General features: G+C 45.6%; 1 protein-coding gene across 2 annotated transcripts; it reads left to right on the plus strand.

Moving 5' to 3' along the window:
• The first annotated feature begins 15,871 nt into the window (after positions 1-15,871).
• DUSP10 (dual specificity phosphatase 10) lies at positions 15,872-40,954 on the plus strand. 2 transcript variants are annotated; one of them, XM_059468791.1, is made up of 4 exons: positions 15,872-16,051; positions 17,591-18,436; positions 35,338-35,715; positions 38,730-40,954. In XM_059468791.1, the coding sequence occupies exons 2-4, from the start codon at positions 17,635-17,637 to the stop codon at positions 38,993-38,995; spliced, it is 1,446 nt and encodes a 481-aa protein (XP_059324774.1). In that variant the 5' UTR covers positions 15,872-16,051; positions 17,591-17,634; the 3' UTR covers positions 38,996-40,954. The 2 variants fall into 2 exon arrangements, with proteins under 2 accessions (XP_059324774.1, XP_059324773.1); XM_059468790.1 differs by lacking the exon at positions 15,872-16,051 and having other exon boundaries at positions 17,291-18,436.
• The last annotated feature ends 30,113 nt before the right edge of the window (positions 40,955-71,067 follow it).

Genomic DNA, 71,067 nt, shown 5'->3' on the forward strand with positions numbered 1-71,067 from the left:
GGAACAGCTTTCTGGTGTCCATTTGCCTCTGTGGGCCTAAAAAACTGGGAAAAGTTAGTTAGCAAAGAAAAAGACTAGGAATCCTTTGCTTTTCTGCTAAAAGAGAGGTATCTTCAGAGGTAAACAAAAACAAACTGGCTGATTTTGTCTTGTAGATCTGAGCTGAAAAGTCAAGATCCTGTGATATCCTGCCTGTGAATTTGTATTCATGCATAGCATGTGCTCAGGAGGCTGTGGAGCTGCAGTATTGTACCAGCAGGAAGTAGTTCTGCAGCTCAAGGAGTCTTGAGTTCTTGAAGTCTCTCGAATCTCAGGAGGGACTGCAGTGTCCTTAGGGAACAACTGTGTTTTATGGCACATCCACCTGACTGCTGAGAAACTGTGGCACCACAAAACCCTTGAGAAGATGTTACATCTTCCATTGAAGGTGGCATTTCAGCAAAACCTTGCTCCTTGCACCCAGCAGGGGTTATTCTCAGAAAAGAAAATCCTCTCTCTGCAAGGTGCTGGTGAGCTGCATGCAGGTAGGAAGGTAGTCACTGAAAGTTTTCACCACCTTCCCAGTGTAATTACCACCCCTGTGGCAGTTTTGATTTCTGAATGGTTCAAGCTTATGAGTCACCTTCTGTTTCTCTTTTCCATAGCTTGATAATGAATGTTTTTTCCTTAAAGTCTAGCCATGACTGATGAACTCCAGTCATCACTGCTGTGAATGATTGCAAATTGTGCAATATTGTCCCTTGATGAAAATTTGTCCCTTGATTAAAAGGGGTGACCTCATCATTTAGGACCCAGTGTGACTCTTCTCCCAGGTATTTTCTTCATTAGCAGGGGTTAAAGTCACAGAGGAGGAGGAAAGCTCCTGTAATGGGAAAGATCAAACCCAAAGATTTGGGAATGGCTCACTGAAACTACCTGAGATTGTCACAGCCCTTTTCACTCAGTAGCTAGTACGTGAATTGAAGTTAGCTCACCAAATTTGTATGTGCTTCTCAGAGTGTGGGAGTATCCCAGAAAAATTAAGAGGCAGTGAGTGTGTGGCAGAGTAATAACACTCTGCCACACGCTCACTGCCTCACATTTTACACACGATATAATTAACACATGGAAATTCCTTTCACAGAGAGTCTCCAGGCCAAGAGGCAGGAGAGAGGGATTAAGAGAGTGAAGGAAACACTTAGAAGGCTAATGAGACTGCTCCTAACAGCTCTGTTAGAAGGAATCAAAAGCACTAAGGAGTTTCCCTTCACAAGTATTTGCCAAGGCTTGGATATTGTTGCTGTTCCTTGGTTGTTCACTGAGGGGTTCAGTCAATTTTTTGCTGGATCTCTTTGCTGTCAGAGGCTCAAAATGGAGTAGTTGGTCACAGGGGTTGCACATAATGCCGATTTGTTTGTGTGGCATGGAGAGAATCAGCCAAAAGCATTTTGTGTGTGCAATTGTGCCTATGTGCACAATGTTAATTGGAATTATTTAATATTCAGAGTTGTTCAGAGCTCACTAAGTTTAATGGCCAAAAAGTCTGAAGCCATGACATTGTGAAGGAACAATGTTGCATTTATCACCTTTTTGCTTGCAGTCCCCATTTTATATACTGACCTCAGCAACTGTAGCAATGATGACAGCAATATCAAGGGAAAAAAAATCAAAACAAAGCCTCCTGGCTGCTTACACATGCATGTTCCCAAATCCTCCAGTGTGCTCGGTTTGAGTTTTGCAAAATCTTTTCTTTGTACTGGGCTGAACAAGCAGTTATATTAAAACAACCTCCTTTTTCCTTCCTCTTCCCACTCCCTACTCAAATGTGCACTAAGATCTTCACACCAAAATTTGCTGTTGAGACTAAAATTTCTGAGCTCTTCCTGATATCAGTGTTTTTTTGGAATATCTTAGTGAAATGTGCATATCCTAATCCTGAGCAGTGGCTCAAGGTCCCTGCTGCTCCCCAGCAGGCCAGGCTGCAGGACATTGAGCCAGCCAGGACGACAGAATGCTTGGAAGCTCCCATCACTCTCCTGAGCCCAAGCTAAAGTTTTATTTACACAATTTGTCAGAAAAATGTTAGTCATGAATTAAATATCCATAAGATCACTGTCCTCCTAAGCTTTTATTTCATCTATTTTGAAAGGATGTATAACCCTATAATACAATGCAGTCTTTTAAGAAATGCTGTGGATGAGAGATGACTTGTATTTACAGTGACAAATGGAACAGATGAAGAGGCCCGTTGTATATGGCCTGTGGTGGCAGTTACATACATCTTTGCCCGATGAAGTAATTTCTTATTTATGTATTGAGCACTAATTGTTTGTGTTTGCTCCATGTTGAACACAGAGGACATTGCTCACTCCCCTGTCATTTACTATGAGTGCTAATCATGAGCAGTGGAGTCAGACTACCACAGCGAGTAGTATACAAAGGGCTGCTGATTTTGCTAAACCTCGAGGTAGGAACATCACTATTACCCTCATCCGGAGCAGACTTTCTCCCTGCCAGGTGCCCTGTACTATCCCAGGCCCTGCTAGGAATGAAGGTGGGATTGAAGAGTTGGGAGGGAGCCAGCCAGAGAAGAGGATGAACCTGGGATTCTCTTCTGGTCTTGAAGCCCTGATGAGAGAGTGGTGGGAGGATGAGGGCAAAGGAGAAGCAATGCTCTGGCTGTGCTTGGGATTAAAAATGTGTTCACTGGCAGGGAAAGCTTTGGAGATTCATTATCAGAGCCTCCATGGGTCTGAAACAATTTTACTGCACATTTCTCAATCCCTGTTCTGCTCATTCTGCAGATAACTAGGTGACAGGCAGAGACTTTTGAGAAAAAGAAAAAAAGGAAGAAAATTCAGAAGTCAGAAGCAGCATCAGAGCAGCAGCTGGCAGAGCTGCTGCAGATAAGTCTTATGAGAATTTCCATTAATCTGTTGCTTGAGTGTTTACGGTTCAACCATTAAAATTAGTTCAGAATTAAAAACTGATCTTGAATTGCTTATCTCTAAAACTGAACACAAAGAAGGAATGGTTTTTATAGTGAAGATCTCTCATTCTTGGCAAAATTAGTAGCAAATAGATTTGCCCCCTCTGTTAGCTGCAGGCACAGACTTACATGTACGTTTTGCAGGTGCAGGGCACAGACCTTCATAGGAAGTTACCCAGGTGTAAACTCAGGGCTTTGTCCTCAAAATGTGCAGGCAGCTGTATGGATGAAAATGTAATGTACCCTAGAGCTTCTCCATGTGTGCCAGTGACAGCAACACACAAACACACAGTGGTGGACTTGGCTGTGCTTGCTTCTGTTTCCGGACACTCAGCTGGGGTTGTGACATTTGCTGGCTTCTGTCTGGCCAGATACCAGAAAGAATTTTTTAAAATTTGAAGATAATGCAAACTCTGTTCTAATCCTTTACATTTTTATTTTTGGAACCTGTTTAGGTGATGAGGTGTGCCCTTAAAAGGATAATGAAGGTCCAGCTCTCATCCCTTTCTGTCCTCCCAACAGTGCTGCTACTGTTAATCGTGTTGTGAAGCTTCTCATGTGGGCAGGGAAGTACATCTTTGGTATACAAGGAGAAAAGTCCCTTTGGAGTGCTTATTTCTGAAGAGGTCATCCTGCAGTGTAGGAAGTAAAGAAATAGAGTAGATAAATCTTGAATATGCATTATGCCTGTGCTGACACAGAGGGATCTGGTAGCTGCTGTTGTCAATGTGTGTGATATTTGGGAAATACTTCTTGGGACAACTGTTTTTGCTTAGTGATCCTCTGTGGTGTTTCTGAAACACCAGGTGTGCCTGATCACTGCTTATGGGGTCAAGCAGTGAAGCAAAATGGGAATGGGAACGTGGAGGGCCACCAGGATATTCAGGCTAAGAAAGTTGGGGCTGTTCAGCCCAGAGAAGAGAAGGTTGCATGGAGACTTCATAGCACCCTTCCAGAATCTGAAGGGGGCCACAGGGAAGCCACAGAGGGACTCTTTGTCAGATGTGTAGTGATGGGACAAGTGAGAATGGCTTCAAACTGAGAGAGGGTAGGTTTAGATGAGATATTTGGAAGAGATTCTTTGGTGACTCTCTTGTGAGTGAATTGGTGAGGGTGGGGAGGCACTGGCACAGGTTGCCCACAGAAACTGTGGATGCCCCATCCCTGGAAGTGTTCAAGGCCAGATTGGATGGGGCTCTGAGCAACCAGGTCTAGCGGAAGGTGTCCCTGCCCATGGCAGAGGTGTTGGAACTTGATGATCTTTAATGTCCCTGCCAACCCAAGCCTTCTATGGTACCTTACACCAGATGAAGCGTGCAATCTCCTCTGTGAGGGTCGGTGTGGTAACTGCTCATCAGGGAACATTAATCTCATAATAACCCAGCAGACCAGCGTGGGTCTGTTGTCCTACCTGAAGACAATAATCTGGTCCCAGCTCCCACATGGTCACATGTGTGACCATGACTTAATTAACACTCAACACTCATCAAGAAAGAATCTTTCACTTCATTATATAATCACTTTTTATTTTTACACTCCTTTGATAAAAACCTTGAGTAATTACACACATGGTTGACTTTGGCATCTCCTCTTAGATCTCCAGGGATAAGCAGTGGACAGGGAGGTGACTCAGAGCACTCCAGTGATGCAGGAGGCGGTGTCTAATTTAGGCAGGGGCAGTTGGGTGCCTCATCTGGATGGTATGACTGCCTAGAAAGGAAGAGGACTAAAATCCTGATTGAAAGTCCTGTGACAGGATTTGGAGCAGACCTGTATGATATCTGGAATGACAGTGTTCACCATGGTATCGCTGCATCTGGGCAGGAGAAAAAAAATCTGCTCTTTACTGTCTTGCTGGCCACATAGGATTAGTCTGGAAATTAGGAAAACTACTTTAATCAGACTAATAGTAAATGTACACCTTCATCTAGAAAAAATCCTTTTTATTTTCAAGGAAATCTGCTTGATTTGCCTGATTAGCACAGCCCAGAAATATTTGCACAGTGCTGTGTCCTGGTGTACAGCTGATTGTTTTACTTGCTTTTGCTATCAGAACCTTTCTCTTCTGCTAGGTTACAGCTACTTAGACTGGCTTCCACAGCATTTTAAGGCTGAGTCACCATCTCATAAATAACATACAAAGTCCTGCAAGTTTTCTGTACTTTTATTATTCTGCAGATATTATATCTCTGTCGTTAATGGCCTTATTTTGGAGAAGAAGGAGAGGAAGCAGTGTTCTTTGAGCGTGTTTATAAAGGCAAAATTGATCAACATTCTAGGAGGAAGAGCAGAATTTGAACACAAGGATGAAGACCACCAGGCATTGTTTATACCATCGGCCCATCTTAGTGTGTTGCTGTTAATTCACATAGAACTGAAATTCTGATGGATGTCCTGGCATACACTTAATGGTTTGGTCTTGGGGCTGCCCTGGATTCTTCTTTCTGGGATTGCTTCTCATCCTTTTATGTCCTAAACAGTCTGGGTTTAAGTCACCTGGGATCTCTGAGCTACCAATGATGCTCCATTTTGGACAGGATCTTATCTCTCAAATGGTCACTTTGGAGCCTGCAGGGTCACTTCTGGAGAATGGCACCCTCTGTGCGTGCCAGGTCCTCTTTCCCTGTTTCAGGCAGTCAGCAGAGAGGACTGGTCAGCATGCTGACAATGCTCTCAGGATGGACAAGAGCCATTGCTATGACTTCATGCAAAATGATGAGGTGATGAGGCACCAAACGACCATCTGCATCAGATGAGGCAGCCAAATCACGCAGATGAGGCACCCAACTGCCTTTCAGTGATGAGGAAGGAGGAAATCCTGGGGGTCAGTGTGGTTTTCATCGTGAGAGTGGTGTGGGCATCGCTGCCTCAGCCATGGATGACTGGCACCACCACAGTTTTCATCTGTAGTGCCTCATTGCAGCCAGATCTCAAAGGATGAGCCAAGGGCACCACAGTGAGGTGATGGAGCAATAGGGTATTGCAGGGTGATGATCCTTAGTGACAGCCAATCCCACAGCTGCCTGAATATGGCAGGCTTTAATCATAGCCCCATCCCTGCTTTGAGGCAGGGAAGGGGCTATGATTAAATCTTGCCCATCCAGCTCCTGACATCTGCAGTTTGCTGCTGAACATGGAAACAACAGCTGAGCTGACCTACCCCAGTAGCAGCCAGTGGAGTGGAGCTGCAGCAGTGCTCCACTGAGAGACTCCTGTGGGCAGAGCAGAGCTATGTAACCCAAGCTGGGACATGAACACCTCACTAGGAGATGTCTTTCCAATACATTGCACCTGCAGCAGGGCAAAATGCTTCTTCTAGGATGGAGCCAGGGCCATTGGTACTGGCAGGGATTTTATAGCCAACTCAGGAGCAACTATGTAGCTGCCTAGTGAGAACAGGATAATTACAAAGACTGAAGGAGCTCATCAGAGGTCAGAAGAACAACAAGAATTGGCCTGGACCGAGAAAAAGGACTGGTTAGGTAATGGCTGCATGCCAAATTGCTTTCAGCAAGTAACAGGGGTGAAAATGTTTATTGGACCAACCAATTCATTAATCTCTCAAGGAGGTATCTAAGTAGATGGTAGGTGTGGTGCTAATCCTCAGTGGGCTGGGGAAGCAGGCCCGTAGTATGTAATCTCGATTGCTGACATCTCTTGTGTGTGTCCCTGCACCATGGTTTCACAATCCATCAGCTGCAGGATCATCAGCATGGGAAAACAGAAGTTATGAGAAATGCCTGGGACATTAAACCTAAAGGTTTAATGCCTGGGACATTAAACCTAATTTAGTACCTTGCTATATAAGAAAAGGGCACTGCGATTTCCTATTAGGAACAGTCAGCCTAACCTGAGCTGGGTAATCTCCCTGCTAAGTGAGAAAAAGCATTTTGCACAAGACCTGTATTTACTTGCTGTGCTCTCAGAAGGGGGCACAAGGAAGCCCTTTTCCTCTTCTGCCTTGATTACGTTATGCCAGTTTCCTTCTACCCAGAGGGGTAGAGGTCCCTTAAGAAGTCCCTCAATCTCATGAGTAAACCAAGCAGGATTTGCCATAAAATGTTTAACAATTGCAACCACTGTCTCACTGCCGTTACTTAATTACATGGCAGGAGTGTAGTCTGCCAGCATAAAGTTTGGTTACAAGCATGCCTCACAGAGACAGGCTCACCTGGCAAGAGCCAAATTGATCTGTAATCTTCTCTTACCCTCTTCAGCCATCAATGTCTTTCCCTCATCTCCTGGTGGCTTTGGTACATTTGACCTCACAAAGGAAGAGGGGACACCTAAACCATAGTGTGTTGCATTCATGTTGTCTTCATATTTCTCAAGTCCCATACTGTACCAAGCTGTTCCCCTCTGCAGCACAGTTCTCCATGTGTCTTCTCAGGAGCTCCTCCTGGGCTCTCAACCCACCCCTATTTATTCCAGTTACCTTCACAAGCCACAGCTGCTGCCCAACTAAGGACTTTGCAGCTGTAGCTCATTTGGAGTAACTAGGACCCACACATAGATCTTACAATACATAGATCTTAACAGGGACTCTCTCCATAACAATACATATATTCAGGCCCTCACATTAGTGAGAGAACATACTGTTCCCCTTGGAACAACAACATTTTTAGAGGCTCAGCAAGGCCAGAGCATCACACTTAGATAAAAGTGGTGGTGATCTATCAAGGAAGGAACTTTGCAGCAGCAACATGTGAGCTGGTGTCCCATATTGCATCACCTCACCTGTAGGGATTAGCAGGAGCTTGGCCTTCTGTACCCACTCTGGCAAGTCTTGGCAGCCCCCAGCATCACAGCTGTTGGGCCAAAATTAAGGGGCATCCCAGGCAGGCTGTGGGACTCAGCTGGCAGCTGTAAGAGCAGAAGGAAGTGAGGAGAGGTTTTCTGGTTGGAGGGAAGCTCTTTGAAGGCAGGAGATGGTTTTAATTAAAATCTCATCCCTTTCAAAGGGAAAATTTATTTAATGAAAGCTGTGTAAACTCCAGTGGGCCTCACTAGCCTTTGGTACAATTGACTGGCAAGGGAAGCACCCTCTGCACTTAAACTGGTTTGTCATATCAGCATGAAGAAAACGGTGAATGTAAATATTGCTCACTGTCTCAGGGAAGTGGAGGAAGAGAGAGAAAACCTTGTCCTGTGACCCAGAGAACTTTGCTCATTCACTAATGAGTTGAAATTCTGGAGCCTGTTAACATGAACTCCACTCTCCCCATTGCCTGGCTTTGGCTGCATGGGGGTGACCGCTGGTTGCTTGACCATAGTGGGAGGAATGGGATTTGTGAGACAGGCAGAGGGGGCCGAGAACTCTCTGCTGTACCTGCTCGCCCCATGCTGGTGATAAAGCAAGATGTGGCTTGCACTGAGGTAGTCATAAGTAGAACAAGGTCAACTGTCTATTTCAGTCAACATGACAGAAATAGAATTGATCTCAATAAGAGCCCAGCTCTTTCTTCCTGTTAGCTCCTCAGTTCCAATTTTAGGATTGCTGTAATCAAGCTGAGGAAGAAGCTGTTTATCCCATGGAGGGGAAGTTGCTGAAGGCCCAGGCTGGAGAAGAAGAGTTGCTTGAAAATATACTTGAAGAAAGGTTTTGCTAGCCCATGGGGAGGGTCTGTGTGGTTCAGGAGCTGTTCCCATCAGTGTAGAAGGTATGCTGGTCAGAAGAGGGCCTGTTCTCCTTCTGCTCTGGCAGCAGCTGCACTGAAGGATGGAAGTAGTTGGGCTAAGCCATCTAGTTGGCCAAGAACAAGTTTCCAGGTTTGCAAGTCTGCACATTTGTTAAACTGTTAAAACTGTGGCTTTGCATTGAGCCTCCCCTGCCTGCTGCCAGGGAATATTGACGTTCTCTTCACTGAAGGCGAGATGCTGACAGCTCTGTCTAATACAGACAGAAATGGAGTGGTGTAGAAAGTGGCACTGAATGCTAATCCAAATGCAGTGACTTGTAGTACAAAGCATTTTCCATAAGCAAATAAGTGAGGATGTTCTCTTAGGACAAATGTTTGGAGGTTTCATGAGAATTCAATTAGTTTCTTCTGAAACACCTGCAAATGCCAAAGTGCAGTGCTGCATATGGCTGACTGAAGTGCTTTTCCTTGAAGCCTGCTTGTGTGGTCCTCCACACCCCCATCTCTGTGGGCTGGTGGGAGGGCTGGGAGCCCGGTGTCCTTCCACCTGCTTAATCAAGTGAGTGAGCCACGCCATTCATGCCTCAAGAGAGGCTGAGGAGGCTCAGGTGGTCTTTGAGCAAAGGAGCAGAGCTGATGATTTGCCTGCATGGGTGGTGTTTGCCTGTGGGTCCCTTCTGCTCTGCACCCCTTTGCTGCTTTGACACAGGGCCTGGTGCAAATTCAAGAACACACCTGGTACAAGGAGAGGTAGAGGAAGGGGGATCTGTGCCTCTTCTGCTGGTTCCTGTCTCACTGGGCCAGTGGAGGCCCGGCAGCAAGGCAGGAGCAGCAGCTGGAGGTGATGCAGGCACAAAACCCTGGGTTAAAAAGTTGCCTGCAAATCAGGGCAGCTAATGCCAGTTATCTGGGCTGCTATTTGACCCCCGAAAGTCAGGTCAGTTATGTCAATGAGTGAGGCTGGTGAGAGCTCGACTCTGGTATTGACACAAATCTGCTGTCTGGGAGGGCTTCTTTTGCATTGCACTTTTCCACACCCCTGACCTTCAGAGCCTGACTAGTGTTTGCAGGCAAGCAGGCAGGACCAAAACTGTGGTCCAGGTGGAAGGACTTATGTGAAAGCTTGCTCTGGAGGATGAGAACCAGGAGCTACCCTTCCCAAATTAGAGCTATACAGGGCTGATGCTCAAGCAGCTACAGTGGCAATTGAAACCAGCATCTCTGATGATCTGTTCTGGCACACTTCCAAGTGCAGAGAAGTCATAAAGGTCATATTCCTGTCTTGCTTCCCCTTTTGTTTCTGGGAGTGGAGGCAGAAATATGCAAGACAGAGTATTCTCACTGTTGTGGCTCAGGAGAGAGGAGCCACATTGCTTCATGAAAGGAAAAAAAGGAGGGAGAGCACACCAAAGGTAAGAGTTGTCACTTTTAGCAGGCAGAGAGCCATCGTTCCTGGCATGAGAAGCAAAGGCTTTGTCACCTGGCTTTGCAGGGGGGTAGGAAGGCTTAGGTCTGCCCAGGACGACATCTAGAGCCTCTCTCAGCTGGGGTCCGGAAAGGGTCCCCAGAAGCGCTCAGTCCCACTGTGTCAGCCCAGCCTGCCGTCCTCTGCCCTGTGCACGTCTGCCTGCAGCTGCCAGGCCAGGACAATCGGATATGTGCCTCTGGGAATGGGACACTGTGCACGGAAGGCACTGTTTGCTCTCACAGCATTGATTGGGAGCGTTGGGTGTGACGGGAGTGGAGTTTGACCCAGCTGGGTGTCAATAGCTCTGCAGCACTCTCAGCTCACACCGATTGTCACAGCAGTGACTGTCTGTGCACTTATTTTCCAACAGAGCCAATTCCAAGACCTTCAGAAAGCAGTTTCCTTTTTCTTTTCATACTCTTTTCCTCCCAAGCCATTGTTCCCTCCCGGGCAGCACAGATGTGCCTGCCTTGTCCTGTCCTACTGATGTGCTCTTGGTGTGCTCCTGATGTGTTGCTTCATGCTGGTGGTGTGGAGGCTGCAGGAACACACCTGAAGATTTCTTGTAACCAGAGTCTCTTCTGCTCTCTAAGGCACAAGTACCCTGGGGAGACCAGTAACTGCCTGTTCACTCAAACAGACACAGTTTAAATGGGAAAATCACAATGATAAAAGGACTGTTAAGAAAATAATAATCTCTGTCTGTCCTGCTGAGATTCCTGGCCATGCTGCAGCCAGAGATAATAAGAGAACCTTAAATAAAAATGAGCAGGTTGGACCCAGGCAGGTTTGAAAAATTAAATGTCTTTACTGAAGCAAACTCCTATTTAATCATTCTTCTGTTGCTTTAAAGGTAGAACATACAGCCAGGTAAGTGGAAATATGTTTTTTTTGAAGCCCTGGGTAAATGTCATATAGAGGAATTAAAATGTCAATCTGTAGCTGCATTTGTGTAATGAAATTGTATAAACAAGGCTGGGAGCACACATCATCTCACTCCAGCACCTTAAAGGTTTTGAACCACTTCCCACTCCTCCGAATGTGCAGCCATCCCCACACTCTGCTGGCAGAAGGGTCAGGGGGATGCTGATGGAGTGCTGGAGGCAAACTCCCCCTGGCTGGCTTGTCCCCTAATTCATCAAATTAACTCATCCATCTGCAGCAGCTCAAGGTATTTGCAGGGTGGTCTTGAGCTGTCATCTGCCACCAAGCACAAGGGCTGCCTGCAAGGGCTGTGGGGTGAGTATGTGAGCACAGCTCCACAGCAAAGACTCAGAGCTGAACTGGAGCAGGCATGGTCAGGAGACGTGGGCTGACTTCACCTGTCTGACTGCTTGTATTGCTGCTTTGTTTGAAGGATGCTGCTCACCACCATGACTTCCTTGCCCTAACTCTCCTGTGGTGTGTCCCAGGGAAGGGACACCTGGCATCCATCACCTGTGTCTTACCAAACCCACACAGGCTGGTAACTGTGCAGCAGAAGCATCCACGTGGAGTTACAGTGCCAGAGTTGTTGCATTTCAGTTTCTCACTTAGGTAATTTTATAGCAGCTTCCCCACTGGGGATAAGCCATAAAAAGCACACAGGAGTACCAGGATGCATCTTTATGTTTACTACTGGCTCTCACTTTCCCTATAAATTCATGTTGTGCACAGTTTCAATCCCACCCCCTTGCTTAGAAGATGAACTGTTTGTCTAAAACAGGTTGTTTCTTCTCATATCAGATGATCACTTAGGAGGGAAGCTTGTATTTTACTAAGGTGCCTTTAAAACAGGCTTCCAAAAGAAAGGAGAAGGGGGGACATCCTTTTCTTGCAAGATGGCTAACAGTGGTTTCTCAGCTTTGCCTGTGTAGTGAATTGACATTTCTAGCAAAGACAAACAAAGGCACCATGCATGTATTAAAACCGAACAAGAATCAAAGATTGCTTAAAAAAACAAATGGGCAAATTTAAGTAGTGAACACATAGATGTTCAGTCTAGCCCCCAAGGACATTTTCTTTTAGCCAGTTCATGTGATACCTGATGAAGTGCGAGCTACAGGTTTGCAGTTGAAATACTGTGTTGGTTAGCACCTTTGTTTTCCCCAGTTTCCCAATTTTCTACTCCACTGTGTAAGCTGTTGTGTTGCTTTAGAGAAGTCACTCAGCCTCTTGCTTCCCATTTCTGCTGGTAAAATTGGGAACTTGCATTGCTGTGTTCAAATGACAGTCTCAGGAGGGACAGGGGTCTGTCCTTTGTTGTCTTTACACTCAGCCTGTTACTGTGAACTCCTGGCTTTGGTTGTTACTGTGCTCCTAAAACCAGAATAATGCTACCCCAGAGAGCAGCCAACGTTGGAGTGCCCCATTCTGCAGTCATATGTACAACAGGTGAAATTCTTTCTTCAGGCATGACCCCAGAGATTTGAATGTTCAGGGGACAGGACAGCACACCTTCTTCTCTACTTAGGTGCAGGGCAGGTGCTGTGCATGGCTATGTTGATAAAGGCAATTATGTTCTGGGTATTTTTCTAATCCTAAACAAGATAAAACATCCCTGATTGTAGAGTAGAAGAATGGTTGATGTGCAAGAAATATTTCAATAAGAAGGGACTGTTGAGTTTGAGAGCACTTTTAAGGGGTTGGTAAGAATTGTGATGGCTTGTTTTTCACATCTGTTAAATATTCAGCATGTGCTTTTAGCAATTACCCTTTTTGTGAGGTTGAATAGGTTTGATTGGATTTTTTGCAATTAGTATACTGTGAGAGTTTGTGAGGATTTGCTTCAATTCTGAGATGATTTCACTTTGCCTGTGGTTTTCTTCAAATGTCTGAGCCAGTGCACCATGGTGGCAAAAACATTTGAGGAAAATAAATTTCAAAATCCCATGTGTTGCTACTGCTGAAAGTGGGAATTTAACTAAGATCTTCCAGATTTCATAGTAAGTATTCTTGTGTGCTTTTCAGAAAATAGAAGTTTAGCTTTTAGGGAATTGATAAGTATTGTCTGTTTTGGGTGTTGAATTACAGAGAGCAAAATCATTTAGAAAGCTGTTCATTGAATATGCTCAGAACAAAAGTCACAGCAGGCTGTGGTTTCTGAGAGCAGGAAAAAAGGCCAATCTTATGTCATAGCCTAATAAAATGTATTAAGCATGAAGTCAGTAAAGTCGTGTAGGAAATCCTCTGAAACTGGGGTGGAATAGCAACTTACTGTCAACATTCTTAGAAAAATTAAAAGTTAAGTAAAATATCATACAAAATAACATTTGGCCTCTCTTTGTATCGTATGAAAACTTGGCAAAGGCAGAGTATCCTTCAGAAGGGAGCATTGCTTGCTGTGAGTAACCTCTGCACAGCTCTCCTGTGAGAGCTCCTCCAAAAGCAAGTCCCAACACATTTTCTTGGTGCACATGGTTAGTACTGTACTGAGAAGTTTTGTCAGAAAGTTAAAGGTTGCTAAATCAATGACTCTAAGTGTTTTCTAGCAAATATTTGCCTTAGGAGATGTCTAGCTTTGGGAGATGCACAAACAGGAACACGGTTTCCAGCTGCCCGGGTGGAGGGCACCATTTCAGGTGGTGAACTGAACACGAGCCCATGGGAAGCTCCTTCCGCAAGTGCCAGTGTGGCCTGAAAGGGAGGTTTGGAGGGAAGCATGAACCACCCCTCCTCTGCTGTGAGCCCAGAGCCAACCTCAGCCAGCCACGGACAAAGAGGAATAGAAAGCATGGAAATGCTCCAGTGGTGTCTCACGGTGGCACCTCTGGGGAACTGACCAGTGTTGGTGGAGTCTGAGTGAGACCAGTGCATTTCTCCATCGAGCTGTTTGCTCCCTCACTGCGGAGGGCAGCTGTTCATGCAGCAGGCTGGTTTCCATTTTTGCTGGGTAGCGTGGGGACTTATATTTTATGAATATTTTATTCAGAAGGTAATACCTCCAGACTGTGGTCTTTGTGGGGGGAAGTCACTCTTTGACTTAATTGCTCGAAGTCTTTCCCCACATTGTTGTCAGCAGAAGCAGATTGTTGGAGGTGAAGCTGTTACAAGTGAGAGCCTTCCCCCACTTCCCCTTCCTTCCTAGTGTGCAGGGGAACTGGTGCCCTGCTGTGGTATCACAACACTGGAAACCAAAAGCCTCAGCTTGTGCTGGATGAGTTGCTGTCCCACAAGGAACATTAAGGAGAAGCAACTGATTGTTTAAAGAATGGCTGTGAGAAAAAGGATTTGCTGTTTACCTCAGAATTATTAATAAAAACAAAATCAAGTATTCAGGGCTTCTAAAGTCTTCCTCTCTGTTTTCATAATTTTTTAAACTGAGTTGCTGGATGATGATATTACTGCATTATATATATATATTTTTTTTTTTTTTTTGCAATTGACCCAGTTGGATTGGTAGTTACAGCTTGAAAATCCCAGTTGAAAAATGAATTATCTGCATACATCCCAGAACCAAAATTTTTGGGGGCTAATTTAGATTCAGTGTTATCATGCTGACAACTTCTTACCAGCTCTAACTTCATCTTTCCTCCTGTAGCTCAAAGCTTGGTTGGCATTCCCAGCTGGTGAAATGCTTTGTCACCCCCATGGTTAGGAAGGACATGGGAGGATGCATTGCTCTGGATATGCCACTTTCCCTGTCACTGACTTGGTGGATTGATATGTGATGGACTGGACATGAAGAGATGTGGTTGCTGAACCAGGAAATGTGTAAACAGATTGCACAGCGAGGAAGGAAGGGGCGCAGAAATCCTGTGCTGCTGCCAGGTACTCTCCTGGTGTGTGTGAGGAGCTGATCCATGTGGCTTGAAAATCAATTCTCACCTTGTAGTGCTCACACAACAAGGGTGAGAGGTCATTATTTTGCCCATGTCAGCCTCTGACAGAAAGGATGAAAGGGATTCATGCTTATTCTCAAAATCTTGTCCTCCAGCCTGTGCTGCTTTCCTTTTTACACTGACTGGACTGGGAGAATCCAATCTAATCCGGACATTCAGGATCTTTACTGGACAATGTGCCAAAGCTGGGTTTTATCTGAGTTTCCATAACGCACCATCTGGGGCTCAGGCAGGCAGGGACCTCCAGGCCTGGCTGTCTCCGGGCAGTGTAGGGCACATCTCCTGCCCTCCCTGTGATTTAATGATTTTCTGTGAGGAAATTACTGTTCTTCTGCTCCCAAGAAGTTAGCGTGGGCTTTTTCTTGTCTGCCCCAACTTCAACCTTCCTCCTGTAGCTCAGCGGGTTTGTATGCTGGGCTGTGGATGAAACTCTCCAGTGCTGCCATGGTCAGGGTGGGACTGGTAGGATGGAGATGCCACTTTCGCTGTCTCTGCCTTGGCGGGTTGATGCGTGGTGGACTGACCCAGGAGCAGATGTGGTTGCTAGGTTTTTCTCCTCCCAAGTACCTCAGGAGGGCTTGTTTCTGACAGGGAAGGACTGCTTGGAAAAGCATCTACACAGCATCCTCTCGGGTTGGCGCCGCTGGTTCACTGCCGAGCCTCTTGCGGCGGGGCTGGGGCGGACGGGTAGCACTGCCCGCTGTCTCCGCACTCCGGGAGCGGGGCTGATGCTCTCCTGGCCCCCGTTCCCGCGGGCCGCGGCCACGGCCGAGCGCGGGGCGCTCCCGGGCACGCCCTGTCCTGCGGGGGGCGCTGCCGCGGGGCCGCGCACGCGGGCCGCCCCCGCCCGTCCGCGGGGAGGGGCGGCTGCTCCGGGGCTCCCCATTGGCTACCGATGACGTCACCGCCCCGCCTCCGGGCCGGCCTCCGCGCTTCGATTGGTCGGCACGGCCGCCCGTCGGCGCGGGCCCCGCCCCTGCCGGGCCGTACATTTACGCGGTAGCAAAAGAGAAAGTAACGAGGATGGTGCGGGCGGCGCGCGGAGCGCGGGGCGGGCGGCGCGCGGGGCAGCGCGCGCGACACGCACCGGCACGAGCGGCTCCTCCCGCGGCGGCCGCCGCCACCTCCGCGCAGCGGGCCGGAGCGCGGCGCGCCGGTGAGTGCGGCGCACGGCGCGGAGCGGGGCCGCGGGAGCCCGCGCCAGGGCTGCCGGGGCGGGGAGCGCCGGCCCGGCCCGGCCCGGCCCGCCGCGCGATTGGCGGTAGCCCCGGCTCCCTGCGATCGCGGGCAAAACTTTAGCTTCTCTCTTCTCCTGGGCTCTTTCGTTGTCTCCCCTCGCTGGGGTAACTGGGTTGTCTTCCTCGTTTATTAAATAATTTTAACTGCGTCAGGCGAATGCGTTCGGGGCGCCCTTATCCTAGTTCTTATCCTAAATAGGGCGAGGGGAGGGTTGGGAAAAAGAGCGGGCTGGGGAAGGCTCTGGAGCGAGCGAGCCGCCGCTGGCCCCGCTCTGCCCAGCCGCGGCACCTCCGCCGTGCCCGGGCGGGCGGGTCGCGGCGCCTTTCCGCGCTCCGGAGGCACCCGCGGGTTTGCTACGTAGAGCGGTGGCTGCTGGAGGTGGCAGTGCCCCCCGCCATCCCCTGTTCGGGATGGACATGCCCCAGCCGGCCCGGTGCAGAGCCTGCCGGGGCGGCCAGCGGGAGCTGCGAGTGCTCGCCCCGCTCCGGGGTCTTGGTGGAGTTGGTGAAGTTGGTGCCGGGATGGGTTACTCAGGGAGAGCTGCGGCTGCTCCCAGAGTTGCTGGTGAAGGTGACACACTGTCAGGGCTGGCTTTGGGTGTTTTATTCCTGTCGTCTTCGTTGTCTGCCGAGTAGAAACGGGGGAATTCAAATCCTGCGTGCTGCGTCTTAGCAAATGGGAAGGCAAAGGTGGGGCAGGCAGTGACCTTGCCTGGGGCGGCGGGGACCGCTCTTTGAAGAAGCTGTGAAATGTGGTGGGGAGCGGGAATTTACCTCGCGGACTGCTGGAGAACAGCAGACTTCCCGAGCCTGGAGCTAAGGGCTTAACTGGGATTGGATTCACCTCTAACAGGGGGAAGGAAGTGCAAGGTGCACGCTTATAAGGATCTCCAGAAGCTATTTTTTTTTGTTTTCTATTGGGTATTTTTTTGTTTAGCCTTATGTGTTCAAGTTTGTAACTGTCTCAGAAAATTTATTCACAGGCTAATTTTATTCCAGCATGCTGGAAAAGTTGCATATCACCTCTGACACGTTCAGCTATTCAGCTCTTGCACGCTCCTCCCTGTAGTGGACTCAGCCCAGTAGTTGCTTTCTTTTCAGTGAGCAACGGGGTAAGGGAACGTGCCTCTGTCGCTATCAGTGGTGAGCTTTGCAGCCTGGGGTTTTGGAATAGCTCAGTACCGTCTGCGTGTAGCTAAATGCCTTCTCCTGGGTGTCACTGCACAGTCCAGGCTGCTCGTGTGGATTCTGCGTGCTATGGGCGCACATGCAGATAGCTGAAGCATTCTCTGCAGCACTGAAAAGGCTTATTAGCAGCTACTGTGAGCTGGTAACTGTCAGAAGGGGTTGTAGGGATAATGAGTGTCGGCAAAATAAGTTGGTGGATCTCTTGGTTTATGTGATTTCATGATCTGTTTTCATCACCTTTTCTTTCCCTTCTGCTTTTTCTTTTTCAGGGTGATCTTGCGTTCTTCTTAACTTGCTAGTGCTCAGCCTCCTCATGCCTCCATCTCCTTTAGACGACAGGGTAGTAGTGGCACTTTCGAGGCCAGTGAGACCTCAGGATCTCAACCTGTGTTTAGACTCCAGCTTCCTTGAATCTGCTTCTTCTGCTGGTGAGAGCCACTCCAGTCTGCTCGGCGGAGTTGTTGTGTCCACAAAGACTGCTAATCTCACGTATATGCCCTCATCCAACGGCTCTGCACGCTCTCTGAGTTGTGGATGCAGCAGTGCCAGTTGCTGCACTGTGGCAACTTACGACAAGGACACTCAGGCCCAAACTCAAGCGAGCACCAGCAGCGCCCACGCCGGAGCCTCCCCCGCCTGCGCTGCCAACCAAATGGTCAACAGCAATGAGAATGCCGGCAGCCTGAGCCCGCTGGGCAGTGTGGGCAGCCCCGTCTCGGGCAGCACCAAGCAGCTCACCAGCATCAAAATCATCTACCCCAATGATCTGGCCAAGAAGATGACCAAATGCAGCAAGAGCCACCAACAGAACCAAGGTCCTGTCATCATTGACTGCAGGCCCTTCATGGAGTATAATAAGAGCCACATTCAAGGGGCTGTCCACATTAACTGTTCTGACAAGATCAGCCGGAGAAGGCTCCAGCAGGGCAAGATCACAGTCTTGGACTTGATCTCCTGCCGGGAAGGCAAGGACTCCTTCAAGAGAATCTTTTCCAAAGAAATTGTAGTTTATGATGAGAATACCAATGAGCCAAGCAGGGTGATGCCTTCCCAGCCACTCCACATAGTGCTGGAGTCACTCAAGCGAGAAGGCAAGGAGCCCTTAGTCCTAAAAGGTAATCCTCCTCGTTGCCCAGACACAGTGTGTTGGCAAAAGCAAATGCCTTCCATGGACAAATCATGGTGCTGGTAGCAGAGAGGTGCTTGCTTTTCTCTGGATGTTGTCCTTGTGTAGCTGGAGGGATGAGTAGTGTAAGGAGGAGGAAATGTGCTTCCTGGTGTCTGTCTGTGCAAACAAAGAATTTCCCCCAGTGCTTATTCTGAGTATTTACAGCTCAAGGAGCAGAGGTCCAGGAGGGGATACTTCTCTTTTAGTTTGTCAGACTGACCTTTACTTAGCAACCTTATTTTAGTCCATGTAAAGCTGGACTCCTAGGCGCTGGAGATGGACAGTGGGAGAGTAGAAGGAGGGGGGAGGAAAGATGAGGGAGGTCACTTGGTCTGAGGCATTGTATCATGGACCAGTCAGCACAACTTGAGCAATCAAGCCCAGTTTTGGTGATACAGGGTCTGAATAATGGACAGGAGGAAATTATTTGTTTAAACAGTGATCTGAAAGTGGTGTGTTTCTGTGTATGAGTGCTTATGTATGTATATGGCTTTCCTGTAAAGGCTCCTGTTTTAATATGGAATTTGGTTTATCCCTTAATGCTCTGGTGGAGATGAACCCCACCAATTAAGGCATCATCCAAGGACACTTCACTTTATTCTCCAGATCCTATTTATAACAATGCTGTCCTCTAGATTAAATTTCCTTTCCCCTGGGTGCTTATGCCATTCGGAGGTATGGTTGGCAGAGACTGGCTGTGGCAGTGGGGAACTATGGAAGGATTTGCTGCTTAGCTCATACTGTATGTATTTAATTTGCTTAATTTTTCTGTGCAGCTTGCTACTTCCAACCTGCACAGTGTGGCAGGAAAATGCAGTGGGCTGGTACTTTATCCCTTTTCTTCAGCTGAGTTTCATGGCTTTGTAGGATCTAGGGATCCTGTAAGATACTCTTCTGTGTATCTTGTGGAAGCTTGAAATTGCTGAACTGTCCCCTTGCTCCTGGTAAGAGTGTGATCATGCTGGGCTTGTTTTGATACTTGCTACAGGATCCCAGTATGCTTTTATTGAGTCTCTGGGGGTCACGATGATGCCCTTCATATGTGGAAGGAGGAGATGAGGCGCTTGGCAGAGTGAGGCTGCCACTGGAGTTGTGCCTTTCTGGTGGTAATCCTTCTGTTGTACAGCCTTTGCAGCTGGGTATGTGGTTGTAGTCTGCAAGCCTTCCTATCCTTAGAAAAGTAGAGTGCTGAAGGTGTTCTCTGTGTTTCTCTGAAAACACTGTAGCTTCTCTGAGCCTCGCATGGTACTTCTTTAGTACCTGGAATGAGATCCTGGCTGAGATGAAGCTGCAGGGCAGTAATTGGGCAGCGCTGAGCTGTTGGCCATCACCGCAACTCCACTCCCATTCTCTGAAGGAGGGCTCCAGCTGGGGTCGGATGGAGTTGAGCATGGGATAAAGCAGCATTTAGGGAGGCTGCGGCTGGCTTTCCGAGCTGGGGGCGTGGCGCTGGAGGCACTCGTTATTTAGTTTCACTTGACAAGGTAGCGTTTTTTCCGTCGTGCTTCAGCCGCCCTGGCGCTGGCTCGTCCCCGTCCCTGTGTTCAGGCGCTAAAACGAAACTGGGGGTGGCCGGGGAGCCCTCTTTGCCTGGCTATGTTACTCTGAGTGATTTCTCTCGCTCTCCGCTGCCCGGCGCTAATTTATTGCGGGCCCATCTGATGCCCGTGTTGTGTTTGCAAACACTGGTTGCTAGCCGGGCTGTCCAAGGGCCGTCCCCGCTGCGGTGCCCCCTTGCCCATGTTTGGTGCTGCTGTCAGCCCCGCGGCCGCTCTCGGTCCCATCGCCAGGCCGGGGCTTGGGTTACAGCTCTGCCCCACAGCTCTGCCCGCCCCCCGCCAGCGGCTCGGAGGTGCCCCAGACTTTATGAGCAGCACAGAAACCCTCTGCTGTTTTCCAAGGCCGCGCCGTGATCTATAGATAAATGTATGTATAGCGCGCCTTATTAGGCACGAGTTAAAAAGAGATGGTGTGGTTTATTTTTAATGTAGCAGACCAGTGTATAAACTAGCGATGTGACAAGAGAGGGTTTCGTGTACGCTGTGGCATGAAAGATTTTAAGACTTCAGTTCCTCCCTTTCTATCCATGCCTCTTCTTGCTATTTCCCTTAACATTTTTTTGGTCATAAATATAACACATGCATAATTTTGATTTAAGCTCATAAGAAAGATTTGCTTATTTCTTTTGCCACAGGGCACAGCAATACTTGAGACAGGCATAAATCGTCTATTTTTACAAAAAATAAGCCCATAAGAATCCTGTATTTGGTAGTCCTGGTACACGGGCAGTAACAGCCTGAGCTGTCCTGGCTAAAGCTGCTGCTCAATCTGTTTATAAACAAAATAGGAAGAAGTCATATTTCCCCCAACACCCCATGACCATGACCATGGTATTCCATGCTTGCTGAAAACTAAAGGCCTCAGTTTTTGTCAATGCTTTTTTTTTTTTAATTTAGGTTTTTTTCTTAGCATTGGAATGGAGATGGGGGCGGTGATATGAGCCCAGTGTCCCTTCTGCTTGAGGCCAATGTCAAAGCTGAATTTGGGGAGGGGAAGAACATGGTGCTGTGACCCCAGGCTGGGTCAGCAGCCCTGGCCCTCCTTGGTAGGGCTGTGCCCCTTTCCCTCCTGCAAACCCAACAGTGATGCATCTCTGCCTTCCCTGAGCACCTCAGCTCATAGCACAAGTTTCCTTGAGTCTTGGGGGCTGGTATGCTTAAGATTGTTCCTAGGACCTCAAAATGGAAAGTGGGAAATTCATTTGCATTCAGATGAAAAGTACTAGTTTTCTATGACTGAAACATTTAAGCTTGGAGTTCAGCTTTTTTTTTTTTTTTTTTTTTTTTTTTCACAAGCTAAATTCAATCTCCAAAGGAAAATAAAATGAAAAATTGAAGCATCTATGCCAGCACATCTTGGCAGCTTTTAACACAAGAGGAGTTGCCTTTGTCTCCCTGACCAGGGTCCAGTGGCATTGTCTCCATCCTGCTGTTCTTCCTTTTCCTCAAGACCCAGCAGCAGGAGCTTTGTGAACCTGCTTAAGTCTTGTGTTTAGTTTGTAAGGGCTGCTGTGTTTGACTTCAAGGAATTTAAAAGCAGAGGTCAAGAATATGATTTGGCTTTTTCTTTTTAATTCCCACTATATGCTGTAAACTCATGGCTGGACTTCTGCAAAAGAGATGGGGAGGAACCAGCTGGTTCCTCCACAAAACCTGGTCGTTTCTTTGTTCTTGTTCACAGTCTGAGGAGTTTATTTATGCTCTGCCTTTCAGTCTTCTCTCTGCTCATCTGACGGGGAAATAAATGAAGTGACTTGCTCTCATTATAGTGGGGAGTGTAAGACCTGCCAAGAAACCACTTCATGCTTTCTGCCATGGTCTAAGAATAGTTTCAGATCTCTTACCAAACTAGAGTCACATATCAGCAAAGTTGAAACAACTACAGAGGGGCTTTGTAAGCAAGTAATTATTCCTTACAAAAGGAATAATTATTTGCTTTATATTCTTCTACATTCATGTAAATACTGTGATCAGCTGCCTTTGGAATACCTGACCTGGTCACTTGTACAAATACCTTAATTATTACTTTGATTAATTGTAGAATTTAACAGTGTCAGTGTTGCTTTAAACCCTAATTGGATTACACTGCACAAGTGTATTTGAAAGTAAAACTTGATGTAATGGTCAACAAATCCAGCTGACCAACAAAACATGTGCCTGGCACTTATTTCCACCAGAGATCTCCACTGAATAAGTATTAGGTCATGGTTGTAATAGGGAAATGTGTAGTTTTAAAAACACAGGACACTTCACATGAGTCACTTAACATTTAAAAATGAAATTTATTCCCTCTGTGCTGCAGAGGAGAGCTGGCCCTATCATTCACGGGGGGAAAAGCTTCTGCTAGCTCTGTCAGGGCTGAGATTTCACCTTCAGTGTTCAGACTCTGATTGCTGGTGCTTAAAGTATCTTTCTACTGGAATAAATAATATTCTTTGCCATCATACTAGAAAATTGTTTGTATGTGTCATTACCTTTTGCATATAGATAAATTGGGATGATGGTGTGGCTGGAGACCAGGGTCTTTGACATATTTTGAGGGTACTTATGCAGAGGAGAGGTACCTCTACACTTTGCCTATTCAACAGTAATGGTAAATGTGGCTTTTTCTCTGAGATTATGGCATCTGAGAGGTTGCTGTGCTGGCTTGCATGGTGCCTATCACATTTTAACTGTCCTTGGAATGAGAGCAATGGCAGTGCCTTGGAAACAGAGGAATAGAAAGGAGATTCCCCCCCCGCCCCAGGTTTTGCTCCCCAGTTTCTTATACCCATGGAATAAAGAACCAAAATGTTACATTAGGCAAACCTCTCTGATGCTTGTAAAGAAAAATCTGGTTCCAGTTCTGTATAAACTGGGGTAACATTCCCTATGATGTTCCTGGTAGGTAGATGTTGGATTATAATTAGCTGAATGCCTCATGTGCTGCCCTTAGCCTTGCCCTGCCAGAGAATTTCCTCCACTGAAATCTCTCTAGGATGGTGTGCTCGTCTGTCTTCTGGCTTTTTGTTCTCAAGGTGAACAGAACCTTTTGGAGAGGCTTGGGATGGAAGGGTAGCTGTGTTTGAGCTTTGAGTGGTGTCTGGATCTTAACTAATACAGATGGGCTATTTAAAAAAAAAGTGTTTTACACCTGTACATGTGTGATTTGCTTCCAAAGCAGCAGCCAAAGTTTTCACTACACTTATGAGCACAGAAGTTTTTAGATTGCCTTGGCTTGATGATGCGTTTGAAGAGGGGGCCCGTCCCTTGTCTTTAGGCTATGACTTTTTACTCTGTGAAAAGCCCCGTTATATTTAGGGGTTTTTATTTATGCAAACAACTCAAAAATGAAGAAATGCTATAAATATAAGCAGCATGCAGACATCTCAATGTTTCCCTGCTTTGCAATTTCACCAGCCAGCCAGGAGGGAAACACCTCTCAAACATTCAGCATCAGCTTGCAGGGCTGTCAAGTCATGCTATTTAAATAAATAGATTATGGTAATCTGAAGATAACCTAGTGCCTTGTCCGTCTGTGTGTGAGATGAGATTTTGTGTGGTGCTTTGGCCTTGTTGGGAAGTCCCTGGTGGGCTTGGGAGAGTGCTGGCTACAGAAATCACAAGGCTGACCTGAATTACTGTGAGCAGCTGTTTTTCTGAAGCTTTGAGTCTAAGTTCTCACCTGAATCAGTCTGTAGCAGTTTTTTAAACACCTCTGTACTGTAAAAGTTAATTTGTTGTTATCATAAAGGTGTTGGGTAAGCTGGGGCTTAAAGAAGAGCAGTGTGTTTATCATGGACATCACCTTTCCCTGCCTCATGGAAAAGTAAAGGCTGCAAAGAGTCTGGTTGAGAGGAGATGGGATCAAGGTGCTGTCTTGAATATTGTATTTGCTTCAGCTTCCTCTGGCAGGCTTTTCGCCTACTCTTGATCCAGTGAGTGTTGAGGGTTGTGGGAAAGCTGAAATGTGCACTAGTGTTCTTGGCTTTGGCCACCAGTCCTGGCAGTGCCACTCAGGACACCCTGTGACAGGGCAGAATGGGGACTGCTGTGGGCAGGAGGCACGAGGGATTCAGGGGACGTGTTTCTGCAGCTGGGAGATTCAGGGGTGCTCATGGTCTCTGCCCAGTGTGTTGATGAATGCTCTGTGGTTCAATAGTGGAGCTTGGGAGTTTTGTTATTTCATTTTGTTTAAATATCTTGTGACTTTTTAGTACAGGAAACTCTTTGCTTCAATCAGTGTCTATGGTGAAGGCAGCCTCACATCTGGGAGCACTCTGAAGGTTGTTTTTGGTGTGTCCTCTGCTGCTTAGAAAGATGTTGATTCCCCATGGACCTGTGTTCTACCCAGAGGTGGTCTCTGACCTAGTTCTAGAGCAGCATTTTGGGGACTGGAAGGAAAGGGGAAGAGATGGAGAAGCAAGTCTGTCCGCCATGTGGTACAAGAAGGGAGGAACTGGACTAGAGGGATAAATCTGGGCCTAGATAGCAGGGCAGTCTTGTGGCCAGGGGAGCCCTGATTAAGCCAACACAACAAACTTGCCATGAGGTGTAGAGAAGTTATTTTCATCTGATTTGGATGTGGGTTTTTTTTGGTTTGTTGTGGTTGGTTTGATTTGGGTTTTGTTTTTTTCGTTTTTTTTTTTTTTTTTTTTTTTTTTTTTTAATGCCCTTTGTGCCATTTGTTACACAGAGCTTATCTCTCTCGTTGCCATTGGTGTTAAGTGTGTTTGACCCTGGCTCCATCCACAGTCGCAGTGGTGCCCTGGGACAGCACAGCTGCCTGCTGCAGAAAGTGGGAGATGGATTTCGGAGCACCCTCTTTCTTCCCTTGATTGTGCATTTTTGCACATAATTTTGCAAATTTTAGGCTCTGATTTGCCTCCTGGATTTTTTTTTTTTTTAAATAGAGGTTCATCTTCATGTGTTTCTCTGCTTGGGTGAGGGAATTGCCTCCTTTTCAAAGGAATGCTCTGCTCCCAGTAAAAAGAGTGGGATCCGGAAGGGGCACAAGCTTCTGATCTCCTGGCACTTGGTTTCAGTGAGCCTGTCCCAGGAGAGTGTGTGCAGAGAGACCTAAACTGGGCAATCTGCAGGGAGCAACCGGGACCTTGTAGGTCTGGGTGCCACCTCATCCCTCTGACGTGAAGGAACGAGCTTCTGATTGCTGCTGCCTGGAGCAGTGCCACCCTTTGTCAGCCCAGGTACAGCCACCCACAGCTCCTGCCGTGGGAGCTTCTGCCTTGGGCTGTGCCCACCGGAGGGTCTGGGCATGGTGGGGTCAGGAGGGAATGTAAATCTGTCAATCTGCTGCTGGAGGACAGAAATGCTCCTACTGGGTGGGAGGGTTTGGGAACCACTGCTCCTGCCAGGGTTAAGTGCTGCTTTGTGTGCATGCAACACCCTGCTTACAAGATCAGGGCTTTGAAGGAGTAAATTGGAAAATATAAATTAAGAGAATAATAATAGAGATGTGAACACATTTGTTTCCAACTCCTTTACTATGCCCTAGCTTTAAAAAGTCTACAGGCTGTCTGGATAAATTCCCACTTGATTCACTGCAACAGAGAAGAGCTGCTTCTAATTAAAGGTAATAAAAAGAACAAATGTTACTCTTTGTCCACACATAATTATCATATATATTTTTTTTTCTTACAATGGCCTAAAGAAAATAGAAGAAAACTTGCAAGCTTCTGTCATACCAGTCAAATTGATTGTCTCCAGTTCATTATGCCAAAATGTGATATTAAGCCTTATGTAAGCAGTTGAACACTAATGCTTTAAAGCAAAAGCTGCTGTTGGAGCAGTTGACCTGCACTATGTTGATGCTGGGCTCTTAATTATTCTTGTTTTCTGTTAAGGTAATGGGAATCTGTCTGTCCAGTGGATGAGAGCTAAAAATAAGACTTTTGCTGCTGCTTAAAATTTGCTGGCATATTTTAGGTACACAACCACTCTGATTGTTTACAATGAAATTATTCTTAAATTCATATGTGTTAGTCCAGGAAGGCAGAGCATCATCACTGTTGGGGGACAACAGAGTTCTTATGTTTCCTGGGAAATATTAGTGGAGACAAGGAGTTATTTTATTTGGACACAAGGATTGATTTTCATCTAGCTGGAAATATTACTTGTTTTGTTGCTGTTTAGCTCTGGATTCTGTTAATATGCCTTTTTCTCTTCACCCTCTCCCTGCTTCCTTTTTGCCTTGAGTCTGAAGAATATGGGTGCAATCTTGGTCAACTTTCTCTTTGCCTGTGGGGTTTTTGGGGGCTACCCTTGGTTCCTTGACCATTTAGACTGGGATGTATGTGCCAGCCGAGCTGGCCCTGAAGCTTTTGCCAAAGTGGGGGCTAGCATACACCATGCTAGTTCCAGTAGTGTGCTGCTTTTAATTTGGACTCTGTGGCACTGAGATATGTCAAGAAACCATCCTTTGCTTTCCTTGTTTTTCCTTAATGTGTTTTGCAATACCTTGCTAGAAAATGTCAAATCAGAGCCAGATATTGTTATTTCTAGATAAAAAGGTAGAAACTTTTCAGTCTAAAAAGAGTTTAAATTCATCAGGAATGGATGGTACTCCCAAATGAGAGTGTGCTATATCAGCACCCTGTTTTCCTTTCATATTAATGTGCATGGTGCTGGTGTTTCTGATGTAGAGGAGCAGTGGCTTGGACTGGAAAAGAGCCTGTGTTATTCTCAGGAGAAACAAAGCAGCCTGCTCTCTCTTTAGAAAGAAACTGTCCTGGAGAGGTTGCCCTTAAAAGGGGAAAGAGAATAAATGGGTGGCTGAAGCATGAAAATGTCAGTGTTCTCTAAAGCGCTTGGATTAAACAGAAAGGTCTGCTCCTACGCATCCAGGATTGTGTGTGTCTGACACAGTGCTGGGACCCTTCTGCCTCCTCAGACGTGCTGAGCCACAGCTGCCCGTGTCCTGCTCCTGGGCTGGCTCTGTCCAGGCCTCTCGCTTGAGAGGTGCATATGGTCATGGTCGGGGAGGGAACTGATAATCGATTAAAAAACAAATGAAACTTGCTGTTTTGGGCAAATCTGCTCAGCTCTACCTCTGTCTGGGAAAACAGACCCATAGCTCTTTGTCAATATAAAACCATTTGTGGTATTGTATTGCATTAAAATAGTTTCTGTTCCCTCCTCCCTCACTTCCCCTGCCTCTTTTGTACATAGCTTTAGCATTTCTTGATGACCTTTTTGTTAATATGATTTCCAGTTGGAGCATTTCACAGTAGAAGTATGTGTTCTTTCAGGGTTTATGCTGACATTTCCAGTGATTATTTAATTGGACTTCATGTTAGCCTGCATCCCCATGGGAACACATACTTTTGCCATGAGAATTTGTAATGTGACTAATTTTGAGTTTCTGCTATAAACGCTTGCCCTCCAGGGAGGGCACGTCCAGTCCTCCTTGGTGGCTGCGGAGTTGTCACCATAGTGTGTTTGGGATGTGGGGTTTACTGCCTTATTCCTATTTACATTCTTGTATGGTTTAGTCCTTGTACCAAAATTCAGATCAGGCCTTCTCTTTCACCTTCCTGACCGCTCCCCAAGGATAACACAGTGGTTTGAAGAAAGCTAGCTTATTTTCCTGTGAATACTTGAGTTTTTATTTTGAAATAAGCAGACTCAGCACTCCCGTAACACAGGGCAGATTTCCAGTTACAAGTTGGAACCACGGTCTTGAATACAGAGAGGGGGTCCCAAATTATTCAGGATGGCTTCTGGACAGGCTGATGAGTCCAAAGGTTAGTAGCATCTCTTGGAAAAGCTGACAGGTAAAGGGGTGATATGGATGGGATATGTGGGTTTGCTTGGGTGTTCAGGGTCTGAGAAAAACCCCTGAATTTGAGACAAAAAAAGTATGAAGAAGAGTTAAACTGAAATCCAAGAAAGGTTTTCTAGTGGCAGGTCAAGGAAGAAAGACTGTTTTTTTCTAATTGGAATGGATTTAGATGATCTAGTAGTCACGAGAAGAGGAAAAGTGAAGAGGTGAAAGCTGATGGTGGAAAAAAGCAAGTCATGTGTTGAGGTGTGGGAGGCTCCTGGGGGGTGATGGTGTGGTTGAAAATGGGTGGTGGTGGGATGGGAGGAGACTAGAATGGAGCTGGACAGAGCCAGCAACTCTGGCACAGTCTGGCAGGGAGTGGGGTTTTGGATGGCTTCTTGCCTGCCTCCCCAGGATGTGACCCTGGTAGAGCCAGCTTTGCTGTGATGGTGTCAGAGGAAAAAAATAAAAGTGGATGAGGCCAGGGACCTCAAAAGCCAGTGAGAGAGGATGTGCTGTGATGAGGGGTGAGAACCATAGTGAGATAAAATTAGAAATAACATGCAAACATGTGTGCATGTCCCTTGATGCTGAGGGGGAACCTTTCCTCTTTATCTGGCGTTGCACTCTTGACTTCTAAAGGGACCTCAAAGCCATTGTGTCAAGGATGTCCTCGCGATTCCTCTAGGCCAGAATTTGTGTACAAACTGACCTCTCAGGATAGTTCTCACACGGAAAAAAACTGACCTTGCAAGTTCTTTGGAATGTGAAGTTTTGCTTTTTTTTTGAAGTGCTGTTGGCAGCTCAGTTCGAGGGAGAGACTAGATTAGATTGAGTGTATCGAGGTGGAAGCTGTTCTTTGTGTGTGCTGTTTACTTTTACTTTTTTATGTTTGCTCAAAGCTTAATCTTTTGCAGCACATCTGTTGCTGAATGCTGTGTGCGTGACGGGGAAAGCCCCACGACAGGGTTTCCTTGAACATCCTACAGGCAGGTGAGCAGTTCACTAATGTCACCTGGCTGAGTGTGGTCCAATAGGTCCCCACCCCTGTGGATATAAGGGAGTTGTTCTTCCTGCAGTGTGGGCAAATACAGTATTTCCAGCCATGTCAAAGTTGCTACAGCAGTGAGGGCAAGCCTTGAGCACTGCTCAGCTGTAGCTGTGGTGAGGAGATGGCCATCTGCTTGGAGAGTAGGAACACTCCTACAGTGATCTGCTTGGATTGGCCCTGTTGCTGTAGAAGAAGTTTGGGAAGCAGAGCCCTGCTTGGACAAGGAAAGTGGGTGTCTTGTGTTGTTCTGAGATCTGAGCATCCCTTCTTTCAGTGCCTCAGGATGGACAGAGCATAATCCCCAGTACACACCAGGAACCATCTTTGTTATGGCTAAAATCACTCCAGCAACATCTGTGAGCCAGTTGTGATGGCTGCATCTACAACTGCAAGGTGGCCTTAGGCCCTGTGCCCAATGGATGCAGCCCCTGTGCCTCCATGCCCTCCCTGACAGTTTCCTTGGTGCTCAGCACACCTACACCTGCAGCCCTAGCTGTGTTGGTGGTGTGAAGAGATGGTCTAGGTTGTTGTCCATATCCTAGGAGTGGATTGGGCCTATAATGGCAGAATTCTGCTTCAACCTGTACAGCAGCATCTGCCTTGGTGGAAGGCCCATGGCCCAGGAGCAGGCCGCATGGTGGCATTGCAGTGGGGGTGGCTCAGCAGGACCAGTGTGCCACCCTGCAGCAGGACCTCTCCACACCTCCACACTACTGGGAGCATGGTGGGGCTGGCTGTGAGACCTGGGCCCTCCTGCTCAGGAGGCTGAGGAGAGAGGAGAGCACTGGATGGGTGAAGCATCTGGACAATACCTAACTTCTATTTTTACGTGCTGGAGTCATGTTTGCTTAACCTTGAGGCATCCTGTGCTTTGAATCAACTTGACACAAAGTCATCTGTTCATTAATAACACAGGAGCAGTTTAATTGTTGTCTTAGTGGAAAAATACATGAGACTGTCATCAGCTGTTGCTTCTGGCAGTGCTTTTCTGCAGTATTGTAAATAAATGAGGTCACAGGTTTAAAGGAACAGGCTGTATTGCACAAATTCAAAGCATTGTCTTAAACAGATACACACCAATTGTCTGAGTGTCTCTGTCCTGCACCCCAAATGCTCCCTGTGACATTTCAGCCCTAAATTCACTCAAACACAGCCGCAGGGTTTGCTGTGATGGTACTGACAGGGCACATGCTGAGTGGATGTTTTAAAGCTTGGCTTCACTACTGAGCAACTAAAGTTTGTGGTGACCAGAACTGTGGTAACACCAGATTCTCTGGTGTGCACCCCACAAGAGCCCAGCAACACGAGAGGGGGGGAATTTACAGATTGAACATCTCTTTCACTGATACTTCCCAGTGTCCTGGGATTTCTGTTCTTCTTGTGCTTGTGTGTGCATTGCTTTTCTTTTTTTTTGCCCCCCTTTTTTTTCCAAGATAGCTTTGTGGTATTGTAATCAAGGATGAGCAGATCCAGAAATCTGCCTGGACAGCTTTGAAAACCATATAAAAGGTCTGGTTGTCTCCTAAGACCACGTGCTTAGTCTAAATGTGGCTCCCACATCTGCAGTCTGTCATGTATAAAAGTATGTTCCTGTTTGCAGAGGGAGCGGGAACACCCAGTACCTGCCACGGTCAGAACAAAGTATATCCGCACCGATGAGGTAATGCAAAGGTGTTGCTTTGTGGTGAGGGTATTTGACTGTAGCTGCCTCTCTCTAAGCTCTCCCACTGGAAACAAGGTCATTTACTTCCTTAACTTTGGGGCAAGAACCTGTTTCCAGATAGGAAACATATTGCAAATGTGCCAAAGCATATTGTGAACCCAAATCCTAGTTTGCATATAGTAATGCAGCCAGAGTGCAGCAGTGGTGGCTGAAGGAGAGACAGAGGAGGAGGCCAGGTGTTACTGTACTCCTTGTACTTAAATTCTCAATATTCTTGAACAGCAAACAACAAAACCCCTAAACTAAAAAGCTGCTGTGGTACAAACACAAAAAAATCCCCTCAAACAAGCAAATCCCCAACCAGCCAATCCACTTTTATAAATTTGTTTCTCTGGATTTCTTTGAAGATGATGCTATTTCAAGGCCATAGTCTCTCATAAAAAGCTGGCTGCCTCATTCTTACTGTACCTTTTGTGCTTGTTTTGCATCGTATTTGCCCTCTTCTGATGGCAAGTGACAGACACTGTGTTAAGCATGAATTTATTGCCAGACCCATGATTCTTGTCTTTTTTAATTTGTTCAGAGCTTCTTTGGCTGCTGTTCAGCTGCTCACCTGGTCTCGCAGTGCTGGTGTGAGCCCTGGGGTCCTGGGTGGCTTTGGAGCTGGAAAATCTGTGTGCAGCTGCTGCTTGGGTGCTGCCTGATGGGAGAGTTTGAGGAGCATTAAGTGAGATGTTTATGGGCAGATGACTGCAGAGAATTTGAACAAATGAGTGGGAATAGCTGGAGCACGTCAGGTGCTGACTTAAACTTCTCCAAAATTTTTGAGGTCTCAGACACTCCAAAGTCTGTTGTCACTTATTAACTGTTCTGGCAGGGCAGGATGTTGGAAAATGTCATGCAGTTACAACTGCAAGAAGGGTTCTGCAACTTGGGTCTTGCATCAGTGGTGAGCAAAGAGCCCTTGGTGTTCTGTTGTATTCTGCTAAATGCCATGTGAGGCCATCTGCCAGCAAAGATTCCACTTCACTGATTGATTTCCTCATGGAAGAAATACCCTGGGTTGCCCAGAGTGCTGAGTGTCCTTGTATGTCCATCTCTGTTTGAGTTTGGTTAGGTTCAACCCTCTGAACACCTGCCCAGCAGCCGTTCTGGAACAGAGCAAAGGCACTTGGGATGTTGTCCGTGCCCATGCAGAGGCTGCATCCCACTGGCTGGGCATACTTGCTCATGCTTTAGTCATTACAAGCTCTGTGGAGTGCTTAAAGCCAGGGGAGATGGGCTGCAGGCAGGGCAGTGTTGAAATGGACATCCATCAGTGGCTCATCTGCCTGCTGGCATTTTGGTTGGTCACTGAAGGTGGCTACACTCCTGAGTCCAGACTCTGTGGCTGTGGTTCCAGCAGACTGCCAGGCATTCCCATGGGCTTTCTTGGTGGATATATTATGGTTCCTCTCTACTTGGGTTGTCTCTATATGATGAAGGCTTTTCCCATATTGCAAACAGCATCTGAAAAGCTGCTTTTAAAATGCAGCTTTTGTGCTAGTAAGAGGCTTCTGCTAAGTTGTGCTTCTTGGCCACAGGTGCTGTTACTGCCCTCTGTAGTGCTTCCTTCATTCCCCAGGTTTGGAAAGGCTTGGGCAGGGTCAATCACAAAACAGTTTTTGTTACAACCCCAAGCTGTGTCTCTGCATCCATGCCTTGAGCTTCCTTGTGATCTGGAGTTGTGGTCAGTAGCACTGGTGTCTTGCACCTTACTGAGTTTAGTGAATCAACTCTTAGACCAGGCTTGCAAGAGATTTGTGTTGGCCTCTGGTGTGGGAACAGCCTCTTCTCTCCCACCTTTTCTACTCTCCCTAAATGAAGACTTGAAATGAACCGAAATAGCAGCAGATGCATTTGAATACTTTGTATGTTGTATTTATCTTCGTGTGGAAAATCCACTCCTCTCTTTCGGACTGATCATTATTAACTTTGCTTGGACCTGTTTTGGGAGGTAGTCTCAAACTTAAGAAAAGCCTGAGCATTATACGTGCTTGAGTGCCACTTAAATTACTCTAGTGCCTTATAAATCAGTTTGTACAAGGATGGTGTGTGTTGAGAATGGAACAACACTCAGGGGGTGTCTGGGTCCATTTTGGGACCTTCATGACTCATATGGCAGCACAGATACAAGCTAAGCTCCTGCTCTTCGATTAGAGTTCAGCTTGCTGCCATGACTGCATCTTGCTGCATCATTTCCTGGGTACCAGTGTTCTTGTCCAGTCCTCCCCAGGCTGGCATGTCTGAGCCAGTTCAGGTTAGTAATCCTCTCCCCAGTTATGTGTTCTTTCAGGAACATTTGCTCTGAGGGTTGCTTTAAATATTGTTTGAACTGACTTTTTAACTCTCCTCTCACATGAGGAGATGAGTGGGGGATGTGAATTGACATTAGGAATGGTGACACTGGCAAATGTCTGTAAATGTCTGTAAAAAAATTGTGAATGAAGGTATTATATGTCTGGCTACTCCACTTGTTGGGGCATCTTCCGTATGTTGTATTTGGGGTCCCTTCCCATCCTTTGCCCTGATATTCTGCTGTGTCTTACAAGACAGCTGGTGAAGTGAGATGGTGTCTGCCACACCATCAGTGTGTCCCCACCTCAGTGAGGAACCAGTGGGGTTCTACCTCCACCTATGGCTGCTTATTCCCAGAGGTCAGCAGGAGAGGTGGAAAATGAGCATTGGCTCTGGGGTCACTAAAAAAAATCTTTTTCAGGGGATTTCTTGGGAATCCCAGCATGCTTAGCTATTGTTTAAACAGGAGTATTCAAGTTGAATGGATTGCTTGCCCATTAAGAAAGATGGGAATGTGGGTTAGGGTTTAGTCTTTAGCCTAGACTGTAGGCTGGGGCTGTTGGTTTAGATGAGACTTCAAACATCTTCAGCTTGGGGACCATCATCTTGTTTATTTTCCTGAGTGGACTGAGAAGACTTTTCAGGCCCTGTTGAGGCCAGGTGGTGCAGTTGAGCTCTAGTTTTTGTCCTTGCTCTTCTTTCTAGCCTGATCCCCTGTTATAACAACTTAAATAATAGAGATCTTTAAGGCAAATCTGTTTGCTCTGTGTACTATAACCAGCAGAAATAGCTGAAGACAAGCACATTTTTGAGACAGGGGAAATATTTTGCATTTTGTAGGCATTTCAAGGATTTCGGGGAAATGACGTTGCTAGCAGTGCGTGAAGGACACGAGTTTGGATGTGGAAAAGGACACTTTCATTACAGGGGTGCAGATGGTTGTAACTAGTCTGAGTGCCTTGTGCCCTTGAAATGCAGCACAGGGCACCGAAATGGGCCTGGGTGGGTCCCACCCTGAGCATGTCACAGACACTTGAATTGGACATTTGAATTGCGGCCCTCAACAGTAGGCATTGAAACCCTTTGCTGTGTCTGATCCAGAGCCTGAGTGGAGGCATATTTTGCTTCACTTTAATGCCTTCACTGGATCACTGTGAAAGAGCATGGAAAAGACAAGTAGCTTCTCTCTTTATTTTTTTTTCTTTTTGAATAACATTATTGGGAGGGTGACATTCTGCATTTATTTTGGCTAGTGAGGCTCTTTCTAGTAACTTCAGAGTCGCTCTCCCCTCTCCTGGGTTTTTTTTGGCTTGCAGTTAACAAAGTGCAATTGAGCCTGAGCACTTGGCTCGTGTTGATGCTGAGCATGACTTCAGGCATCCCGGTACAACAGCAACGTGTGTGAGGTGGGGAACACATCCCTGCGTTTCTCCTCTTTCTGCCTTTTTCTTTCAGAGGAGCCACCTGTTAGCATTACATCAGTGACTCCCAGGAACGCTGCTGCCTCCTACCAAAGGCCTTGCACAAAGTAGTAGTTCTTGTATTGTTTGCACTCAAAGAGCTGATGTCATGCCAGCTGATGTCATTGTGTGCTTTGTGGGATTGCCATGGAAACTGAGCAGGTGGGAAGCCTGCTGCTGATGTCAGGGCAGAATGAGGTGTAGAAAGAAGGTCCACTTTGCTTGCTCCAGCTCTGTGAAGCCACCCTCCTCAAAAAAAAAAAAAAAGAAAAAAGTAAGGGGAGGGTAATGGTTATTGAAAAAGCCAGCAATAGAACAGGGAAGGCATGAGCTTCTTTCACTGAAAAACTGACTTCTCCCTCCCCCCTCAGATCCATTTCCCAATCCATTTTAATGTCCTAAAAATAACTCTTGCTAGATATTTTCAGGTGGCTGGGGCAGCAGAAGGAGAGCTGTTTGCCACATGTTAAGCAAGCACCTCAGTTGCTGTTAGGTTACAAGGAGTGGTTTTCTTTTGTTTGGGCGCACAGACGGGTACATGCTGTTCCCTGCAGCGATGCTGGGGTGAGCTGCTCCCATCCCCCTCAGAGCTTTTGGGTGGGAGGGATGCCCTGCAGTCCTGCTAAAGGATAGGTAAAGCTAATACTGTCCCATCTGGCTTGCTGCTCTGCTCTAGTGTGCTGATAGCCCCCTTGGCCCCTTAGTTTTGGTCAAGTTTCTTTCTTGGAACACCTTCCTTGTCGCGTGGGCTGGTAGGTGAGGCAGCCCCAGCAGGCTGGTGTTGCACAGAGGCATGTTTGTCTGTGAGCCCTGTTGTTCCTTGGCACCATCCACCGCACAGAGGAAGGACAATGCCTGCTGCTGATTCATGCCACCCTTGCTGTCGACAGCCCAGTGGCACTGTTACAGCAGTGATGGGGACAGCAGAACCAGCTCCAGTCCTTGTGGCCCCACTGTGTGCTCTGAAGGAATCTTGGGGTATCTAACCAATGTATCTGCTTGATCTCTCTTCCCAGGAGGACTCAGCGGTTTCAGGCAGAACCATGAAAACCTCTGTGACAACTCCCTCCAGCTGCAGGAGTGCCCCGAGGGGGGAGGAGGGGGCGGTGCCTCCGCCGTGCCCCCCGTGCTACCTCAGTCCATCCCCACCACGCCAGACATTGAGAACGCTGAGCTCACCCCCATCCTGCCTTTCCTTTTCCTCGGAAACGAGCACGACGCTCAGGACTTGGAGAAAATGCAGAGGATGAACATCGGCTACGTCATCAACGTGACCACTCACCTGCCTCTGTACCATTATGAGAAAGGCATGTTCAACTACAAGCGGCTCCCAGCCACTGACAGCAACAAGCAGAATCTCAGGCAGTATTTTGAAGAGGCTTTTGAGTTCATTGGTAATTACCCTTCCCTGGAAATACTTCTGTTTGTTTTTTCATTGTTATTATTTTTACCCGTTATAACAATTGAGAGTGAACTTTATGCTTTGCCAGCAACTCTGAAGGCTGGTTAAGGCCACATTTCCTTTAGTTTGGGTTGTCAGAAATGCTGGGCACGTCATATTTCTGTCCTTTCTCATCTCTGGCCCATCTGGTTAAGTAGCCTGAGGTTACAGTTTTTATCCAGTGATAGTAACGCCTACCTCCAGGCTTCTAAATTCAGGAAACTCAAAAAAATTGAGACTTTTGTCATCCCCTCTTTTTGATTCCTTTGAATTCCTAGTTTCCACACAGTGGCTTTCAGCCAGTTTTTCGTAGTGACTGTTCTTAATGGTCTCTCAGTCTTTGCTAACTCAATGAGAAAACTGACAAACTTTCACACTTGGCTTGTTCCACCATTAGATTTGTAGCTTCAGAGTGTATGCGTGTATGCGTGGTTGAGCGGATAGTGATGAAAACTTGCATTAATAAGCCTCTAAACCCTGTAGGCTGTGTGAGAGAGGTCACCACAGACACATCGCTTGTTGTGGAGATTGCTGAAGAAGTGACCCAGCAGTGTTGTTCTGGACCTCATTACAATCAGCACAGCACAGCCCTCAGCCAAGTTTGGCGCCATGCTCAGCTAGGCTAAAGCCAGATGGCCACTTCAAGCAGGGCTGGTCAGAGAGGGCTTCAGCATGTGGTACTGAAAGCTTTTGAGGACCTTTCCTTGCCCCTCTAGATGTCTTTGTGGACACTGCTTTTGTGGCATAGTAAAGGTGCTTTGCTAGCACAAGTATGTGTCCTAAGAGGTTTTCTGAAATATGCCAAGGGAACCACTGACATAAAATTCTATTTTCTTGTGCTGAGACTGAGCTAATTCCTTTACCAATACTTCAGGCTTGATGGAGGAGTACTAGACAAAGGAAGAAGTGTGTTTGTGTGAGCAGCACAGTGTAGGTCCTTGACTGACCCCATAATGGCAGGGAGGTGCAGAGCCATGTTCCTCCCTGCCCTCCTTTGTGCTGGCTCTGCGCTCAGGTGCACTCAGGCTCAGCAGGGATTGGGCCCCAGCTGTGGGAGCAGGGAGGAGGGCCAGGCTCAGCAGGTCTCTGTGAGCCCATCTGCCCCTGCAGTGTGCTGGGCAGGGCTGGCAGCTCAAGGCAGAGGGCTCCTCAGCCTTGCCTGTCTGTGTCTGGCAGGGTGTCACGGTGTGCTGGTGCCTGTGCTCTGCAGCCACACTGCTTTAGTGGAGCGAATAGAGAAATCACTGCTTATGCTGCAGTTCAGGTGAATCTTACCACACTGAGCCTTTGGGCTTGTCTTCTACAGTGTGAAGTACTGAAGGATCTCTAACTCAAATTTTCCCTTGTGTTCTTAACCCAGTCCCAGCAGTACCAGTAGTGCTGTCAGCTTCCCAAGCTGCTGGGTACTGTGTGCCTGGGAAGGTCAACACTTGTTTGGGTGAAGGGCAGAAAAAAGGAAACCTTCCTTTGATCCTCTAGGAAAACAGCTGTATCAAGAAATCCAGTAAAACCTTAAACTTCAAGTTGAACAAGGTGAGAAGATGCAATAGGCTAAGCTAAGGTAAAGAGACTGTGAAGCTCCATTGAGGTCTTTCTGAGGTACAAGAGAGAGATTTCTGCTCCCCTCATCCCTTGAATTGCAGGATTGGAGTTCTCAAAACCACTGAAAGATAGTGTTTGGCTTGTGACCTTACCAAGAGCAGAGAAAGCAGCTTTGCTCTGGAAAGATTTAGAAAGCCTTTCAAAACCCATTTTACTTCCTTTTTAATAATTACATCTTGAGGGTCTGTCTTTGTTTTAATAAACAAATATATCTCCATTGAGAATTTTTCTTCCCTCTCAAATTAACAAGCTGGGTAAGTAACCGGACAAAACTTTCCCTTCCTCAGGGTAAACTTTAAATTGCATTTGAGAAGATTTGGAAATGTTTAAACTGTGGATTGTTAGCCTATGTTTCTTTAAATATGTCTTCAAAAAACCACAACCAACCCCAGGTTTAGCTAAGACTAAAGCCATAGGAAGTGAAATCATCTCTGGGAATGTGTGTCAAAATGCGTTAGAGAGTTTCAGCTTTCTGAAATACTAACTGGCAAAAATGTCTAGAGGGAAGTTGGCTTCATTTATGCTCTCACAGTACAGGTTGAACATGTGGGGTGGGTTGAACTGCACTCTTGGTGGGGTTGGATTCGTGCCAAAACCTGCAAACTAAATTCATGTTCCTCCTGTGGATTGAAATAAAAGAAGTAGTTGGAAGTGTGACTTCCTGGAAGTTCCATCTCCTGTTTTAACAGCAAGCTGTGGCAGATGAGGATGGTATGGTAGTGACTGTCCTCTCTCATGTCCTGTTAGCATGTGATTAGAAGGACTCTATCCCCCCTAAATGCTGGCCAGGGTGCCTCCCTGTAAGTGATGAATCTTAATGGTGTGTGTGTGTCTATCCAGCTCCTCCTTTTGCAGAGACACCCACTGAAGCTCATTTCAAGAGTACTTTTGTAAAGCTTCAGAGGAAAGGGCGTTGAAACACATGTATTGTTATGAATTGAATCTGAAAATAGCTGGTTTCTAGAAGTGGCTCCCTGCTCTGAAAAACAGGGAGGTTGAGCTGCTGACATAACGCAGTGGTGTTGCAACTGAGGTGGAAATGAAGCCTGAGATGCCTCATCATGGACCTTGCCCTCCTCACAAAATGCTCCCTGGCAGTGAAGCAGCATCTCTCAATGCATGGTTCCACTAATAAAGAGCAGAGAATGGATGTGAGGATTTTCAGTGTCAGAGTGGACTGGGGGTTTCACATTCAGTAGCTCTGAAACCTTGGGGGAAGATATGCTGGATGGGAAGGGGAAGAGACACCATGAAAAGTTCCAAATCAAGAAACTTTTCACATTAAGTTACTCTTAATTGCACTGAGCTTGTTCTGATTTACAAAGGGGCAGAAATCTTACTTTCTTTTGTCTGTCTTGTTTGCAGAGGAAGCTCATCAGTGTGGAAAAGGTCTCCTCATCCACTGCCAGGCCGGTGTCTCCCGATCTGCCACCATCGTTATTGCGTACCTAATGAAGCACACACGCATGACCATGACAGATGCCTATAAATTTGTCAAAGGAAAACGACCAATCATTTCCCCCAACCTTAACTTTATGGGGCAGTTACTGGAGTTCGAAGAAGACCTGAACAATGGAGTCACCCCGCGAATCCTCACACCAAAGCTGATCGGTGTCGAGACCGTCGTGTGATGGCCACGCTGCGAGGAGGTGGAACCTGTTCTTCACCTGATTTGGGGCAGTGATGGGTGGTTGTGGGGTTTTCTTTTTAGCTTTCAAAGGGGAGTTTTGTGGCAAACTTTTTGTGAATAAAAACCTTTTTTGTAACGAAAGGTTTTTAAAAGATCCAAGAACTTTGCTGGGTTTGGGATGCTGTTGTGATTTCCTTCTCAGACACCGTCACAGCAGGGAGGCTTCAGAGCAAAAAGAGTACTTTTTAAAATAAAAACAACAGGAAGAAGAAATGTTGGGCTTTTTTCCTTTTAAGTTTTATTTTTCCCTCCTCTCCGGCTACTTGTAGAGTTTATGGCTAAGTAGTCTGTGCAGGTTCATAGACTGAAGAAACCTAAGTTGAAGATGAAACACAAATAGCCAAAACAAAGCAGAAAAAACCTCCCTGAAACAGACGGGCTTTCGTTCTGCAAAGACCGTGCAAAATGCTCACTGATGCAAAGGAAATCAGAGCAGCTTAAAAGTCTGCAAGGCACTTTTCACACTCCTGACTCAAACTAAAGAAGAAAACAAAGTTTATTTGGCGTGTTTCATGTTCCAGTTCTATTTTTCTATTTTGGGGTGTTAAATTTTAACAGTAAGGGACTTCGATCATTCTATGCCATATGCCTTCACTGGCTTCTTGTGCAATAATAATTTGGGGTTTGTTTTGAGTGCTCAAACCAATTAAGAGTTGGCTGCCCACTAATAATAAGGTAATATTTTTTAAAGTCTAATAGTGCAACAGCAGCCAGCTTGATTCAGAAAGGATAAATGCGAGCAATTATTTCTTTCCTTTGTATGATTTTGATCCTGGTTACAGTGCCATAAACCTTGTTACATATGTATATCAGAATGTACAAAAATGTAGAACAAGCAAAGTTTATTTAAAAATATTTTTCGCACAAAATATTGGTGTGTTTCAGTTGTCTATGTAAAAGAAATTTGATTATAAAACAAAAAATCTTTTGGAAAGTGTGTGTCCTTTTATTTCTTTAGCCATTTTCCATTTTCTTTCTATGGGATGGGGTTTTTGTTTTGTTCCCTTTGGTTTGTTTTTTTGTGGCATTGTACCTCTCCCATTGACAACATTGATCTCTCTTGTTTGGCATCTCCCCTTCAGTGTTGCGTTCCTGTCCTCTGCTGGTGGAACATGTTTTCTTTACTTTCTGCTGTACTCTTCCATCTCTCTGTAACCAGGTTTTTCTTTCTGGTTTGGCTGAATTAGCACTATTGGTAAGGGCTTTTTGGAACAGACCTGTTATTTCTACAGCTCAGTAGCCATTTGGAAAAATAAGAAATAAACAATCTCCACTGATTCCTTTTCATATTCCTGTAGTTAGCTTATCTTCTATGTTACAAAATTGTCCAGTTTTTAGACATATGTTGGTCACATGTGCTTTTCCCTGGCTTCTCTATAGCTCCCTTGTTTAGCAGTTCCACAATTCCTGGGAATTGTCCTCCTGGGATTTCCCCCTCCCTCTTGCCCTTCTTCCCTTCATGCCCCTCCTTTTCCAGCTGTGTCAGTGTTGTGTGGTGTGTATTGTAGGGCTGATGTTTCTGCCTGTGTCCCTTGGGCAGCTGACTCTCACTTTCCTTGTTTGTACTCACTTTTTTTTAATGATATGGTATGACCTGATCTGTTCTGGATTGTTACCACCTCTTAAAGTTTATTTGTATGACCCTTAAAGGAGTTAGAAAACGTTTTCCATGTGATTCTGTTGTGCAAACTGATCTGTCCCAGGAAGGCGGATAGCAGTAAAGGCTTTTCCTAGATGAAAACCTACATGGACTGAACCAAGTGTAAAAGGATCTGTTGGAAAACTTAATGTATAGTCACATTAGACATGTATATTTTTGTGGACATTTTACTTAAAATATTGTTACTATACTGATACTTTCTTGAAACTTATCCCTTTATTAAATTATTTTTCTACTGGAGTTGAATTTTAATTTTTTTTTCTTTTCTATGATTATTATTGGTCCTTTTGTTGAAAACATCCTTGGCAGCGATAGTTGCCCAGGAAGCAAAACTTCTTGAACTGTGACTGCTCCTGGAGCCAAGGGAGAGTGTGGCTGGACAGAGAGGGTGCCATTTGCTGGTTGGGAGCCTTTGCTTTGGGAAGGAAGGAAGTCCCTTAGCAAAGCTGGTCTCCTTCCCTCCCTCCCCCCTTTCCCCATGTTTGGGCCCAACCTCTTCCAGCTGTCCATGAGCTGCAGGTGCCCCTGGTTAGGTAGGAGGGAGGAGGTTAGAAAACCTTTCTTACCAGAGAACCAAAAGCAGAAGCAACAGGGCTGGGGGCTGGCTGAAAAGTTGATCCTTGCAGCCTGTTTGTGGCCATAAACACTGTGTTATTCACCAGAGGTGTGCAAGCTGCATTCTTGGGACCCAGCGTGAAGGGAAGGAGGACTTGATTCAAAGTCATCTTCCACGTTACTGCTTTTCTTGTTCGAGCACTTTGACAGGGAGGAAGGTTGTGCTGCACCAACACAACTCACAACATCCTCTCTTTGGTTCAGCCTCGGCCACTGCATGCTGAGTGCATTAGGATGTAGTTTGCAGCCATGTAAGTACTGGTGTTTAATTCTTATTTGAGCCAATGAGTAGCTCTTGCAGCCTTGAGTGAGTTCCGTCGTAGCAGAGGATTTGATGTGTTTGCCTCAGTCAGGCTCAGCAGTTTGGCTGCTGCTGCTCCATGCATGGGTGTGGAGCTGGAGTTTCTGGTGCAGGAGCCCTGCCAGCTTGTTCTTGTCACCCTGAGGAGCAGTGCCTGGTTTTATTCTCTAGTGTGATGGTCTTGGAAATGTGGAGCAGGGTAATGTAAGGCTGTGAGTGAGCAGAGTTTGCTGTGAGTTTGTTGATGGTGGAGGTGGGCTGATCAGACCCCTCTGTGCAGACCATTCCTTGGAGGGGACCTCTGGAGGATTGTGTCCCAGTGAAGGCAGTGCTGGGAAATGGCAGCCTGAGAACTGCTTCACCAGGGAACAGGTTGGAGGGTAATGCTGATTTTTTTAACAAGGCAGAATTTACTGAAGCTAGTAAATGATCACATAGCATCTTTATGCTAAGGGCAGGAGAAATGTGGTAAGGGTTTGAGGAGTCCTGCCTGTGTGCACATTTTGGATCCTTTTCTGTTACCCAGTACGATGCACTGCAAATATGCGCCTGCGTGTCAGTCAAAAGCCTCTGCCTGAGCACTACATGCTCCTACCCAGAAAAAAATAGAAGATCTGACTTCATTTCTGGGAGGAAGCAAGGCTAAAGGGATGGGGGCCAGAATTGTGATAGGGTTTAAACAGGTATTGTTATTGCTGTGGCACAGGAACACCAGAAAGGTATTTATGACTTTAAGGACAGAACTGAGGCTTGATCACCCATCCCCTGCTCTTACAGATGGCTGTGACACCCTCCTCAGCCACTCCAAGATAAGGCATGGTTAAAAAAAAGGGAAAATCACTCCATTTATTCACATAGCCTTTTATTCACACATGAGTGTCAGTGAGACCAAGACCTGCTTTTCCCTGCTTGGCCATCAGCATTGTGCTCTTGTGTGAAGTGCGCTAAAATAGGCACGGTTCTGGAAAATTGATTCCTTAATAACTAATTTTCCATTTCTCCTCTGAGTTCTTGTTTCTGAGAATATTGCCCAGGTCCTGTGAGTGGCTCCCTGAGATCCATCTTACAAAGCAAGGCAGACATTGTGAGCAAGTGCTGCTTGTTGTTGGGAATTTACTTTCTCTTTACAAATGGTGACCCAGCTGTTGAAGTGAGGGGGAGAACGACCATTGTGCATCAAACTCCGAATTTATTGATCGACCAGTCACTTTAAATAACAGTGTTAACGAACTTCATGCATATTCCAAAATACAGCTTTATGATAGGCTAACAGAGAAAACTCTAACCACTCCTTTTGTTTTACAATACCGTTGATTGTTTACATAAAACAAAACCAGTGTTCCCACTGTGATATGAACGGCTCCCAAAACTTCCACATCTGTTTCCAGGGTGCCATCTTTTCCCAGAGAGGATGTTACATTTGTTATGGGAAGACTGCCTGAGAACCTTATTGTTTATACAATGATGCCTGAGAGAGACTAATTGTTTATAGAAGTCAGGCTGGAAACTGCTTTGAAACTGCTTCACAGCTACCTGTTACTTTTCTCTCAGTTGCATGGCTTCGTGGCCTTTTTCTTTAAGCCATGCTTGAACTAAACTCCCGACATTTCCCCCATCTTTTTCTTTAAAAGAAAGGAGGTTAGTTTGCCACATTTTCTCTATCATCCTACTAACCATCTTTTGGATACAGCTACAGAAACAAGGCAAGATAAGCAAAAGCAATAAGAGTACACCTAATATCCCTATAGCATATTTTACAAGGTTTCTTAGCCATGGTCCCAATCCTAAACTTTTAAGCCACTCATCAATACCTAATCCTTCTTCTTCCTTAAGCTTATTAAGCCCTAGCCGTAGCTCTTTTATCTTAGCATGAATAGATACAGAATGATCAGATAAATTCATGCAACACATTCCTTCAAACTCTTCACACCCATGGCCTTGAGCTAATAATAAGAAATCTATAGCAGCTCTATTTTGTAGAACAGCGTGATTAACACTTTGTACATCTGAAGTTAACATATCTAATATCTGTGAAGTTCTATTTAATTCACCTTCAGCCCAACACCCTATTTGTTTTGCCAGAGTCAATGCTTTGCTTGCAGCACCCCATGGTAGGAAAGCTGAAACCATCACTTGTTTAAATCTACTCCAGAACCATGGATCCCCCACTGGACTACAGTCCAAGTCATGTAAGCTGCGCCCTTGCCTGCTTGTCTTATGACTTAATTGCATTAACACAAATATACTAGGGTGGAATGGTGATAACTTGCCTAAATAACAAGGTCCACCCTGAGGTTGGGCTGGTATTCCATTCCAGGCTCTATCTCCACAAACCAGAAATATTCCTGTAGGTAATTTCTTAGGTGTCATGATGCTAGAGCCTTTACAATGGCTGTAGAGTTGTTTAGACACTATGTTTGGCTTTAGAGCTGAATCTAGAGTAGCCCATGTTTGTTTATATGGATTCATCTTTTGAGGATTAGAATAATCAAAGCTAAACCATCCACTGTTGGAAGTGCTGGTCATGCTAGCATTTGCACTTCCAAAAAGCTCCAACTCCTCAGGTGGAGAATGCAAAGGAGTATTAAGTGATTGAATTAACAGACATTGACGGTAGCCATCACTCTGACTGGCAGTATACCCTTTCTGTGCAGGCAATTTAATATTTACCATATTGTGCATACATAAAGCACGATTATTAATAAGACTGCAGAATTCTTGAGGAGACGATACTGGCAATGCTGAGACAAAGCGACGACTGATTAATCTGTCTAGCAAGTGTTATTCATACATTATCTCTAGGTTGATTAAACTGTATTACCCTTAATTCTTCAGCTACTACTACACCTAGCAATATAACAAAAGTAAACCTCATTTTTCTGTTTTTACTTTGACCTTTTTTTTCTTATCAGTTTTTAACCTTTAACCCTTTTCAAAATACACTGTACCTCCCACCGATAATAAGCCAAGATTTTCTGCTCATGTGATTCATAAAGACCTAAAGCTGAGGCAGTGTTTAGTCCTGTTTCGTTCGGTAGAGCCCACTCCCAATTATGTTCCCAGTTATGTCTATGATTACAGGTATCACACCATAAACGAAAAAGTGACAACTGATCCACCCAAAAGGTCTCATCACAACCTCCACAACACAGTGCAACCCAAGCAGCACAATGTGGGCTGTGACATTCAAGGCAGTTCTCTTTTGCCGGTCCTTTTATATGGAAAGATGATAATGATTCAATAATGTCAATCAGTTCCCCGGTCGTCCGGCAACAGCGTTTTATCCCAAAGGGTTAAAACCACCCCCAGCTGAGCCACAATGTCCGGCCTTATCAGGCATTGCACGGTAGGTGGTAATTGGACTAAGAAAAGAAAGCTGTTAGCTGTTTTCATTTATGTGAACCTGGAGAGGAGGTGAATGGCAAGTCTGAAAACGATCCTTTCTGTCCTTGAGATTTTCACATCCACCTCTTCCCTGGGTTTCTCAAAAATGTTCAAAATCAGTTTTATAGTCTGTAATCCTTTAGTCATTTGGCTGAAATGGCATCAGCTGGGCGATTCTCAGTCCTTTGTTGATTTGGAGTGGTGAGAAAGTAGTATGCACTTGAAGCACTTAAAATACTTAACTTAGCAGACTTATTTTCAAATTAATAGAACTTAACTGGCTTCAAAATTCTATGGGCTAACTGTGCTACACTCTTTGCAACATAAGAATAGGCAATTCTAATAACTAAATAGTATTTTCAGCTAGCAAGGTTTCTCTGATGTTCACAACAACACTTTGAACACAAGTCATAAAACAAACACCTATCGTAAAAGCATAAATCTATCTAACATCACTTAAACTTAATAGCACTTATACTTAAAATACTTAAAATATTTAAACTTAATAGAACTTAACATTACTTAAACTTATCTTTACCTAAACTTAATAGAATTTTAAATCAACAGAACTTACATGTAAAATCTCTTAATTCTAACAAAATTATAACAAAATTTAACTGATTTTAGACTTATTTGTAAATAATGTAAGATCAAACTTAACAGAATCTAACTTATCTTAAACCTAATATGATTTAACCTTAACAGACCTCGAACTTAACAGAAAATAAACTTAACAAACTTAACCTTAATAGTATTTAGCATTTAATTTAACTTAAACTACTTAATAACAGATAAAACTTACTATAGACATAAAATATAGCATTTACTATAACTTAGTTACAGGCCTGATTCTAAAATATTAAGCTAAAATAACTTTGTTCACGTGTTTGCTATAGCATTTCTATATCAAAAAGCACACTCACAACATCTCACTCATACAATCAGACTAACATATCTTAACATTTTTAAACTTTTCAAAATATAATTCTAGAGTCTGATATTCCACTGACTGAGCCATCTGGGCTTCTGATGTTAAAGTCTCTGCCAATACAGGTGATTTCAAGACAGCATAACCAATGCCAAGCCAAACCGGCCAAAATTTGACCCATGCATACAGTACGCTGATTCCTGTTTCAGTCTCTGCCAGGAAGAACTAAAGTGCCTTTAACTTTCCTTGTTTACCATCACTTGTTTCTTAATTTCAACAGGGATCATTTCCTTTTGTTGACAAAAGTTACATCCATTAGGCTGTTAGGTCTTAAACTGAAGCTTTTGCCGGCTATAGGGGGAGGGAGAAACGCTCCCGCTGCAAAAAGCGCTCCAGTCCCGCGGCGCGTGTGTCGGAGCGGGCGAAAACCCCCCCCTGCGCTGGGCTCTTTGTTTACTCGCCGGCAGGCTGACTCCGCTGCAGGCACCGCTGCACCCGTGGCTCCCCCCGTGGCGGCTTCGCTCTCCCCCCGCGGTGGCTTCGCTCTCTCCCGGGGCGGCGCGCCTCGGCTCCCACGGCGGCGGCTCCGCTCTCCCTGCCGCTGCCTCCGCTCCCGCCGCTATAGCGCAGCATTTTAGGCGGTCGCTCACCGCGGCTGCTCCCCATGGCAGAGCGCCCGTGCCGAGTTCGGAGTAGCACAGACTCGGAAGCGCCACGAGCTGCGGCCGCTGTCTTGCACTCAGAGAGACAGTAAAACAGTGCACAATATATCACTCGCCATGGCCTGCTTAGCTTCTTGGCAGTTTTACCACTCACTAAAGCAGCCTCTGACAATAAATCACCGAATTCACGCAATTCCGTTAACTCGTGAACTGTGTGGGGATTCACAAAGATTCCCCGTTCCAGACCATAAGCCAAAAGACCTTGCAATTCCTTCCGTAAGTCTATTCCCTTAATTTGCCTTTTTTGCAAAAACATAATAAAAAGTTCATATGCGGCTTGTCTTTCCATACCTCTTTTTAAGTGCGCACTTTCACCTAGCAGCGTTTTCCCAGACTATGCCGCACGTATCAGCTGGTCCCATCTATATGGTCACCAGGGCACGGCGCATATCGGCGGTTTTCTTTTTTCCTCCGCTTTAATTTCGCGCTTATTGCCGCTTCCGCTGCTTCGGAGCCTGAACCAGTCCTCACTTATCCTTTGGTGTTCGCAATCCCGTGGTGGCCGCGATCGTCGTGGTGTCCGCTATCACATCCGGGTGTCACCAATTTGTTGAAGTGAGGGGGAGAACGACCATTGTGCATCAAACTCCGAATTTATATATCGATCAGTCACTTTAAATAACAGTGTTAACGAACTTCATGCATATTCCAAAATACAGCTTTATGATAGGCTAACAGAGAAAACTCTAACCACTCCTTTTGTTTTACAATACCGTTGATTGTTTACATAAAACAAAACCAGTGTTCCCACTGTGATATGAACGGCTCCCAAAACTTCCACATCTGTTTCCAGGGTGCCATCTTTTCCCAGAGAGGATGTTACATTTGTTATGGGAAGACTGCCTGAGAACCTTATTGTTTATACAATGATGCCTGAGAGAGACTAATTGTTTATAGAAGTCAGGCTGGAAACTGCTTTGAAACTGCTTCACAGCTACCTGTTACTTTTCTCTCAGTTGCATGGCTTCGTGGCCTTTTTCTTTAAGCCATGCTTGAACTAAACTCCCGACACCCAGCCATGTGTGAGATCTGCTATAAAGCTCTGTTAAAGCTGAAACTGTTCAATTAGTCCATCTTGAAAGCTATCCTGACTTTAGGGTTGGACTTCCAGAGCCAAGAGATTGTTTTACTTTCCACGCTAAGCAGCTCATATGCTTTATTCTTCTTGATCACACTGGGGATAACAGAGTCCCCCTTCTTGTCTTGGCAGATGTTTTTCTGAGGCTTCCTATGGCTTTATCTTTCACAGATGTGCCAGCATCCTTTGGAAAAAGACATATGAAAGGTCCCTACCCTCTTGACAGATACAGACTTGGAGTGTTTTGAGCTGAAGCAAATGTGTGGGAATTGCATTGGTGTCTTATAGTCACAAGCTCTGCCAAGGACTCCTTGCAGGGAGGTGTGTTCAAAAGCATAGGCAGGAGCTTGCAAGGCTGAGGAGCCACAAGGGGTGTGGGAAAAGGCAGATAGGAGGTGTTTTGCCCTCCAGTCCTGCTTAGCCCTGGTGAAGCTGACTCCTGGCATGTGTGCTCTAAGCAGCAGGAAGGTCTCTGGAAAATAAAGATGCTGATTCAGCAAGGAGGACAAAAAAGCCTCTGGGAATTGAAGATGCTGATTCAGTAGGGAGAACTGAAATAAAGCCTGCTCTGTCTCGACTGAGCTAAGGAGGAAATCAAAGAGAGATAATTAGTAGTTGAGGGCTGGCTCCTTAGCAGGTATCTGCTTTCCTGTGGCCTGTTTGTCTGCTGTTCCTGTAGGTACCACAGAGGTGTTACTGATACGCAGATTTCAAATGGTTTGGGCCAGGCTGAGATCAGTAGCTGATAATCATGGCCATTTTTTTTCCCAGTGAGTATACAGCTGCTGGAAACAGAGTTCAGGTCCTGTTGTGTTCCCAAGAGTGATCCTCGGTGCTCCAGCCCCCATCATCCTCCCACTGCTGGGTGCAGTATTAATCCCTCTGCTCAGTCCAGAGCTCCTTTTGCTGAGGGGTTTTCTGGCCTCTGCTGTCTCCACTCCTTCTGTTTGGCCCTTGTCCCAGTGGAGCATGAGCTGGAGGAGCAAGCTCCTTTCTTGTCTTGCTTTAGCTGTCTTCTGCATCTTTTTCAGTCTTGTGATTCCTCAGACTGAAGGAAAGCAACTTAAAGTCAGTCATTTTTAAGGCATTGCAGCAGGGTGAATTTTTGCAATGATCTTGATGGACTTCTGGTGTGACTTGGTCATTATCAGGCGGCAACTCTTCCTGGGAACCCAGAGCTCAAGATGTCCTGCAGCAATTCCAGCTTGCAACTGCCTCCTTATTAGAAACAAGGGGCACTGTTGGGATGGCAAAACTGAGTATTTCAATCACCTGCTGAGCATCTCTATTTAGTGCTGGCCAAGCCTCTCAGGTGAGCTGGAGTGAGGAACAGTAGCAGAACTTACCCAAGGAGCAGTCAGGAGCCCTACTGCTGACTTGGTGACTGAGCTGCCCTGCTCTTTGCATCTTTATGGAGTCAGTATCCTGTATCCTGCAGTATGTAGAGATGCATTCCCTGGCCTTGGAAGCTGTCTGAGGTCCTGTTGAATTTGGCTGGATCCAGTCTGGCTTAAATCCTGCCCTGTGAGATGCCCGTCTGTTCAGTGTCTTCTCGGGATGTGACGGGAGTTTGTCACACTGAGCCAGGAGCCTGTGAGCTCCTACTTCAGGGCTGGGTTAATTTCATTGGCAAGGAAAAATAACCTAAAGGTTTATTCCTGAGGATAAGAATGGCTGTATCTTGGAGGAGAAGAGTTCAGCACAGTACAGAAATGCTTGAAAAAACTTTAATGTGAACCAGAGAGTAAAATTAAAAATGTAGCAAGCTATTTCTGTTAGATTAATCGCTAAATGAGAGGTTAAATATAATTTGACTCATATGCCTTGTCTTCCCACTTCTGTACCTTAGTTTCTTTGATTGTCTATATATAAGAAGTGACATTGGAGAGCATGGATTTATCCTGAAGATTTATTTGTCATGGAGGGATGAAGGAGCTGTCTGGCACTTGTAAGCTTCATATCGAGTTGCACTTCTGGCAGACACCCGTGGAGCATTTAAAGAAGATCACACTGTAGAGCATAGTAAGTTGCTATAAAGATGGGCAGAGGTTTGTTTGTGGTGCAGGGACTCTGGGTAGAGGGCTGCTGGGTTGTAGAATCTCTCTCTGGTCCAGGACACATGCAGGTACGGAATGTCTACTCGGAGGCATTGGCAGCAGCTTCAATGAGAGCATGTTGGTTGTTAAAATCTGTTGGGGTGATGGAAGAGGATTCTGGTATGAAAAACAGATACTGGCAGGTGGCTAAGGAGCTGTTCATATTTTTCAGAGATCTGAACAAGGTCTGGCTGTCCTGAACCAAGCTTTGCCCTGCTAGTACCCATTTGGAAGCTCTTTAAAGGCATATAGCATTGATGCAGTGTTGTGCATCTGCCTCAGTGTTTTGCTCTGTCTTGTAACCTTTTAACACCTGTGACTGAACTTTTGCAGTTACTGACAGTAGCTTGTAGGGACTCGTTTCCAGTGTGAGGCAAACAGGTACTGAGGGGCACACTGATGGATTATTTTCCTCCTCAGTTTTCAGCTGTGCCTCTTGAGTGGTGAGGACTGTGGTGACCATCAGGACATGGTGTGGTGTGGAGTCTGGCTGTTCGCCTGCTGGAGTGCATTCTGTTGGAGAAACTCCTCTGGGCTTAGCTTTTCTGGGCTGGGATCTGTGACAGTACCTGGGATGGAAACTCAAGTGCCCTGGGTGAGCTGTTTCTTCCAGATACCTTAGCTGAACTCTGATGCGTGTAGCAACAGTAACAATCTCAGGAAGTTTGAAGAGTCCATTTCCTACCCTGAATTTTGAAGCATATTGACGATTGGATGCACAGTCACAAATATGTATGTAATATAATTTGTCAGGGAATCTAGGCAGATGAAACATTTACTGCTCCATATGAGATGTATGAAACATAGTATGTTGGACATAAGAAAGGAGTTGGTTTATTTAGAAGTCCTCTCTGCCTTGAAGTATCACCCACACTTGTAAATAACCACATGGAAGCAGGAGACAAGATTTCATCCTTTAGAGAGGTGCTGTTTCTCCCATTCTGCAGCTGGGGCAGATGAGAGGGATCTCCATGGTCAGAGTGAGGGACAGAGCCCAGGAGCTAGAATCCCTCTTCCTTTACTAATGTCACAAAACCATTTCTTATGCTGATAAATGTGGTGATTAGCTACAGCTTCAGACACTTGGGGCCTTCTTGCAGCTGGAGCAAATTAGGTGCTCCTTGTGTCCAGCTGTCCTGTGAGCACTGAAAATGCCAGAGGAACTTTAGCTGCCACAAAGTGACACTGTTAGTGCCATTCCCCATTCACCATGCCATTCACCACAGTGGCACTTATTAGTGCCACTCACCAAACCCCTTTCTCACTTTCTCTCTAGTGCTGTATGAGCATTAGCAAGTGGTCCCCCACACCTTAGCTCCAGGGGCAGAGCAGCGTCTATATGTGGCTGCTACCCTCCTATATTTAACAAAGCTGTGATTACATGCAGATATAGAAGGAACTGATAAGCTGTTTGATTGCTCAGCAGAGAAATGGCACCAAAATAGTCATAGTGTTGTTTCTAATTGCAATGGATGAGCAGCCTGGCTCATTAATCCTCCCTATCAGCAGCACATAGCCTGTCTGCACCAGAATAGCCCTGATCTCAGCAAACCTGCATCCAGCCCTGGCCTTCTGTTTTTGACGTATTTGGAAAAGACTGGCTTCCAGCACAGCCCCAAAGGGGCTTCAGCTTGGCTGGGCTGACCATCCACGGCAGAGATGACCCAGGGCATGAGGGGTTCTGTGGTGTTTCAGGAGGCTGCCAGGGTGCACACATGTCTGTGCAACCCTGACCTTAGGCTGAGCAAGAGCGCTGCTTTGGCAGGTGCTGCAGTGCAGGCGCTCAGATAATCACAGAATGACTGAGGTTGGGAAAGTCCTCTGAGACTGAGTCTGACCATTAACTGCCACTGGCGAGGGGTGACCCATTGCCCTGCCATGTCCCGTGGCTCGGAGGGTGGTGTGCAGGTTGCTAAATATGCAGGCAGGAGATTTGCTTTGGAGACGGGCTAATAATGCCTGTTGAAGGTGTGAGTTTTTTCCTCATCTTTTTTCCTTCATTTTAGTTGTGCATGTTGTATTGGCTTTGAAGGCTGCAGAGCTAGCAGCATCCTACAGCACACTGCTGAGGTGGGATGTGTCACTGAGTGCTGATAGCTGGCTGGGACCACTTGGTCAGTGCCAGCACATCTCAAGATGGGCACCTGCAGAGCTGAGCCCTTCTCCATTCACCACCTTGCCAAGAGCGTCTTGAAAACCACCCAACCTAACTGCCCTCCCAGCTGAGTTCCTGAGGTGGCTGGGCTGGATGTGGCTGGACAAACCACTGGGGAATTAAGTAAATAAACTCTTGGTTCCTTTGCCCTGCTTTTGCTGGGGTGACTGTACATTGTACATGAGGAAGCGGAGGAACCATGGCTTGGTGCAATCTGTCAGAGTAAGGGTCACATATGGGGAAACTCGGCAAAAGGGTTTCTGGATCAACCTAACATCCCAAGGAAGTTTACTATAGTATTATTGCTTCTTCAACCTCTCCTATGCTACGTTTCTCTCTGCCAGGTGCCTCCGGTAGCATTCCAGGCTACACACCATAGAATAATGATGGTTTGCCTATTGAAATTCTCCTTTCTGTTTCAGCTGGAGATGGTGTTTCTCTTTGCTTCCTTTTTCACCCTTAAAGTGAAAAAAAAATAAACGGGCTTTTAATGATTGAAGGGTGGAAAAGACATAATCACCTTGCTGAAAAGAAACAGAGGAAGGCACGGACAGGGAAAATTTGGCACAGAAGTGAGAGTCCCCATCACCCAGATTTGAGGGATAGTGACAGATCTCTCTTAAATGGTGGGGATTTGGGAAAGCCACCTCTGGCAGCTGATAGCAGGAGCTCTTGAGGTGAGGTGCTGACCAGGGACAGAAATGAGTCCTAGGATAGACCAGGGATAGAAATGAGTCCTAGGAGCTGGGCTGGAGCAAACCCCACTACTTTTGCTTCACTCATTTGTTTATGATATTGGCCTGGTTCAGAGAGATGGAAACAGTGACCAGAGAGGCAGAGAGTTTCTGCGTGGCCAGAAGTCCCCCTTAGTCCCTGCTCTGGGCAGTGGTGACAGCTGGGCTGAGATCAGGCACCTGGAGAAGGCAGTGGAGTAATTGTGTGTCCATTCAAGGTCTGAGAACCTGGTGGATCCTCACCTTCCCAGGATGGGCTTGGGGCCCACTGGCTGAAAGATGGTTGGGTCCAACAGGCATCCTAATGCTGGGAGACAAGTCTGGATGCCCAGCCACTGGCAGATTGTCCTACCTGAGGTCCATCTTGTCTCCCCTGCAGCCCTTTTGCCATAAAGGTTAAATTCTTTTTCCTCACGAAGGGACTTGGCACTTTGTCATTGCCCTGCTCAATCTGTCTCACTGTGGCTTCCTTGCACTTACCATGAGAAGGCTCAGGTGTCTGTTCCTCGTAATTTGACTAAACCTGAGCTATTGAGGTTAAAATTTTCCATGCTGGGTAGGTGCCAAGGCTAAGCACCCCTTTATGAACATCTGAAGCTGATTTAATCTATTTCCATTGTATTCTTAGGTAATTCTCTTTTAACTTGAACTGATAAGAGTGCTTGGAATAAGATGTTTGGATTTTATTCATGAGGAAGATTAAAATAATTTCAATTTCATTAGGAAAATTATTAATTTCATTAACAGCAAGAAATTGCATAGAATGCATAATTCTCTTAAGAGTTTTGTTTAGAAAATAATTGGAAAAAACCTTTTGATAAGGTCAGAACATGTCACTTTAACATTTGTAGTAATGAAACTGTTCAATTGCTCACCCCCTAAAAGGGCTTCATCTTCTGAATGCACGTCTAAAATGAAATCAAGTTGTTGGTCAAAAGAAGTGACCAACAAGTTTTGGCTTTCCTCAAAACTTTTTGGTCATCTGGGAAGGAACAGTTTTTTTAAATGGCTTGGTGTAGGTGGTTTTTGAAACTATGGTGTTTCTTCCAATAAGGTATGCTTACATTTCCCAATGGATCATAATCCCAAATAGTAAATGTGAGAGAGGGAAGCTTTGTCTGCCTGCCTTGGTTGTTTCACAGTCTCTGACGTCCCTTGAGGGTGTGGAGGTGCCTGGCTAGGGGCTGGTGTGGGTCACCAGCAGGAGCACTGGTGCCATGAGTGTGATCCAGGTCTGTAAAGGATGTCAGAGTGGTGTGCTGACATCCTGAAATATGGTTGCTGCTCTTCCAGAGGAATTCAAGGTTTCGCTTGTGTGAAGTGCCCAGCCTGGCCATGGTGAGAGCGAAAACACAGAAAGGGTCTCCGGTGTTGAATTGTCTTCAGTCAATTCACCCCACAGCATGGACTCTGCAATTGTGCTGCTGCTAAATCAGATTTCATGGGGCTATGGGTGGGAAAGGAAAATGGGAAAATGTCTGTGTCAGTGGTGGACAGCACTTGCAAGGCTTCTGTGCCTTGCCTGGAGGATGATGGCAGTTCTACCAAGACTGTCTGGCAGCAAAAGGGGTACAAATAGACTCATATCTCTGAATTGGGTCTTAACATGAAGGTGAAATTCTCTTTATAGAAAACCATGATGTATTCTCATGTTCATAAGAGATCTAAAAAAATATTGACTTACAGGGACTCCACAGAGTTTCAGGCTTTCCCAAACAAAACTTCAGTCTCTTCAGCCTGCCAGACTTTGAGGGAAGCGAAGCTTCCCTTCTAGATGATGGTTTCTAAAAACAAACTTTATGCAGGTATTTTTTTTCTTCCTTCCTAATGCTTGTCTGATCCTCTCTGGGGGAGCACTCAGACTAGAAGCACTCAGCTGTGCTTACTGGGAAAATCCTTCACTTGATTCCCTGAAAGTGTAAGAGAAGGACTTATGGAAGTTTTGTGTTTGCAGTCTTGACAAGTGAACTTCTGATTTGCAGTTGAGCTGAGACTGAGTTTGAGCTGGACATTCCCTGCTGGTATCCCTGTGAGGATCTGGCCCAGCTGGAGGCCATGGAAACTGTCAACTCCAAGCCAGTATCAAAAGCAAACAACAGGCCAGTGATGCTGCTGTGGTTGTAGCAATGCTGTGCCCACACTCTGAAGGATGTGAACTCCTGAAACAACTCCTGACTCAGGGCTGGCCACCAGCCAGGGCAGCAGTGACAGCTGGGGCTGGTCTCCCTGATCTGGGAATGTCACCTTACACCCATGCCAGTAGAGGTTTTCTTGTTTCTGCTTCTCTTTCTGGATAAGCAGGCAGGCATTTATGTGGTAAAGCATGGTCTTAATTCTCACTCTCAGCATTTCATCTCTACTACCATAGTATACATCTCGGGGCTCATTTCTGCTTGCAGAAAGTGTGGGTGCAAGAAGGCAGGTTGGAAGTCCTTCAAGAGAACCTGAGGCCTTAGGAGCAATTAATGGAACCACAGAACAGGTTGGGTTGGAAGGGCTGTTAAAGATCGTCTATTTCCACTCCTGCCGTGGTGCAGCTCTCTGGATTCACCCTGAAAATGCCCGATGTGCTGCATGAGGTGTTGGGATGGGAATGCTTTTTATTAGAGCATGAACATTCAGAGATGAAGCAAAGGGGTTTAAGTATTCACCAGGGGTGGTTGGTGCTGAATTAAAGGATGCTTGATAACACAGTCAGTAAGGGAAGAAAGCAACATGTGGAAGTTTTCTCTGTGGTAAAGAACAAGCAGTAAAAGCTAGTAGAAAGACCCACAACACACTGTGAGAAAATCAGCCCAAAATGTGCTGGAAAGAGAAAAATGGTTCATAATTATCATAAGACCATTATCCTGTGAAAACCTGCCATCTAAGGTTGAGTTAGAAGCAAGCTAATTATGGTTCAAAGGGATTTTAACATTTTGGTAATTCAGAGATATATATTATTTAGTTGGTAATTTACCTTTTATTTCTTATAAAAGCATCTACCCCTTTTCTGCAGGGCAGGTATCAAAGACATTGGTTTCATTTCACGCAGATAATTCCACTGATGAGGTAAAAAGTATTATTTTAAATAACTTTTCAGCAACTTTTCTTTATTAAAATTTCAGAATTTTATGTCTTGTATGTGCAGTTTTGGTTTTCATGGACGATAGTAAGGTTGGTTCCTCTGAATTATTTTGTAGAGATTTGTGGCATTTTTTGGAAGTTGCTAGCAAAATTTTTATGGACCTGTCATCACAGCTTTTAAGCAACCTAATTTACTCAAAAGAATCCTTGCAATTAGCAGTTTGAGTAAATTTTTAACCTTTTTTGAAATGTTTGATTTTTGTTTTTACTGCTTTGGGGCGAACGTCCCCAAAGTTTCTAAGCTTCTGCAAAGTGAAACCCTCTCAAATGTCTGATCTCAAAAGCCCTGCAGGTGCTGCCTGAACCTGAAGCTCTCAAGGACCTGTAAGTTTTTATTCACTTTCCACACATCTGGTTCCTCTTGCTCTTCTCCCCAGGTCCTGTGTGCTATAAATGGAAATTCTGAGATGAGGATCTTTCTCCTTTCCCCTTTTCCCCCCTATTATGTTTTGACCACTTGCTTATCCTGTTCCAGGCAGGATGCAATATTTCTCAGAAAAGGTGGCCCTTTCTTCTTCCTTATCAGCCCCACTATAACCCAGAAAATAAATCAGTGAAAGTTCAAATTCCAATCTAGTTATCAAAATCACAGTGTTGGAGTTATTACAAAATACATTTGCCTCTCTGTACCCATGCCTTCAAAATTACTCACTAATGTTGGCAGTTTGAGCAAAAATCTGTTTGTCTATTTGAAAGTGGCTACTAATAAATCCAGATTTTAAGCCTTGCCATGTTTAGCACCAGCTTTTTATCATTTTCCTGTAGTCACTGACTTCATGGCTGGTGGTGAGCATCAGTCATGCTCACAATCTGACCCACCTCAATCCACTGACAATGTATTTTTCCCACTACTGGAAGTTCATCCTGTTTATTATGCACTTTCTCAGCTTTCTTCCTTCATCAACTTCTCCTTACCTGACGCTGAGGTTGAATGCCACAGAAATAATCCTCCACAAGCACTTTGCCAGCCTGTTTTCTGTCCTCCTAGCTGGCTGATTGACTAACTTTATTTCTATTATTTAATTTTATTCAGTAAGCCTTTAAAGGATTTCTTTCTGAACACAAATAAAGAGTTAATTATTTAATGTAATTATTTTATTAACATACTTTACAGCATTTTTAACCTTAATTGTGTTGAGGCTTTTATATACTTAATGCATTACAGTCCTGATGGCAACACAGGATTTTGAAATTCCAATGAACAACTTAAATTAACTTCTAATCAGAAAGAAATAAAACTTATGCCTGACTTCTAAGCTACTCTGACCTGACAAATTAATTTCTGAAGCATCTTTATTCTGTGGTCTCCTTCCTCCCTAGTGGACAGCATAGTCTTAAATTTGTCCTTATGGAACCAATCTGGTGTTGAGTTTGAGTGTTAACTCTGGGTCTCCTGTTGACTGTGTGGCCTGGCAGAAGGGTGACAGGGTAAGTCCCTCTGTATTGTCAGGTCACTTCTCAGATCCAGTCCAGCCAGGTACTTTCCCAAAAGCTGAGAGATACCTGTGGCATATGAAAAATGTGCCAGCAGTGCATGGATTTAATCATCACTAAATCCCAGATGGGGGCTGGAACTTGCAGTCCTCTATTCAATTATGCTTTTTTTTTTTTCCTCCTTCTTTTCTTCTTCTTTTTTTTTTTTTTTTATTTGTAAGGAATTTGATGATTGACAGCTCAGTCTTCACAGTTTCAGTTTAAAAGCATTGCTGTTCCTGGTCTGTGTGCATGGGCAGGGAAACTGAGCTGCTGCCAGCCTGAAGGAAGTTCCTTAGCAGTAACACTCTTGCAGTGATCACTTGCAGTCTATGAGTATTCCATAAAAATAACAAATAAATCTGCTGCCAGAATCTATAGAAGCCTTTTCATAAATCCTGAAGCAAACTTGGGCCATAGTAATTGCTGCCAGGCAGGACGGAAGACTGTTTCTTTGTAGCATAAAAGCTGGGGTGAAAAAAATTAAATTAAATACCTCAAAAGAGGCAATTTAAAGAATAAGACATTTCAAGAATAAGTAGCTTTCTGGATAATAAGCAGGACCACGATTCTCTCTGCACATCTGTCCCTTGTTAATAATGAAGGGGGGACTTGGTTACGAGGACATAGGTTATGGCTGAGATTGCTCAAGAAATAGCATTTTCTAACTGATTGGAAAGAGTGGAAGTGGGCAGTTGGGAATGAAAGTTTCCACCAGAGGAAATGATGGGTTGATGGAATTGTTATGCAGAGCTTAAACGGTGACTTGGAAACAGCCTTGGGTCTAGGACGTCTGTACCTTGCCCGAAAATGTCTGCACCAGATACTGTGAGAAATGTCCTAGTTCATCCTAACATAATGGTGGGTTTTCCCAAGAGATCCTGACATTCCTGATGGCTTCCCTCGCAAAGGGGGGTGTGCAGTGAGGATGAGACGCTGTTTTATGCACATATGAGGTGCTAATGGAGAGTTACTGAAGTCTGTGTCACCATGTCCTCAGCTTGCTGTCCCCTGCCAAGTTTGCAGACACTCCTTTCTTCAACCCCAGTGACAAAGAATGGTGAGATGTGGCTCCTGTGCTGCCTCTGCTCCCAGGGGTCTGTGTGCCCCAGGCCAACAGACCGGGAGCCCCAAAGGCAGACCAGAATCCAGCCTTTCATTAGAAGTGTGATATGAGCTTGGAGTAAAGCTGAAATTAAATGTGGATTAAAATGCTGGATGTCACTTAAAACTAAATAGTCATCGACTGGTGTGAGGTACAGTCTCATCATAAGGCCCTGTCTTATCTAACTAGATGTAATAGGATCAAAATATAACAATATCATTAAATTACAATAATTGCAGGAAAGTGTGAATCATAGCACAGCTAAAGCTCATGAAACTTGGTGTCAGTGTTCATGCATTCATTGTGGCTAAAGCAGCAGCTGTGGTGAAACATTCCTGACAGACAGGAGTGGGTGACTTACTGGGGCTGGGTTTGGGAGTTTGATCATACACCAAAAAACAAGAGGATGTCCAAAGTGACTTTTTCCTCTTCCACTTGTTCTTTTTCTGGCTGTGGCTGGGCAGAGCTGGGAGCATTTGTCACCATCCTTCAGGTTCTCATGATCCCAAGTCCACATCTTCCCCTGCTTAGTGGAGACCAAACAGGTAAATATGCAGGGTGAACTCCCCTGAACTTACACTGGGTTTTTCTGGAGGGTTACAACAGGATATGACCTGAGAGTGAGGAGTTCTCACATTCCTCTTCCCCTTTCCTTGGAGGGAGGAGGTTCTGCTGTTTCCAGCTGGAATGCTGTGGGTGTTGTGTGAAAGTGCTGCTGTGAACAGGACATGTACAGGCGTTTCCCACCCTGCATGGGTGAGGCAGATGCTGGTTAGAGGGAGCTCTGTGTGAAAGTCACTAAAACAAAATTTGGTTGGTGACTGCTCCCTGCTGAAGAGGCAGGGAGACCATTTGACCAAACAAGAAGTGATAGAGCAGAAAGGTCAGGACATTTTCTTTTAATTTCCACAACTGGTAAGTGTCCAGCTTGATACCAAGGTTTCCAAAGGTGAGAACATTTGGAAACTTTTTGGTGAATATTTCTGTTTTGGCTTGCTTGGTGGATATATTTGCTCAGTTCCTTCCTGCTGTCTGTGGTCCTAAAGTCTTGAAGGGCCTAAGGAGGAATGAGACAGATTTGTGGGTGCTGGGACTTTTTCATGACATGGTGGTGTGCTTGTGGAGCAATAACTTTGGACAGAGCGGGTGTCAAGATTTGGCCTTGACAATTACATGCCTGTGTGTGAGAAATGCAGCATTCCTAGGGAAGAGTAGTGAGAGAAGCAAGAGTTGTTAAGGAGAGCCACAAAGCCAGCAACCAGCATGATGAGGTCATTGTGTCTGAGGGTAATGTGGTCCCTGGGAAAGGTTTTAGCAACTGATTACTTTTCTGCTCATGCAGAGAGAGTTTTTGGGTCCTGCCAGTGGTTGATAAAAACACATCCATTGCTTCATGAAGCTGAAGCTTACCAAGTCCCTGAGTGGGATTCTGCTGGTCTGGTGTGTGTTGAGGTATGTGGGGCTTGGTCCATGTGTGCTGCTGCTGATCAAGAAACCCTACATTTCGTGCACTCAGGCTGTCTTACTTCCTTAAAGACACTCTGAATTTGTCTGCTCTTCTTCAGAAGGACGTTCTCACAGCGGGTAAGGAGGCAGCCCTGAGGACTGGTGCCTGAATTACTCAGTGCCTCTGAAGTGTGTTGTTTGAAGAGGGAAGGATAGAAAAGCGGAGGAGATAATGACTCTGCTGCCTTGGCAAGAGCTGGGAAGGCACAGGGGTGCAGAGGAAGATTGACTTGTCTCTAGGATACATTAAGACACTACATTCTGATCTGTAAAATGTTTGAGCTTCAACAATACAGAAATTAGAGGGATGATGTCTCTTAAGAGCAGCCACTGGCATGCTTTCATTTCATTATGACCATTAAAATGAGGCATGTCATGAAAACTGTGCCCCCCCACCTGCCTGAGCACAGATGTCCAGTTAGACACAGCAGTTATTGATGAGCAAAGGCAATAAATGCCTGCAGGGGGTGTGTGTGGCTCCCTGTGTATTAGTAAATACTCTGCTGTTGTCTTACAGAAAATGAATGAAATCCAAGCAGTGGGAAATCAGTGCTGTGTTGTGGCTGGCAAGCAGCAGTGTGTCGATTTTCCTCTCCTTCCCCCACCCTCTGCAAATTATGAGGTGCCTGGATTAGTGACATAAGAATGAGTAAGGCTTTTCTGAGTTTGCTTATATAAAATCTAGTCCAAGTACATTTACTGAGGGGATACAGTTTTTCCTAGTATTAAATCACAGCCTGCTCTGGCAGTGATTCCCAAGCCTTTCCAGTAGGCAAAGTTCCCTTTCCCACCTACCACCAAGAAGGGCAGGCTCAGCCGCATCTCCCCCCAGCTCTCTCAATGAGTCCCAGGGGAGAAACATATGTATTTTATGGATGATTACTAAATTCTGTGGAGACGCAATCCTAGTATTGCTCCAGGCAGTTCTTATGAAAGCACTGCTGCAAATACAGATGCCCTTTATAATTTTTTGTCTTAATGTAGGAATTGTTCATCTGTGAGCTGTGAACAGGCCCCATCACCACCACCCAGCAAGAAAAGGTCATAGGCCTGCTCCCCAGACTTTGTTAGTCCACTAGCTGCATCTGAACAACCTCTTTTAAAACAGTTTAAGATTTTGAACCTCCTTAGGTCCAAACAGACAGTGTTATCTCAGATGCCAGCTGCATAAAAATCCTCATGTGTTTCATGCCAGTGAAGCTGTCAGCCAGGTCTCTGAGCCATCTGAGACCCCCTTTGGGGCAAGGCACAAAAAATCTAAAGGAAGGTTTTCCTCTGACACAGAGGAATCCTATTGCTTGTGGTCATCTAGATGAAGAGGAAATAGCTAAGGAAAGGGACTGGATTTTAGGTATAAACATAACAGCACCCTAGAGAAACAGATTGCTGGAGATGTGGGGGGGATGGGACTGTAGGAGTGGCTTGGCCATGTGCTATATGTCCTGCAACATGGAAAAAGGCACTGCTGTTTGGGTATCTGTATGGCAGTGCCCTGTGTCCCCTTGCAGAGCCTGGCAGGGCAGCAGGGAGGGCTTGGGGCACTGCCTCCATCCCCCAGCAAGGGAGATTCCACAAGGGGTACATCTGCCCACCAAACAAGAAAAGAGAGATATTAATTAACCCAGCGGCTAATTTGATTGGGATATGAAAGCGCCTTGACTGATCCTGCCTCAAGCACAGCTCGCTGCGAGGAGGCAGCCGTTCTCCTCCCTGGCCTGGGAGAGGGGGAAGGACAGGAGCTGTGGTGCTGTAGGGGGAGGACATAGGTAATAGCCAGCACTTGAGTCTAACTGAACCTGCCAGGAGATGTCACTCCAATGTGCAGGGACACATCCAAGGGAACATTTATCTGGCAGCTTTGGATTTGACTTGTGGAGGCGCCTCTGAATGCCAAGTTCAGGTAGTTCAGCGCACAGCAATTCCCACTCATTCTGGAGAGGAGCTGGAGGATGTGCATGCGTGTGTCCCTGGCACCACAGCATTCCCTGCCTGTTTACAAACTGTGATTTTGTGTACACTAATGCTTGCCAGCTTACATAAACAGGCTTGCTGTTGGTGCTTGAGCAGCAGTAGGCTCCAGCTCTCCTGACTGTGACTGCTCTGCTCACAGAAATAGAAGGCGTTTTTTAAGTCCTTCTGACTTTGAACACTGCGCTGTGAGCCAATCTTTTATATTAAAAATAACACTTCCTTACAGAGTCTCTTTTGGAGTGCCTGTGTATCTCCGCTTTCCTTCCCTCTTCTGTGCTTAAATAAAGACAGGTTAATTACTCAAGCTTTTCTCTGCATAAATGATGAGGATCTCTGGCAAGCAATATGATACTGCTATCTTCATGCTGTCCATTGGAATCTAGGGAAATCAAGCTACTTGCTAGTCACTGTCAGTGGTGCAAGACAGTGCTGTAGGTTCTGAGCAGGGGAAATAGTGCATAAAATATTAGATAAGGGCTTTATTTGAATGAATCTGACTTCCAAAGAATGGGTTAATCATGTGTTTGCTTCACCTAAAACTAAAAATGGACCAAACTTTAGTCCTCTTTGCACCTGTGACCTGTATAAGGCCAGCACAGAGTCAAACCTGACCAAAGCAATATGGAAATTTTCAACTAAAAAATTGAATTTTTCATTTTTATTTTACAAGGACTCTGAACTGTTTCATTTTTGTTTATGACTTGGGGAGAGTCCCTTTTTCTTGGTTCATTTTGCTTGGTTGGGGGGTTTTTGACCTCGATACCAACTGGAATTTGTTGGAAGCTTTTGGAGCTCATTTCTGCAGAAAGGTCTGCTTAGGAAGATAAAGAGAAAGGATTGTTTAACATATCAGTAGTAAATTAGATCCTCTTATCTGTGTTACTTATTTTAGAAGAGCCCATTTTGGTGCCGGGAAGCATGTGCTATGTTCTCATTTATGTACTGACATAGTAGCCAGCTTTGCTAATCATTTTGTCTCCTCCTGCCTCTTCTTTCTTACTTGTAAATTGAGGCCGATGATGCTTTCCTCCTTCATAATGCGCTTTAAAGATCATCTCCATAGAAGGAGATTGCTGATGGATGATCAAAGGGGAGCCTGATGGCACTGTTCAGTACATCAAAAATGGGGTTTATTACATGAGTTCTACTACTGGAAAGATTGAATTTACATTTACAGTGGTATGAATCTGACTGAGAGCTCTCTGACGTCAATGCAGTGCTTTGCGTTGGTTTCAAAGGACATTAAATTAAGCTTTATATAAAAATGCATGCTTCATCCTTTTTGCTGACTGCTGTATTTTCCATTTGTAAAACGGGACTTAATTCACTTGAACTATCAGAGGATATACAAGGCATATTTTGCAGCCTGAACAGGGCAGACTCCACAAAAATTTGGAGCAGAGTTCTCTTTGCAGTGATCTTAGAAAATCATATAGCTGTTTCTTGTCTCTGAAAATAGCAGAAGCACTATAAAATGGGGATTGGAATCCTGATCTTCTCCCTCTTCAGACTACAGAAATGTCTGCTGGGTCTATCCTGGCAAATCCCTCCCAGTGATTGAATGACAGGAATTCAACCTGCTAAAAGAAGAAACAACATATGTGGGAACAGAAAATAGATACAGTTCATTAAGAAAAAAAAACAACATAATGTGTGCTCTTGAATTAATAGTGCAAGAAGAGATCAGTGATTACTTACCCACTGTCCCTTCCCCTTTGCTTGCAGTGTCCAAGGAGACTTTTGTGCTGTAGGCTGAGTGTGTACATGAAATCTCTGCCCTTGCCATTCACACTGCCCATACCTGACCCATGGTAGCAGTGAGTTGTGCATATAAGTGAGCACATCCTTGTTAAACTGGCAGCCCTTAAAGACACTGCTCTCCCTTCCACACATAGAAATAAAGCCACAAGTTGTCTTTTCTAGATTGTTCCTCCTGCCCGCAAAACCTTGATTTTTAAGATCTCCAATTAACCCTTTAGAAGTAACTAATAATCCTGAATTTTTTATTTCTTTTTACTGATTACAATTATATGGTAGTATTGGAATATGATCCCAATATCACCGGATGGAATGTGCCTGGGCTCGTCTGACCCTTGCTGCTGGACCAAAAGCAGCAGCTGTGGTGTTTCACCTCAGAGACACCTTTGGCTGGCTGGATGTGGCAGCTGGCACTTGGGACAGGTCCAGGCATGCAGGAACTCAGTTTTACCTCTGGTGGAAAGGCTTTAGGTGATGGTGAAGGGAAAAGGAGATGGATTCTGCTGGAGGGTTTGATCCAGAGCTTTATTCCAGGCACACAGACATCTGAATGTTGTAACAGCTCCAACAGAATACCAAACCACGTGGTCCCGTGTCTTTTAAGCCTGGGGAGAGGGGGAGGGAAGGGGTAGGTGTGCCACCAACCAGGTAGGAGGGGGGAAGGCTCAGGGGGCAAGTGACACTTGGATAAGCCAATGTCCCCTAGGGCTGAGAGGCATCTTTTGAACTTGGCCAATCACAGACGCCCTTTCTAGAATGCCAAGATTGACAGACAGCAGACAGCTCTCAGCAGGAGGCAAGGGGAGGGGAAGGGAGAAGGTATTGGCACACCTGGGAAAGGAACTGGGATAACTGAAGTGGGATGTTGCGTCACACTACAACATGGTAGCTTTAGCCTCCTATTTTCTGCAGCAACCCAAAGGCAAATGCTCTGCTGAGTTATTTCAGCGGAGAATCAGACCAAAGAGGGGCAAACTGTGGCTGGGACATGGTCTGCCATGGACAGAGGTATGGAAAAATTTGCCATGGACAAATCCATAGCAATGAGACAACACTGTCTTGTCAACACCCTTTTGTGGCACTTTTGGAGATAGATGCTCACCTGCTTGGTTTCTTTTGGTGAGTTTATAGTTCTCGACTATAACCTGAATCTGGGCTCTGCCTGTCTGGAATTGCAAAATGATCCTCATTTCCCTGTACCTTTCTCAGAATCAGTCCACTTAGAGCAGGCTGGTGGTGAGCCCTTTTTCTCCTGAAAGGTAGTTTATCCACCCATTCCTCAGAATGACCACACTGATGGACAGTGGCGATTATGGATAAGGTTTGATAAATATCTACAGCATTTTCTCAAGTTCGAAAACCAAATTAGTCTTTTCATCATCACACTGAGGAATATCATAGGTTAGAGATGGGTTAATATATAGCCTGGCTTTCAGGTGTATGTCTTCTACTTCCAAGAAGCAACTCTTTCAGCAATCAATATAACAGATGTACAAACATCTATCCATGTGGAGCTACCGTGAGGTCATGGGATAATACAGAAGCAAAGGTGTTGCAAAGGTCAGAAAAATTGCCCAGATTTAACTATAACACAAAGTATACTTCAGAACTGGTCAAGAGCCTAGCTTTTTAATGAAAAGGTTTTTTTCCTCAGCTGAAGATCCATCACAAGGTATCAGATACATGATCCTAATGATCAGTCATTCCACTCTTGCTATGCCTTTTATTTCTAGGATGAATTGGCCTAGATTCATCTTCCATCAGTTGATTCCCACTATACTTTTGTTTGCTGAATGTAAGAGCCATTAGTTATGACAGTTGTGAAAACTGGTGATTAAACTGTGAGGAAAACATTTGTAATGTTTTGGTTTTTTTCCCCACAAATGCTCCAGACTAAGTTGTGTACATCCCTCCAGCTTTAACTGTTTTCATTATCCACTGAACCTGTCACAGTTTTCTGACTGCTTTCTAGGCATGTGGATAGCAGAATGCAGCACAGCAGTAGCTACAGCAGAGCCAAATGAGAGGCTATTTGGCTTCTTGATATTCCCCTGTTTGCATGCTTTGATTATGCTGATCACAGTAAGTCACAGTGGATTGAAAAATGCAATCCACATAAGCCTTCTTTAGTAGTTGCTGGTTCCCTGTGAGCATGGGCTGGTCCCTCCCTCAGGGGTACAGAGCCATTCAGTCACCTCTCCCAGTGCAGGGGATGGTTCTTGGCTCACCAGCAGTTCAGACCAGCAGCCATCACTGCCTGTCCTGCTTCCTCCCTCATCCTCAGATCTCTCTGTCATTTGTAACCCTGGATCAAGAGTGATTTTGTTTGTGCTTCAGCTGACAAAAAGTGATAACACTGGGTGAGGACCATTTGTTCAGAATGCCACAAAAGCCCACCTGTGTTTGGAAGTGATCCTGTATTGCCTGCTGGAGATCTGATATCTGCTGAGGTCCAGAGCCACGTGGGTCGGTACTGTCATCGTCCTTTGGTCCAGGAGGGAAGTTATTGCAGAAAGGTAAGAGATGTGACCTCAGTTCCAGTCCCACACCAGCCATCCTCTTGTCTTGGTCAAAACTGTGCCTTTCTGGTACAATAAAACTGTTCTTGCCCTCTCCTGGATCTTCAAAGGTCTTAAGATTCAGCTTCAGTGATCTAAACAACTCTTTGGACAACTATTTTTAAAACTTGAATCCACATTAGCTTTCATTAACCTTCGCCTGTTATTTTTATAACAGAGGGTATTTCATCACCATATGATACCATATTTCATCACCATATAATAGGAGCTGGTGCTCTCTTACCTATTTCTGTAGCAGAGAAATATCTATCAACTACTGCTGTATTTTCTTAATTTTACAGATAGATGTAGAGTTTCTGCATTGCTTTCCTTTTTTAGCATCCTCAGAAAAATTGAATCACCTTTATTTAAGGCTAAATTAAATTTCTGTTTTTTAATCATCTGTTCTTTTAGATTTAAATTTGTATTATTAGCTAAAAACATCTGCAGTTGGCCCTGTGTGACAGCTTGGGGTTTTGACATTGTTTCAAGAGAACAGTTGCTCATTTCTCTTGAAGCCAAGGGCTTTTAGAATTTATTTTTTTTTAAAAAAAGTGGGCTCTTCATCATTAGGCTATTTAGTAAAATGCTATTAAATAATGATAGCTTATAATTTTATGTGCCTTTTTGCCTGTCACTCCTAAATACTTTTAGCTTTGTGAAATGGCAGGAAGTAGATTTAGATCAGCAGTTTGAGCTGTCCCTTTGTGGTCAAAATGGGGAGTCAAAGCACTCATATATACCAAAGTCTCACACTTGGTTTCTGGTTTGATTTTCCTTCTCCTTGCTACGTGCTAGATTGAGCCCCAAGATACAGCCTCCTTGAGCCAGGAAATGGTTGAAAGTGTTGCTGATAATGTAAACAATATGGCCATAATTTTGTTGTGGCAGTTTGACACCTCTGAAACAAGATCCCAGTGCTGGAAGGATGGTCATGATGCTAGGAGAAAGGAGAAGGAGAAAGCTGTGTTAGAGAGGGAGGCCTCAAGATCTCATCTTCTCTGATCACTTGCATGATTTTGGAGGTCTGTAGGAGATAATGACACATTAATCTGCCCTGCATTTTTTCAGAGCATTGACTCATGCATTTGTATTTGTTGGTGGGATGTCAATGACAACACAGCACTCTATTTGACAAAAAAAGCCACTTCTTCCAATTAAAACCTCTCTGTATACGCAGTTGTAGCCAAGAACAGATTTTACAGGCTTCCCTCTGCTGTCTCAATGTTTTTCCATCTTTATTCCTTGCTTTCTTTCTAATAACCTGTTTCTGTCTTGTGGTATTTACATGCTGCTCACAATAACATCTATAATTTATGAGCCTTACTTTTGGTGCACTGGAGGATCAAAACAATGTCCAAAAAGCATGACGCAGTAGTCTCAGCTTTGATATTACTTTATTTTTAGTTGTTCTCCCTACACAGAGCAGCATGACATTTTCTGTCAGCTCCTGCTACAAATTTTCTAGACTGCATTGCCTGAGGCCCAAATGATTAAAAATTTGTATTTTTGAGGTGGACTGTTTTAGATTTCCCTGAGATGTTAGCAGCAATCATTCCTGAAACAGCTGGAGGTTTTGCCCACTAAATATTTTAGCTGCAGATTAAGGCAACAATTTTGCTTCAGGCTTTTTGCATCTTTTTCAAGATGAGGCTGCCTTAAAAGCAACAGGGCAAAATACTAATGAAAGAATTTCCTTCCTTCCTTCCTTCCTTCCTTCCTTCCTTCCTTCCTTCCTTCCTTCCTTCCTTCCTTCCTTCCTTCCTTCCTTCCTTCCTTCCTTCCTTCCTTCCTTCCGCCACTTCCTTCCTTCCGCCACTTCCTTCCTTCCGCCACTTCCTTCCTTCCGCCACTTCCTTCCTTCCGCCACTTCCTTCCTTCCGCCACTTCCTTCCGCCACTTCCTTCCGCCACTTCCTTCCGCCACTTCCTTCCGCCACTTCCTTCCGCCACTTCCTTCCGCCACTTCCTTCCGCCACTTCCTTCCTTCCTTCCTTCCTTCCTTCCTTCCTTCCTTCCTTCCTTCCTTCCTTCCTTCCTTCCTTCCTTCCTTCCTTCCTTCCTTCCTTCCTTCCTTCCTTCCTTCCTTCCTTCCGCCACTTCCTTCCGCCACTTCCTTCCTTCCGCCACTTCCTTCCTTCCGCCACTTCCTTCCGCCACTTCCTTCCGCCACTTCCTTCCTTCCGCCACTTCCTTCCTTCCGCCACTTCCTTCCGCCACTTCCTTCCGCCCCTTCCTTCCTTCCTTCCTTCCTTCCTTCCTTCCGCCACTTCCTTCCGCCACTTCCTTCCGCCACTTCCTTCCGCCACTTCCTTCCGCCACTTCCTTCCGCCACTTCCTTCCGCCCCTTCCGCCCCCCCTTCCTTCCGCCCCTTCCTTCCGCCCCTCCCTTCCTTCCTTCCTTCCTTCCTTCCTTCCGCCACTTCCGCCACTTCCGCCACTTCCGCCACTTCCTTCCGCCACTTCCTTCCGCCACTTCCTTCCGCCACTTCCTTCCTTCCGCCACTTTCTTCCGCCACTTCCTTCCGCCACTTCCTTCCACCACTTCCTTCCTTCCTTCCTTCCTTCCTTCCTTCCTTCCTTCCTTCCTTCCTTCCTTCCTTCCTTCCTTCCTTCCTTCCTTCCTTCCTTCCTTCCTTCCTTCCTTCCTTCCTTCCTTCCTTCCTTCCTTCCTTCCTTCCTTCCTTCCTTCCTTCCTTCCTTCCGCCACTTCCTTCCGCCACTTCCTTCCGCCACTTCCTTCCGCCACTTCCTTCCGCCACTTCCTTCCGCCACTTCCTTCCGCCACTTCCTTCCGCCACTTCCTTCCTTCCTTCCGCCACTTCCTTCCGCCACTTCCTTCCGCCACTTCCTTCCTTCCTTCCGCCACTTCCTTCCTTCCTTCCGCCACTTCCTTCCGCCACTTCCTTCCTTCCTTCCGCCACTTCCTTCCGCCACTTCCTTCCGCCACTTCCTTCCTTCCGCCACTTCCTTCCTTCCGCCACTTCCTTCCTTCCTTCCGCCACTTCCTTCCGCCACTTCCTTCCGCCACTTCTTTCCTCTTTCTCTCCTTCCTTTTCTTTCTTTTTCTCTCTCTTTCTTTCCTTCTCTTGTTCCAGTTATCAGTACATAGCTCTCAATGCATGCTGTTATCAGCACTTGAGGGCTTTCAAGAGAGAAGAGAAATGTCACTAGTGGGGAAAGAAGTCACAACTTCAGACAGCAGATGGGTGGCAGAACTGGAAACAGGGCCAAGTTTTTGTATCCCAGTGCCTAAAATACCGCTTGATTGAGCAGGCTAAGAGGTATTTTTTTAAGCTCACATGTGCCCGATGGTTTCATTATTTCAGCTCCTCATTATGATCTCCAGTGAGCTACAGGGAAGTGGGGAATCTGCTTGGCTGCTTCCAATGTTACCAGCTGTGGGGAAGCTGGGGTGCAAAACTCTACCTGCCCCTTCCTAACCTTTCCAAAATTTGCTTTGTGTTATATTTCCACAGTCCCCAGTCCCAGCTTGTATTGTATGTGCAGGAACTGAAGGAGAAGCTCAGACTGCTGAAGGACAGCATTTATCACAGGACACTGCAGGTGCCTTTTCCCTTGGAAGGGCTGGAGCTTGTTTGTGTATTTCTACTCTTAAATTTTGTATGAAACCCAATCTGAAGCACTTTAGTAACAGCTGGAACTGCCAGAAGATTTCTTTGAAAACTTTCATGAGATCAGATATAATCTCATGTTTTATAGATTAAACACCTTATGACTCCATTGGAAATGAGAAGTCCTAACGATTGTGCCATGCAGTCTGGATTCCCAGGGGGGAGTATTTTAAGGCCTGCCATTAGCACTACCAGCTCCAGCCTATCAGCTCTCCAGCAGGCATTTAAGCTTCTCTAGAAGCCAGTTGTGTTTTGGCTCCACAAGCCCAGTGATGTACTCGGCTTGGTGTGCCCTGCTCCTGATCTGGTTGGCCAAGCATTCCCACTGCATGGCTCCTTCAGGCACCCTCACTGCATCCAATGCCAAGCTGTGCTCTATCTCCTCCAACACAGACTGCTAGACACTGCCCAGGCTGGTTGGCAACTCAAAATGCTCAATAAAAATGTTATGGCCTTCAGTAAACGAGGGCAGGTGGGTTGGGGTGGACAGGAAAAGAGAAAGCTGGAGGGAAGCCATATAGCACCCTCCAGTGCCTGTAAGGATCTGCTGGAGAGCGGCCTTTTACAAGGAAAAGTACTGATAGGACAAGGGGGGATGGCTTCAAACTGAAAGAGAGTAGGTTTGGATTGGATATTAGGAAGAAATTCTGAACTGTGAGGATGGTAAGGCACTGCCAAAGGTTGCCTAGAGAAGCTGTGGATGTCCCATCCCTGGATGTGTTCAAGGTCAGAATGAGCTTTGAGCAGCCTGGTCTGGTGTAAGGTGTCCCTACCCATGGCAGAGGGTTGTAACTGGATGATCTTTACAGTCCCTTTGAATCCAGACCACTTTGAGATTCTGAATTCCATGTGTGGTGGGGACTTTGGGAAGCTGAAAGCACTGGATCCATTGAGAGGAAAAACATTTCAGGAACTGTCAGCAGGGAGAGGGGAAAGAGTGAGGATCATGCGCTTGCTCCTGAATTTGAAGTAGAAAGAGAAATAGGATAGGGTAGTGCTGGGAGGATCCAGAGAATGTTAAAAGGATTAACTGTAAGCAAGGAGGATTATGGAGAAGAAGGAGTTTTCTACTGAAATAGGGCTAAAAGGCAAAAAACCCCAAGCCAGCAAAAGACCCAACAAACCAACCAAAAACCTCCAGAAAACCTGGGGTTTGGGGAGGAAGCTATGAAAAGGAATAAAGCACAACGTCTCTGTTAGCCTAGGGAT

The sequence above is a fragment of the Ammospiza nelsoni genome, chromosome 3 (assembly GCF_027579445.1).
Source record: "Ammospiza nelsoni isolate bAmmNel1 chromosome 3, bAmmNel1.pri, whole genome shotgun sequence".
NCBI lineage: Eukaryota > Metazoa > Chordata > Aves > Passeriformes > Passerellidae > Ammospiza > Ammospiza nelsoni.

Bases quoted from the DNA above. Each gene is read 5' to 3' on its own strand.
- DUSP10 (XM_059468791.1), top strand. From the start codon at position 17,635: ATGCCTCCATCTCCTTTAGACGACAGGGTAGTAGTGGCACTTTCGAGG. The intron at 18,437-35,337 runs GTAATCCTCCTC...CTCTCTTCCCAG, and splicing joins GGAGCCCTTAGTCCTAAAAG to GAGGACTCAGCGGTTTCAGG. The intron at 35,716-38,729 runs GTAATTACCCTT...TCTTGTTTGCAG, and splicing joins AGAGGCTTTTGAGTTCATTG to AGGAAGCTCATCAGTGTGGA.